Below are 69329 nucleotides of genomic sequence, written 5' to 3' on the forward strand. Positions count from 1 at the left end.
GCAGCTGTTCTCATATTCTGCAGATTGTTTCTTCTAGGTGAATTCGAATTCAATCCTGTCACGATTATTACGAAAACTAAAATTCTCACAAAATTGGATACATGGTTCACAAAATTCAGGATGTTTTACTCCTAGTAGCTAGCAACCCAACGATCCAAATCGAAACACCTTGACAAATAGTGGTAGCATTACCTCGTAACGATCCATTGTGACGTACATCCTACCTCCGCCAGACGCGACCCTCGCGTCAACGCCCTTGTCCCGCAGCCTCCCGAGGTCCTCCTCCAGCATCTCCACGAACCTGACGCTGCTGCCGTCCAGCACGTCGCGGCCATCCGTGAGGACGTGGACGCGTATCCTCTTCGCCCCGTGCTCGCTGGCCCCTTTCAGGAGCAGCTGCCAAAAAAGGAAAAGAAAAAACACGGCGGCAGACGGTGACCGTCAGCTGTCTGTCGCGACCAGCCAGTTTGGCGACGTCGATCTCTGGAACCTGTCAGCAGGAGCGAGCGGTAGCAGCAAGCAACGTAACCTGCAGCTGGTCGAACCTCGAGTGCACGCCGCCGTCGCTGAGCAGGCCGATGAGGTGCAGGGTGCCGTCGTCGAAGGACTGCCGGATGTACTTGAAGCCCTCCCCGTCGTATATCTTCCCGGAGGCGAGCGCCAGATCCACCAGCTTCGCCCTGCGCCGTCGTGGGCCGACGTCAGCTGATCGCCGGCCGGTTGCTTCTCGAATGGCCGGCCATATGGCGGCCGCCGGCCGGTGATCGCAAGTAGAACGAAACGAAACCGGAGAGCAGAGAGCGTTTACCCCTGGGCGTATATCTGGCCCGCCCCGAGCGCGTTGTGGCCGACCTCGCTATTGCCCATGTCGTCATCCGTCGGCAGGCCCACCGCCGTGCCGTGCGCCTTGATGAGCCTCCACCTCGCCGGAGCTGCCTGGCACATGGCATCGCGCACGACGCAGGCAGAGTTCATCAGCGAACACGCAATCCGGCGGCAACGCCGACAGCCCCAGCCTGAGTGAGCGTACCTTCTTGAGGGCGTCGAGCGTGGGCGTGTCGGCGGCGTGGATGCAGTTGAAGGGGTCGGGCGGCGCCTCGCCCCAGCCGTCCAGCACCACCACGCCCACCACCGTCCCCTTGGCCAGCCGCGGGTGCGCCGCCAGCGCCCACGGCTTCCCCTCTGCCGGCGGGCTCGTCGCCATGCCCGACGCGGTCGGCCTTCCAGAAGCGATCAGGTGACACGGCTGATGGGTGAGCTGAAAGTTCTGTCCGGGCTCTGGCGTCTGCTCGGTGCTGGGCTGCTGGCTCGATCGCTCGCGGGGTTTTTGAGCTGGTGGCCGGGGCCCGGGCCGGCTTTCTTTGCTCTGGAAGGGTCTCGGCGCGAACCGAAGTGGCAGTTTCCAGAGGTGCACATGTGTAAAGCTCCATTGATTTTCTTGTCAAGAGCCTGCGATCCGCGCCGCGCCCGCCCTGTGGAACAGCTCCTACGTGACGGTGCGACAACGACACATGGTCGCGTCTCGTGTACGCGCTTGACGTCGCCTCGTGGGGTTTGGGTCTACTAGGAGTTATCCACGTATACGTGACCCGAGCCGTTTTGAAATTTTGATGCGGCCGGGGACGGTGATGTACTGATGTGACGTGGGTTAGTTCCGTGCAGCCGCATCGGTACAAGTTGTTTTCTTTTTTTCTCAGGGTCCATTCAGGTTTACCTCTCTCCATGCCACTAGCTGGGCCGCGGCGACATTTGAACGGGGCCCATAAGGAGGAGAAGGTAGAATAGAAGGCAGGCCGTAAATTGGACCGAGGAGCGAGCGCGACGAACCCACACGAACTTTTTTCATTTTTATATTTTTTAAAAAATAAAATTTCAAAAATATATGTCCGTTTTGAAATATTTCAAAAATACCCCCGGTCGCCCCCATAGGGCGACAGGCCTTAAGTGAATTTTTTTTTTCAAATTCGCAATAAGGTCCCTGAAAAAAAAAACCTGTCGCCCGTTGGGGGGCGACAGGGGCCTGTCGCCTAGCCCACGGGCGACCGCCGCTGGGCCCAGCCCACGGGCGCGGCAGGGAGCCTGTCGCCCCCCCCCCCCCCCTCCCCCCCCCCCCCGCGGGCGACCGGGGGTACCCCCTATATAAGCTCAAGCCCTCCCCTTCCCTCCTCATTTGAGCCCGAAAATTCCACCAAAAATCCAGAAAAAAAGAGAGGAGTGAGGAGAAGGAAAGCGGCGAAGCCCTGCCGGATTCGGCACTTGTGATCTGCAGGTTAGTACATTTAGTTTAAATATTGTTATATTTAAGTACTACGTATTTTAATATGAGTAATTTGATTTAATTAGTGCTATAGTAGAACCATTTAAGTAGGAGTTCAATGATACTTTAGTTTTTAGTTACGTAGTAGTAAATTAGTTTAGAAAATTAGTAGAACCATTTATGCAGTATAGAATTTGAGTATCATCACGTAGTTATGAATACTTATACGTTGTAATTGAATTTCATACTTAGTTTTTACGGATTATTGAATAAGGTAGTGAAGTAAAGAGTATAACTCGATAAATATTATGTGATATACAGATATGTCGAGCAAGATGCAGTTTCAAGTATTTTATGGTGAATACAATGTTATGTATGGGCCAAATGGAGTAGATCTTTCTGCCTTTAAGCGCACATCTAGCGGCATAGATAAACCTCTGGAAAGGAGTTTTGGTTCCATATGTAAGTGGCTGCAGTGTGGGTTCCATGTTGATCCGTTGACACATGTGATCACTGTCCAGTCTCTTGTTAATTGGGAGGTAGAAAGTGAATTATGGGAATTAATGATGATACACAGCACTGATGACTGGCAGAAGTACATGCAAGCAGCTCTAGAGCGTGGGTGGCCTCTGGCCATTCTTGTTCAAATCCGGGAGAAGACACAAAATGAAATCCAACATTGTGTAGATCAAGGAACTCCGAGTATTCGAAGAGAGACCAATTATGTTGAGCAAGATGAGTCAGAAGAGACAGAGAACCAAAACATGGGACCACAGGGCCTTGCTGATGAGGGAGAGATGATACATAGCATTCTGGACGAGATGGAGGCAGAAGACCAAACCGCAATAGAGATGGAAGAATATGAGGACTCATCTGATGACGAGCAGTACTCATTGCCAAAAGAGTGGAAAGAGTATGGTTTTGGCAGTCATGTCGCAGAAGATGTACGAAATCAGGAGTGGGAGTACAGAGGGAATGAGGTAGTGCAAGGTGCAACATATCCAAACATTGAAGCCGTAAAAGATGCTGTGAGACTATGGGCAATCTCATTGAAACGAGAATTCAGAGTCGTAAACTCATGGCAACTCGGTCGATAGGATTCTCCTTCCGTATGCACGGGAGATTGCGGATGGGGACGAGGACGTACCGCCCTACAGCTGGGGTGATGCGGTACTTGCAGCCACTTACCGTGGACTCTGCGATGGGTGCATGAAGACACATGGGAACGCTATCCTGTCAGGGTGCCCACTACTGCTACAGCTTTGGTCGTACGAGAGGCTAGCCGTTGGTCGCCCCTTGGTCAGCCACGAGCCTTACCACGGGGGCATGTACGGCGACGAGGAGGACGAGAGGCCCACTATGGGAACTATCTGGATCTGGCGTCAGGTATGTTCGCAACAAACCTAATTTTGTTATTCATTGTTACATGATGCATTAGCGCACTTTTAATTTTACTTATTCGGAATGCAGAGGTCCTGGGCACATGCGCGGGTTAAACGCGCATATCCTGAGTTTGTTTCGGAGCTCGACATGCTGACGCCCGAGGACGTTGTCTGGGAGCCTTACAGCCCAGAGGCTGTGGCTACCCGTGCACCAGCAGGCCTGTCTTCGCACTGCTCCGCGAATGCGAGCCTGTGGCTTACTTCCGCCGTCCTGGTTTATGACATCGCGGTTGAGGCATATTGCCCCTGGAGAGTCAGGAGACAGTTTGGGCAGCGCCAGGAGTTTCCGGTGCCCACCGCGTTGGAGCGTGTCAGTCGCCAGGACCACAGATAATTATGAATGAACTTGGCTCATACATTCGTGTCGAATCTAACGATTCTTCGTGGTCCACTTTGTAGGTTGTCAAGGAATGGCTTGCCGTGCTCTGATGATTGGCTCACCAAGATCCAGCCGTGGGTGGACCAATGGGAACAGGCAGACGAGCACTTGGTCCATCCAACAGGACCACACACAGATAGCTTCTTTAGGGCTTACCTCATCTGGTACTTACCCCGGACTCAGGCTCGTCTGGTTTTTGTTGACACTCACCCGCAGCCACACCAGGCGAGGCCTCAGGATGGCTATGCCCGGCACCATGTGGAGGCACTAGCTGGCGCGGTGAGTCTCTTGATCATATTTGCATATATATATATAATCATATTCATAAGATAATTCATGTGTTTGTAACTTTACTGAATTGATGTAGCTTCGCCTTTGCAACATGATGGAGACGGACTGCTCGACTTACCTGACGAGGGTACGTGCCGGATCCCCAATGACCCAGTTTGAGCAGACAGAGGCATGGTCGAGGCAGCGTGATCAGTTGCGTCAGATAGCGCACAACTTCGGAAGCCGTGTGCAGTACGAAGACAGCCACGGGTCGTCTCAGGCCTCGTCGTCGTTCCCGTGTCCGTCGACCATGCACGGGCCGACGTCGCAGTTCTTCCCAAGTGCAGGTAACGTACATATCTCTTTAAAATTACATCAAGTGTTCATACATATTTACTAATATCACATACAGGATACGATCCAGCTACTGCGTTCGGCCATACTAGAATGTTTAGAGGGGCAGCACCAGTTGGCGGACCGTATCCAGGGATGGTACCGGGGCCACAGATACCGGCCTACACAGGTTAATTTATGTTTCGTATTTCGGTTTCTACATATCATTACGAAATATACGAGCGTACGCTAACATCCACATTTTTTGCGTAGGATTCTACCCCGATGCGGGCGCCGGACCTTCTTCTTCCTCCTTTCGACCAGATAACGAGACATTCACCTTAGACGACTTCGACAGCTTGAGTGCAGAAGAGCCTGCCGCCGTACGCCACGGGCCAGGGCCCTTCTTATCTCCGGCCGTCGAGGAGCAGCCTTCCTCCTGGTAAGCTGCAGAATTTCTCTGCTCTATTCCACGCAGTTGCATCAGTTTACTACTGTGTGTGTTTAGTTCTGCGAAAAATTCCCAAAATTTTTCACTGATGCACATCACATCGAATCTTACGATACATGCATGGAGTATTAAATGTAGTTAAAAATATAACTAATTGCACAGTTTGGTTGTAAATGACGAGACGAATTTTTTAAAACTAATTACTCCATGGTTGAATAATAGTTGCCAAATAAAACCATAACGTGCTGCAACAACTTTTTTGCAAATTTTTCGCGAACTAAACACACCCTAACCTACTGCACGCCAGCGTTTTTCCCAGTGGAAGGGCGAGTGCGGTGCACACTAAACGAAGCAGGCAGTAATGTTATTATCCAAAAAAAAGCAGATAGTGTTTGGATATTGATGTGGCCGTTAGTTGGCCCGTGTAAAGTAATATTTCAGGCCATCAATCTCCAGTAAGGCAGCAGCAGGAACCATCCGTAAGACTGTAACCAACTCCACTGCAACTCTCGAACGAACTCGATCGCACTCATTCACTGCATCCGTGGCCATGTTTGGTTTGGCCCCTGAAATTTATTTAAAAAACGAATGTATGTATAAAGTACTAAATAAAATTTATTTGTGAAATATTTTCACAGGTATATACAACTTTGCGAGCTGAATCTAATAAGCTTAATTAATCTATGATTTGCAACAGTAATGCTACAGTAACATTCCTCTAATCATCCTCTAATTATACGGTCAAATGCTTCATTAGCTACAGTACTATAGCTGTGGAGGTAGCTTTGTAATTAGACTTCATTTAATATCTTTAATTAATGGTCAAAGGGATGAAAAGTTTTCATGAAAACCTTTTCACTCCCTAACCAAACATGGCCCGTCTATCCCAGCAGGCTGCATCCCCTTTCCCCGCGTGGTTGCCGCGGCACAATTAGAGGTGGTAATGGGCCATGACTCTAGTGGCATCTTTACAGTCCAACAAGACTCTTAAATTATTTATTTTAAAATTATATAAAATTAAAGTCCGATCATTTTAGAGTCCGGCCTTTAAATTTTCTAATCCAAAATTTTAAATCGTTTACCACGCCTAGTAATACATCGGGTGGCGCCGTAGCGGCGCACATGCCCGTCCGCGCATGGGATGTCAGACAAGCGAGCGCGCACAAAGCGACCATTAGGATATATCCATCGGCATTCCTCGGGCCGAGCTGCCTTTGCTCGTTCCTGCCCTCTCCGGCTCTCCCCGCTGCGGATGAAAGGAAGGTTCGGATCTTCTGCAGAGCAGAGACGAGACGTTCCTTGTGATGATCGTAAGGTGCCGTACTTTGCGTGTCTCGTCTCCCAAGCAGGCGCCCCGGTTTGCATTCTTAAAACGAGTGGAAGAACCCTCGACCTTCAAAGTTGTTGTTCCATGTCCAAACCATCATAGCGAAAATGATGCTCGCATGCATTGTATATTATTATCCCAAGAAATAGACTGAATGGGAGCAGCAACTGGATTACAGTAAGTATTTTCTTTTGGTCTTGTGAATTTTTTTCGAAAAAGGAAATTTTGTACGTATGGAGTACTAAATATAATCTATTTTCAAAAAAATAGAGATGGATGTAACTTTGCGAGTCGAATCTAATAAGCCTAATTAATATATGATTAGATACAATAATGCTATAGTGATCATGCTCTAATCATCCAGTCAAAGTCTTCATTGGCTACAGTATTGCTATAGTACCCATGGTTATGAAGGTGATTTTATAATTAGATTTAATTTAATATCTTTAATTAATGGTCAAAATAAACAAGACATTTGCTGTCTTTGAATTACTATCAAGTCGCGGAGCCCGCAGCAGCCAACCCGGGTTTGGTTCTCACTAGAGTTTTTTTAGTGCACGCAAGTCGAAAAAAAAATCTCGTATTTATGGAGTGCTAAATGAAATCGATTTGTAAAAATTTTCAGGGATGAGTATAACTTTTCGCGATGAATCTAATGACGGTAATTAATTGATGACTGGCTACAGTGATGCTACAGTAACCATCCTCTAATCACACGATCAAAGACATTATTAGATTCTTCAGGGTACCTAGCACAGGAGTTCTGGAGTTGATTTTATAAACTAGCTTTATTTAACACTTTAATTAGCGGTAAAAAAATTTTAGTACTCCTAGTACACAAAACCAAACACGGCCGAAATGACCGCCTACAACAAGCGCTTACCTTTTCCCTTTTGACCCCTCCCCGTCGCCTGCCTTTGGACGACGGTACGCATGTATGCCAGTCCCGGGTGCAGTCGTGCGCCTCGGGAGCTGGGAAAGCGTGCCGGCTCCCGTGCTCTGCCCTGTCCCATTTCGCATCCAGAGGCTGCCGCTGCCAACAGCCTGCTGCGCGTCATGGGCAGTTAGCAGTGGGCACCGGGTCAATCCGTGGCCTCGTTTTGTTCAGGCCTCCAGTTTTCAAACCGAGCCGGTCTGGCTATCCTAGGATATAAGCAGCGCGTATATTGGGTTAATTTCCTTGCTCGCGGGGCCAGCGTCCTCGGCCCCGGCATCTCGGGCAGCTCGACCTCACGTGCGGAGCACACGTACGCGCCCTAGCCTAGGCGTACTGTCGCTGCCGCTCCCGATGTTCTCGCTGCCGCGCGCCACCAGCCGCGCCAACGATTGCCCCGACACGTGTCGGGCTGCTACTGGCTGCGCCTACGCGTCGCGGGATCCCAGCTGTCTGTCTCCAATCCCGTACGACGAGCGCCTCCGCCTCCGGGGCCTGGGTGGCAGAGGCAGCCATCGCCGGCAGGGGCAACGGCGTGGATTCGTGTCCTTTTCGACGGGAAACCGTGTCCGTCCTCGTCGTCATCGCGCAGGCGCGGACCACGGGCCACGGCGGTTCGAGCGCCAACGGCTGCTGGCGGAGAGGAGGGAGGCCCCCGTGGTACCGGAGGGGACACGGAACTGTGCCCGCAAAAGTCACAGGTTTGGGGATCTATACGTGCCTGGGGTACACCCCTCGCTGGTATAGTACAAATGACGACTCTGCTGCTCGGTTTCGACATTTCAGTGTCAGCAGAGAGCAGTCAGCACTCTAGGGGGCTTCGTACATGCCAAAACCATATTAATATTCCCAGGAATGCCGATTTCGCTTGGGATGCAGATAGCCGATGCGGATCATGGGAAATCGGAATGCTGTGGTTGGTGAAGGTATTTGCATTGAAAGTGTAGTATAGTTTTAGACTTCTTCATTAAGAGGAAAGCAAAATGACTGATATAAATCTTAATAGGTAGAGGCTATTAAGACCGTTACAAATATCACCCAGCAAGTGGCACGCGACTCCAACACAACACAAGAATAGCAAGAACAACGGAAGGAGAAACTCACGAACCCACGAACCTAGACCCGACCAAACAACTGAACCTGCTAAAAGATACACCATCGCCAAGAAAGCATAAGGTATTCGAGCTCGAAGGTGGCAAAGTATCTACCTAACTAACAGACCAAGACGGCAAAGCATCCGTCTAAAACAATGATATGACTTACTACTTTATTATCCTGGTAATGGGAAGTTCTCAACAGTAACGGGACACTTCAAACATGTGTCAAGGGAAGAGAGAGAGAATAAAACCCACTCAACCATCCAGAAACCAAATCTTCCCTATACAATCAGGTGTAAGAACGTGCACTGCGCAACATATAAAGCTTTGTTCGGTTAATCCCCTCCACACAAGAAGGATTTCAACTCAGGGTTTGTTCGGTTTGGAGGAGATTGAAGGGGTTGGGAGGGATTAATCCCCAACAAGTGAAAATCCTCCTCAATACCCTCCAATCCCTACCAATCACCTTGTGGAGGGGATTAACCAAACAAGCTCTTACTGGGGATTTATTCCCTTCCAATCTTATCTACTCCTCTTCAACTCCCTTGCAACCGAGCAAGGCCTAAAGTGACACCAAGTGAAACATAGGAAGCTTGCTCTAATCGTCGTCCTCTGCTTGTCATTCAGTTTAAGATATTTCTAGTTCTCTCTTCCTTTCTTCTTTTTGAGAACATGATATCTTCAGCTTAGGTTCGTGACAAAAGGAGCTCGAGCGCTTTGCAATTATTATTCGAGCGAAGCAAAAATACCCAAATCTCCATCCAAATGGGTGGCACTGATAGAATCTCGCATTTAAGAATCGTCATATACTATCTGTGCCGTCCTTCTAAGAGCATCTCCAGCCGGACTCAAAATGAGGCCCTATTTTTTCAATTTAGGATCTGGCCTGCAAGATGTAGGGGCCCAAATTCGGACCCAACTCCAGCCGAACTCTCAAATCCCGGCCTGCAAATCAGCGGGACCCACTGTCAGCGACAAGCCGTCCGTGGAGTCCGTCCGTGAGCCACCGCCGTCCCCGCGCCCGCCGCCACGCGTGCCCGCCGCCGTCCCCGCGTCGGGTTGTACGCCGCGGACTCCAGGCAGCCCCTGGCACTCGCTGTACGGCGCGTGCGACTCCCGCGCGGCCACCTCCGCAGCCTCCCTCAGGCGCGCCTCTAGGTCGCCGCTGGCTTGTACCTCTCGCCACCCGGTCAAGAGCTCGACGGTGCCGCTCCCTCACCGTCCCTATCTAGCTCTTGGTCGCCGCTCCCTCACCCGCTGACGCGCTCCTCCAAGTCGCCTGCCGTGCGTGCTCCTCCAAGATCCGCCGCTCTCTCTCTCCCACCTCACTCCTCTGCCGCAGCCCAAGATCCCACCCTGCTTGACCGCCTTCGACCACGCCGCTGCCGCCCAAGCCGCGGGCTGGTTGCTCCGATTGGGAGTGCCAATCGGAGCCAACAGCAGGGGAAGCACATGCTGCCGTTCGTCCTAGAGTTCCTCTGCTCTGCTAGTAGTGTGTAGTAAGGAAAAAGAAGAAGAAATCAAGGAGCAAGGAGTAGGGAGCTGCTCTGCTCTGTTATGTTCTTGCAAGAAACGACGGTGATTCTGCACAGAGGAAGAAATCAAGGAGCAAGGAGAAGCGATGGCTTCCTCGAGCGGGAGCGGGAGCGGCAGCTCGGGCTCGCTCTCCGCGACCCTCGCGGCCGCCGCGGGCACGGAGGAGGAGCTGCGCGCTCATGGAGCAGCGTTGCGCCAAGCGGATCTCTCCAACCGCGAGTCTGCGCGCCGCTCGCGGATGCGCAATCAGCGCCACCTCGACGACCTCACCGCGCAGGCCGCGCACCTGCGCCGCGAGAACGCGCACGTCGCCACCGCGCTCGGCCTCACCACGCACGGCCTCCTCGCCGTCGACGCCAAGAACGCCATCTTCCGCACCCAGGCCGCGGAGCTCGCCGCGCGGCTCGCCTCCCTCAACGACATCCTCGCCTGCATGAACACCAACGCCGCCGCCGTCGCTGCGGCCCGTGCTGCGCCGGTCCTCTGCGCGGGTCCTTGTCGTCTTCCTCTGTGCGGTCCTTGTGTCTGCGGAGCTCCTCGCGAGATCCGCCCTCACGCAGCCCCGAGCTCGCCACCATGGCCCGAGCCCGCCCCTGGTCCTTGCGCCATGGCGTGCAGGGAGGGGCGGCGCGCGCAAGGAGGGCGGCCGCGCAGGGAGGGGCGGCGCGGAGGCCAGCGTCGCGAGCAGGAAGGAGAAGCCGATTCGTTTATTGGAAATGGGTGGCCTCTATTTCCAGGGACTTGGGCCTTCAATTTGGAGGCCCATGCAAAATGGGAGTCCAAATAAGGCCTCCATTGGAGTTGAGTTTTAATCCAAAACTCATAAAAAATGGGATGGGGGCCTGTTTGGAGACTTGGGCTGGAGATGCTCTAAGCTTGCACATCTTATAAATCTTAGACACACGGTAACTTGTGATAATGTGAGTGGTAGCATTTCAGGTGCTTTCCAGAAAGCAGCAATGAACTTGCCTTCTCTCTCTCCGCGCCTGCATCAAAAGCAAGAAAAATGAAGTAAATAATGCAAATGCTTCACTCATATATTTTACTAGTTTCACCTCACCTCATGTCATGTTGCTTGGCAAGGAGAAAAGGTGACAAAATTGTCGGCCAAGCCCGTGTTCAGTTCCAAAATCCAAAATTCCAAAAAAAAATTCGGCACCTGCATGGAGACTTAAATCTAGACGAAATAAAAAACGCATTGCGACTGCTGTCTGTAAATGGCGAGACGAATCTAATGAACATAATTAGACTGTAATCAGACGCTAAATTGCTACAGTAAACAATCTCTAATGACGGATTAATTAAGCTCATTAGATTCGTCTCGCGATTTACAGACAAGTTCTGTAATTATTTTTGTGATTAGTCTATGTTTAGTACTTCAAATGTAGAAAGATGTCTTTTCAAAAATTTTACAACGCGCAACCAAACGGCCCCAAGATAGTCTAGCTGAGGCATTTATGGTGGTGCTGAGCGTAGTGAATCTATTCTAGGCCGGGCATGTACTAGGCATGTAGCTAGCCGTGCTTCATATGGAAATTCTATGTGCAGGCGATGAAGATCATCATCACCTCCTCTGGCTTTACTCGGCTGTTCTCCTGTGTTCCGGGCACGCCAGTTTAGCCCGGAAAAGCGGCAGCACAATCAGGCCCCGCGACGCGCAAGAGCGGCAGGAAATTATTGTCCGGTCAAGCCTCGTGAACGTTGCGGTTATGAGTAGCATAGTGGCATCCGATTGGAAGAAAATAAATCAGCCGTCGCTGTCAAGAGATTTAAACAGGTCGGTGGTGGTGAGGCCATCAGAAGGGCCTGCAGCGGCGGTGAGGGCGACCTGATCCTCTGCGCCTGCGTCGTGTATGGCTTCCGTTTTTTTGGACGTCCAATTCTTCAGACTGTGGGGCGGATTATATTAGCTCCATCTTTGAAGATGCTTCCGTTTTTACGTTCGAAAAAGATTTGTCTGGTCTATATATACAACATGTTCCAAAACACACACAAAAAGGACAATTGTCAAAAACATTCACTCTTTAGTCCGATAATTCACCAGCAACACATGTTTGGTGACAGTACATGATTCTGATTTATGACCAACTAATACTAATTATTAATATAAGTCCACTTTGTGTAATTGTGCCTATGCATCCATGCACTTAAATAGTCTTATTTTGTCGTCTCAGTAACCCTGTTTTAAAAAAACGTTTTAAAACTACGTTTAATCTTGATTAAACGCTAAACTTTGGCCTAGCGTTGCGTTTAATCACAGTGTCGTTTAATCACAAAAGATGCTTAATCTACGTTTAATCACAAAAAACTCTAAACTATAGGCTAGCGTTCACCTAGCGTCTAGCGTTTTTTAAAACCTAGTCAGTATGTACTCCCTCCATATAGGATTTAGATGTCGTTTTGGACAAGGTTTGAGTCAAACATTGGGAATATAAATCATAAATAACATTTAAGTTATTGTATTTGAAAAAATAAAAATTATATGAATAGATTTGTTATAAAAAATACTTTCATAAAAATATACATATATCACTTGTCAAAGTTATGCTTTAAAGACCGTGTCGCTGTCCTAAACGTTATCTATTTTCTATATGGAGAGAGTACGTAAATATGTACTTTACATCATGAAATTTGTTTCTTCATTTATTTAGTCAGAAGAAGGTGACCAACCCTGCAGAATTACAGGGATGGTGAATAGGGATGCAAGCGGGGCAGGCTTTGCCGCAAGCCCGCATATCGCCGCGATTTAACCCGCGTGAGTGAGCGTCTTTTTTATTTTTGTATTTTTCAAAAAAAATTACAAAAATATATTTTTGGTTTTAGATTTTACAGATCTATACCCCTACCGCCCGGCAGGGGGCGGTAGGGACCTATATGTAAATAAAAATATTTTTTTGCGCAGAGGTCCTTGGCGGGATCCTGCCGCCCCCCTGCCGGACGGCAGGCCCCCTGCCGCCCCACCAGTTGGCGGCAGGGGGCCTGCCGCCCGGCAGGGGGACGGCAGGCTCCCGCCCCAAATATAAAACTCCGCCCCTTCCCTCTGCGCCCTCATATTCTGCTCACGAGATCCAGAGAGGGGAGAGGGAGAGAGAGGAGGGGTGAGAGAGGTAATTCCATCGGCGAAGCCCTGCCGGATTTTGGATCCAAACCGCAGGTAACCAATATTTCTCAACTTTGTCATTCCAGATTTTTTGTATGTTTAATTTTATGATTAGTATTTTTTATTATTGTAAGCACTTAGGGTTCGGATTAGTGGTTATAATTGAAGCCATAGTATATTTGTAGATATTAGATTAATTAAAATGAAGTCTTTGCATGGCCAGATATGTCGAGCAAAGTGACATTTCAAGTTCATTACAGTGACTTCTATAGAATTACTCATGATTCCTATGGAGTAAATCTATCAGCATTGGAAAGAAGACAGTGCAGTCTAGATAAACTCCTAGAGAGGAGTTTTGAGTCCATACAGAAATGTCTTCACATGATGTTCAATGTGAATCCAAAGACTCATTTGCTTACGGTTCATACCTTGACTTCCTGGGAAACTAATGGGGATTTCTGGGAGTTGACGCATATAAGTAGTACGGAAGAATGACAACATTACATGCACGCAGCTCTTGAAAGTGGGTGGCCTCTCGCAATGGTAATTCAGATTCACCAGAAGACCGGTGATTTAGGTGAAGGGTCAACACACACAACATCTGACTGCAATGAAGAGATAGAAGAGGATAAAGAAGAAGAGAACATGCAAGCTCCAGAACCAGAACCAGAATCACAAGGTTTAGCAGATGAAGGCGAGCGGATACCTGGAATTGTGGAGGACATGGAGAAAGAAGACCAGAATGCACAAATAATAGAGCAATGTGGGGACTCATCGGACGATGAGCGCTTCCCAGTGCTAGGTGAATGGCGTAAAGAGGGTTTAGGTAATCCAGTGGTACAAGATATTAGATGTCCGGAGTTTGAATATAGAGTGAATGAGGTCATACAAGGGGCAAAGTATCGTACCATTGAGGATGTGAAGGATGATGTGAAGCTCTGGGCTGTATCTCTGAGGAAGGAATTCAGAGTACTGAAATCTAGCAGCAAAGAATACGAGGTGAGGTGTGCAGATAGAGACTGTACATGGCGAGTGCATGCATACAAGGGAAAGTTCAAGACACACTGGGAATGTTCAATTGTTACACCACATACTTGTAGATTGACAGGTGTTGTGGGACATCATCGTAATATCACATCAACTTTCGTGGCTAAGAAGATGTATGGGGTGATTCTTGACAAAATGAATTATGAGCCTGTATTGGTAATTAGGGACATTGAACAGAATTTCCAGTATGTGATCAGCTATACAAAGGCTTGGCGGGCTAAACAAAAAGTATTTGAGATGAGATTTGGCACTTATGAAGCATCATATGACAACCTACCTCGTATGCTTGAAGCAATTGTGCACAGAAATCCTGGAAGTGCTTTTGATACATACAGTGTACCGAGCTTATCAGGGGGGCCAAGCATTCTGCTGCGAGTTTTCTTCTGCATTGGAGCATGTGTGAGTGCATTCATTTATTGCCTTCCTGTTATGTGTATTGACGGCACTTTCCTGACAGGGAAATACAAGGGAACAATATTGACGGCAATCGGAATTGATTGCAACAAGCAGATAGTTCACATCGCTTTTGCCTTTGTTGAGAATGAGAACACAGAAAGCTGGTACTGGTTTCTTGAACGTCTGAAGATTGACGTTGTTGCTGGAAGGCATAATGTTTGCCTTATCAGTGATAGGCATGCAGGTCTACTTGCAGCTATAAGGCAGCTCCAAAAAGGTAGTCAATTTTCACCTCCTATATGGCCAGATGTAGTCAATAGGTGGTGTGTGAGGCATATGGCTGCTAACTTTTATGAGCGGTTCAAGAATAAGGATCTGATGAATTTGTTCAAGCGATTGTGCACTCAGAATCAGCAGAGAAAGTTTGATGCTTTGTGGGGTATAATTGATGACATGAGCGCTGAATTGCTTAAGAGCCAGGCCTCATCATCCAGCAGGAGACGTTCCACAGATTCATTAGTTGGACATGCTAAGCCATTTTCACAGTGGGTTGATGGTGCGCCTAAAGAGAAGTGGTCACTTCTGTATGACACAGATGGAAGACGTTACGGGATCGAGACGACTAACCATGCTGAATGTTACAATATGGTAATGCGTCGTGTTCGTGGATTTCCTCTTGTTGGCATTGTTGAATTCATCATGTATGAATGTATAAAGTATTTTCGGGAGCGATACGCATCAGCCGCTCCCTTACTTAATGATCCAGGAGTGCATTTTTGCAGAAGGGTCAATGAGTACATGGAGAAAAAATTGAAAAGGCTCGATTTCACTCAGTCATATCGATGGGCACAAATGAGCAAAGATTTGAGGTATCATGCAGGGACAGGACCGGACAGGGTGTCCGCAGACAAAGGGTAATTCAAGAAGTTTTGATAACCATTGACGGGAGGGTGTTCAGCCGATGTCAGAAGGCAAAGGTGCATCACTTACCATGCTCCCATGTCATCGCGGCTTGTTCTGTATCTGGGTTAGATGTTGCGTCCTATGTTTCTCAATATTTCACAAAAGAAGCCGCAGCACAGACTTGGTGTCATGAGATATACGGCATCGGCATTCTAGGCCCATTCACTCAAAAAAATCCCCATCCAATTCTCATCCCTGATGCAGCTACGAAGCGGGGCATAGGCCGACGGCAGACACGTCGGATCCAGAACGGAATGGACGAGTCCGAGGCTGGAAAGAAGAAAAAACGTTGCAACTTGTGTGGAGCGGACGGTCACACTTACAAGAAAGTGCCCACAGCTTTCAGTACTCACTGCTGCTGCCGAGGCTGGACCTTCCGGGAATTCGACGGATGGATCGGCACCACCTACAAGAATTCGCCGCATCTAGTTGTGCACGTAACAGCTTGCAATGTATTTGTGTGTACGAAACTAAATATATTATGTATTTGTCTCGAATTTAGTTGTAACGAATGAAACCTTCAATGTAATATGTTATGTGGTATTTTGTTTAATGTTCTATTTATATTTCGTTCATTATATCTTATGTGGTATTGTATCATAAATATAATCATTACAATCAAACATAGCAAACATATAAGTATTGCAATTAAAGGTACAGGCGTCCCGTCACAATTTACATCACAATCTAAAACTGATGTCCATCATATATTACAGATCATGTTATGAAATCATCTAAATCGTCATCCCAGTTGACAGATGGTGGTGCTGTAGGTGGTGCAGCATTACTTGACGAACCTCTCGACTTTCCTTTTCTCTCTTTTCTGGTTCTAGGTTTATGTATAGGGGGAGGAACATCAGGTGTTCGAGGCCATGATTTGGGGGGCATGAAGTCATCCATATCGTCATCCCAGTTGACAGATGGTGGTGCTGTAGGTGGTGCAGCATTACTTGACGAACCTCTCGACTTTCCTTTTCTCTCTTTTCTGGTTCTAGGTTCATGTACAGGGGGAGCAACATCAGGTGTTCGAGGCCATGATTTGGGGGCATGAAATCATCCATATTGTCATCCCAATTAACACAACTAGGTGCTCGAGGTGATGCAGCATGACTTGACGAACCTCCGGTCATCTGTTCTTGCGGAGGCCGAGAACTATCACCCGAAGATCTTTTCCACCTCTTTTGTCTAGTTTGCGGCATAATTCCACCAAAGATACATACCAATTTACGGAAATTTGGTATCAATTTGTTAATCAACTCCGTGTCCTCGGAGTAATCCTAGCATAAAATTACACAAAAAATTTACTATTTCGTAAATATAGATTACAAATAACGGACGTGATTAGAACTAAATAAGAGTTACCTTAATGTGCATCTCATACACCTCTGGCCGCATCCATATCTTACAAGTAGTTTGTAAGAATCCAATAACATAAGGATGATTCGCTAGTTCACATACCCTCATGTATATCTTCCGACGTTCTAGCAGGTGTTTCTTTAAATCTTGCATTGTAATACCTCGAAATAATGTCAAATCTTTAAACTCAACTAATTTGGACAACACCATCTCTATCGTACCATCCGCTAATGGATCCAACTTCTTACTGATTACAAGATGTGTCATGATCTCAAGATATATACTAGATTTTTCTTCGGTCCATGAAAATCCAACAGAATTGGAGGCAGCCATTGCCTTATGCTGCAATAACAATAAGATACTGTCATTCTAATTTTACTATTCTACATTTCACTATCCAAAAACTAAATCTATTCTAATTCATAATTTTTTTAGAAACAAGTCTATAATAGTTGAGAAATATTGTTTACCTGCGGTTTGGATCCAAAATCCGACAGTGCTTCGCCGATGGAATTACCTCCCTCACCCCTCCTCTCTCTCCCTCTCCCATCTCTGGATCTCGTGGGCAGAATATGAGGGCGCAGAGGGAAGGGCGGAGTTTTATATTTGGGGTGGGAGCCTGTCGCCCCCCTGCCGCGCGGCAGGCCCTCTGCCGCCAACTGGTGGGGCGGCAGGGGCGTGCCGCCCGGCAGGGGGGCGGCAGGATCCCGCCAAGGACCTCTGCGCAAAAAATATATTTTTATTTACATATAGGTCCCTACCGCCCCCTTGCCGGGCGGTAGGACCCCTGCCGCCCCCTGCTGGGCGGTAGGGGTATAGATCTGTAAAATCTAAAACCAAAAATATATTTCTGTAATTTTTTTATGAAAAATACAAAAATAAAAAAGACGCCGTGAGTGAAGCGGCGTTATGTGGCCTGCCGGCGGGGCCCAGCGGCGCGCACACAGCCCGCAAAAAGCTCTGGCTCCCTGCGCTGCTCGCATGCGACGCCGCCGTAGTCGCCGATCAACCTCGCGTGCGCCGCCCCGCCGCGGCAGTCGCCATTCGAGCTCGCATGCGCCGGCGCCGCAGCAGTCGCCATCGGCCATTCAAGCTGAGATCCAGAAGAGAGGGGCGCCCGTGCGCGAGCGGCCTCGCGTGCGTCGCAGGTCGCGCCCATGGCGTCGCCATCTTGCTCCAGCGATATAGAGCACAATTTGTCCTGGCCTCTCAGAGGAGGCTCCGGCGGACTGCTGCGCACAGAGGCGCGAGCTACCTGTGGATCACTGCCTCGCGGATCTGACCGGCGCCGTAGGCCGTAGCTTACTTCAAGAATCTGTTCTTTTGATCTGAAATTTCTTCACGCGCCGCGCGTACGGGCCGGCGAGATGGTCCTTTGCCATGGCGATGCTGCCGAGAGGATCTATTCAGTTACTAATGAGCTGGTTTTTCTGGTCAATCGTTTAGATTCCACTAGCTCGCGGAGTTCGATGGGTATAAGAGGAGCTGTAGGCGTAGTCTCGCTTGACATCAACAACGGCGAAGAAGAATTCCGCCAGCGGATGTTGCTCCGCAGTTGATGCTGCCTGGAAACCAACAGAACGCAGCATATAGGACACAGGAGGCCGAGGAGCACTGCGTGGGCGACGGCAAGCTGGCCGGGCTCCAGCGGGGGCAGGAAGACGAAGTAGCGACGCGAGCCTCGGTGGGGTGGAGGCGGCTGCTGCTGTTGTCCTTGCCTGGACGGGACGGAGGAGAGCACGGGGAAGATGGCAATGCGGGCTGCCACAAACGCCGCAAAAAGCATGCGGTGGTATGCGGGCCGCCGCATACGCCCGCGATGGAGCTTGCGGCTCGTGCGGACGCGGGGCGGGCAGCCGCAAACCGCCCCGCTTGCATCCCTTGGTGAAACCTGCATCATCATCGGGACATGAAAAAGAGTCATTAGTGCTGAAACGAACCCTTCTCACAGGCACCATAAAGATGGGCGGCCGCAGCATATCCCGCGTCGTCCCCACCACCGCGGATCTCATAATTCCCGAGTCGGCAGCTGGAGTTAAATTAACCATCAAAGCAAATCCAAATGCGTGATCCGTGAAGTTAAAATTTGTACCCAAGGCACGGGAAAAAAGAGGCAGGAGAATTGAAACCCAAAAGCGAAGAAAAAACAGAAAAGAAAAGGAGAGACGCAGCATTCCGTAAGAACGTTTTATTCCTTGACACCCCCCGCACACATACACACGCTCATCCCTTCCCTTCCTTCCCTTCGCCCCCTCGCCTGCCTCCAATCTTCCCTCCTCCTCCCTTCGACGCTCCCCCCTTGCTTCTCGCGCACACTAACCAATCCGAGCACCCGACGCCGCGGCCCCGATCGAATCCACCGGAGCCGCGCGCCCGGGGCCGGCCCGCGCCATTGCCCGAATCGTTAGTGCGTTCGTTCGTCCGCCCGCGCTGCTGCCCCCGCACCCCCGCGCCGTGGCGGTGGCGTTGGCGGCATGTATGATCGCTAGAGGGGGAGGAGGAGGAGGCGCCGGCGGCGGGGATTAGGGCGGCAGCGGTGCTGGTGCCGGGAGGAGGAGGCGGAGCCGATGAAGGCGACGGCGCCGCCGGCGAAGCGGCGGAGGGGCCCGCGGCTGGCGGTGCTGGCGCTCGTCTTCTGCTCGCTGCTCGTGCCGATCGCCTTCCTCTTCAACCGCTTCCCCGCCGGTGAGTCGTCCGCCTTGTCACCCCCGCCGCGACCCCGCGCCCGAGGAGGCCCCGGATTCGGGGAATGCGGGCGGCGGCGCGGATCGGATCGGCGCCTTGCCCCGCGGATCTATTGCGGGGAGCGCTGTTCCCGTCTGCTGTCGTCTAGCGTGGCCTATTGGCGATTTTGTTGTTGTGCTGTTCTGTTTGTTGGGGTTATGTGGAGGTTCGGGTTCTGATTGGTTCGATCGTCTTCTGTTGTGCAGTGTATGTGACGGATGAGCGCCCCCAGCAGGTAACTGCATTTTTGCTCGTAAAACAATATATGTAAATTTCATCTGTTCTCATGGATGTGCTCCACTCCGATTGTGTGTAATGTAGGAGATTGACTTGCCTTCATCCGGTCGCTTTGGGTTCGAAATTGGTGGCTCTGTAAATGAAGTAAGTGCTTTTGTAATCTTCTGTCTTGTCATGATATCGATTATATTTTGTTTAACTATATGCATCTTTTGCTAGCTTGGTAGATGTTGACATGATCATGCAACTACCTACTAGCACCAGTGGAACTAAAACCAAGATATTTCCTAAGACGACAATGCCAAATATGATAATGTATCTCAAATGCCAAATTTCAGCTTTGAACTGCATTTTGGCATATATTGGTTGGACCAAATGTATGTACCTTAGGTCTACAAAGTTAACCGACGAGAGCACAAGTTGGGCACACATTCTGATTCTGTTCTCTCATATTACTTAAAGCAACTCTGCAGCTCAGCGAATCTGATGATGAAACTTAGGTAGCAGTACACACTTACAAAAAGAAAGTATGTGCCGTTTACTGGTGGCTATTACTCCATTTTCTCGCACCTCCTAACATGTGTGGTTTGCTGGTTGCCAGCAGTGTTGAACCATCGTATGTGCATTAAAAAAGGTGGTTCAGGGTTATATTGTGTTTCCATCCAATTGATTTTCAATTATTCTTTCTAAATTCTGAAGGTAATCATAGCTAAACAAACTTGCATACCTCTCAGATAATTTTTTTTTTGGGGGGGGGGGGGGGCAGCAAGTTTTCTGTAGCGTATGGTTGTTACTGGAGGCAAGAACATTCAAGTTGGAGAGTGTAAAATTTTGGTCAGTTTCAAGATATTTTTGGGCATTAAAAATCAGTTTTTGTGCTTGTTGGGTCTTCAAACTGGGTTGTGCGATTGAAATTGCATACAAAACAATTTGGGTGCGTGTGCTTGGGTGTCCGTTCAGATACTACAACTTGTGTTCCAGACCTGAGGAATAAAAAAAAGAAAAGCAGTTAGAAACAATCTTGCAGAAACATATATTTAATATGTCCTCTGCCCTAGTCTCATTTTCATGATCGTGGACTATATCTCTTGGAAAAAAAGTATAAATCTAAATTAGTAAATATATTATTTTCCCTTTTAGTCAATAATGGTTATACTTCGTAACATCTCCCATATTTATATTGAAATCCCTAACCCTACTCTTCCTGCTTTTCAGGATTCATCCAACAAGATTTCTAGGAGCAGTAAGGACTTGCACAATGTTATTGGTGATCACTCTTCCAGCGTTAGCACTAAACCAAAAGGTATATGTTGGTACAACAGAACATCACCAAATGGAGTTATTTGAAACTATATGAATCCAACACTCAATGCATGCAGAAAATGTAACCTTAGTATATACCAATAAAAAATGAGGTAGAAACAATGCTTTGGGCTGTGCGTACTTTGTAGGATTAGTTGGTATTTAATGTACTTTGTCTCAATATTTCAGTATGTATTTTGTACTTGTTACAATATTTACACTCATGTATGCAACAGTACTATACACTTCACCACAAATAAGTTAAGGTAAATCAGTAATTTGAAATGAATTTCTGTGTCTTTACCTAGGATATAATGATCATTAGGCATAAATGGCGTTTCACCTTTTGGCATGTGTGCTGACGCAATGGTTGGCTCTGTATGCAGTTCTCCCCCCTCCAAAAATTGAACAATCAGTTCTCCCCCCTCCAAAAGTTGAACAACCAAAACCAGAAGTGAAGCCGGTACCACTTCCAGTTCAACAAGCAGAAGTATGGATGCCTCTCAGCTTGTTATTTTTTTTATCAAATTATTTTGAAGCTGAAGTTCACTTCATCGTCAATATGTAACTCTGTACACTTGCTTCTGCTAACCTGAGCCCAGACTGCATTGTGGCTGTTTTTCAATGAGAAGCATATTGATATATTGTTTAAACATGTATTGCTTCCAGGGTGACCGAGTGAACATTAGATCTCGCAGAGTTCAAAATGCTGATGAAGTGGAAAAGGCTAAGGCTTGTCAACTTGAATTTGGGAGTTACTGTCTCTGGTCCATAGAACACAAAGAAGTTATGAGAGATGCTGTTGTGAAAAGGCTGAAAGATCAGCTATTTGTAGCCCGATCTTACTACCCAAGCATTGCAAAACTTAAAGGAAAAGAGGCACTGACTCGTGAGTTGAAGCAAAATATTCAAGAACATGAGAGGGTTCTCAGTGAATCTATTGTTGATGCTGACCTACCATCCTTGTGAGTATTTAGCATTTGGGACTATTTTTCACGTCCTCACTACATTTCAAAGTTGATCTTGCCAACTGCATCTGTTACCATTTTCTTATCCATGCATTACATATGGTTCTCTTGTAGACAAAATTAGTCTGAGTATCCTATTTTCCACATGTACTCCAGTACTCTACTTTCGAGATTTTATTTTAGCTGTACATGTTTTGTAAGTGTAATTTAAATTCACACCCTTAGGGCTTGTTCTGTTATCCAAACGATGTAAAATTTTCCCATCATTGTGCTGTGCTGATTTTAGCATCTGAGTTATTCTTGACATGTTCTTTCAGTATAAAAAAGAAGATAGAGAGGATGGACCAATCAATTGCACGAGCCAAATCATGCACTGTGGATTGTAACAATGTCGACAGAAAGCTTCGTCAAATTCTTCATATGACAGAGGATGAAGCTCATTTTCATATGAAACAAAGTGCATACCTATACAATCTCGGTGTTCACACCATGCCCAAAAGTCATCATTGCCTTAATATGAGGTTGACAGTAGAATATTTTAAATCCGCGCCATTGGATCCAGATGACTCCCCTGCCCATAAGTTCAACATTCCAGAGCATAGGCACTATGTCATATTGTCTAAAAATGTTCTTGCATCCTCTGTTGTCATCAACTCAACTGTTAGTAGCTGTGAGGTATGCAGAAAGTTTTTCTTTATCCTTTAAAACTATTTAGTGCATCTTCTGGGTTCGGTGTTGCTGACATCTCCTTTGCCTTTTGCAGGATACTGAAAATGTAGTCTTTCATATACTAACCGATGCTCAAAATTTCTATGCCATGAAGCACTGGTTTGCAAGAAACTCTTACAGGGAATCAGCTGTAGATGTCATAAACTATGAACAGATTATTTTTGAGAATTTCCCTGAGTTTGGAACTCAGCTGTTGTATTTGCCTGAGGAATTTCGTGTCTTCATCAGTAGTCTTGAGCGGCCTACTGAGAAGAGTAGAATGGAGTATTTATCAGTGTTCAGTCATTCACATTTCTTTGTTCCGGAAATATTCAAAGATTTAAGGAAGGTAATTATCTTGGACGATGATGTGGTTGTTCAACGTGATCTCTCTTTCTTGTGGAATCTTGATATGGGAGATAAGGTCAATGGTGCTGTCAGATTTTGTGGTTTGAAACTTGGCCAATTGAGGAACCTTTTGGGTAGGACAATGTATGATCCACAGTCATGTGCATGGATGTCTGGGGTGAATGTGATTGATTTGGACAAATGGAGAGAGCATAATGTTACAGAGAATTACCTGCAACTTCTGAGAAAGGTTGGTTTATTTCCAATCAAACCCTTATTTGAATTTAGTTGCTTTATTCCATAATTTGTAGCTAGGATGTTTGCTGAGTACCGTTAAATCGTGACCTATCTATGATAATTGAGAGTTCTTGAGTTCATTTTAATTAATTTTGGTCTCAGGTTCTCGAAAATATGACTTGTTCCCCCATGAAATTGTATAAATTTATCAACTAATATGTTTTTTCACTCTGTTTTTGTAGTTTGGAAACAGTGATGATGAGGCCTCACTGCGAGCTGCAGCTTTGCCTTTAAGTTTGTTGTCCTTCCAGCATCTTCTATATCCACTTGATGAGAGATTGACTTTATCTGGACTGGGATATGACTATGGTATTAAAGAAGAAGTTGCCCAGAGTTCCACATCATTGCATTACAATGGAAACATGAAACCTTGGCTTGAGTTGGGTATACCAGATTATAGGAAGTACTGGAAAAGGTTTCTTGCACGAGATGAGAGATTCATGGATGAGTGCAATGTAAGTCCATAGTGCACTTGAACTTGGAGCCGGGAACGTTTTTGACAGTAGATTTTCGGTCTACTGCTGTACTATATACTAAGAGGACGAACACTTCCATTGAGAAAAGACCTGGGAAGCAGTCACCAGCCACCAATTTTGACAGAGTAGATCCAGGACCATCTGTTCATTGAATTAGTGAGCTCGATGGATGGTTTTTTCTGCAGTTAGAGGAGTTAGTCTTAAGTTCGAAGGATAATGCAGTAGATGGCGACGGCGATGTGGTGATGAGGCTCCAGGTAAGAGGGAGCATCACACAGCATCTAGATTACGGGACAGGAATGATCGTTGGTGGATTGCGGCACCTCAATTGAAATTGGTGCCTTCCACCTCATCGGCGCAGGTTAATTCTTTTCTTCGTTGATTTTTTGACCCCTCCATGCTTTGTCCTTCTGTCAATAAGGACATACACAGGTTAAGATTAAAATTCTTTGTTCTTAGTTGTTGCACATTGATTGTTCTACCATTATTATGTTGATGCAAAGTATATTATGATGTCAGAGACTCATCAGTTACAAAAAACGAGATTGACCCCTGTTCTGATTGGATGTCTTATGAGCAGTCGCACTCATTCTCATGCCCCAGCAAATTTGTATTCCGTTTCATATGTTGTGATGTCTGGGGACTCGGTGTAACTGTCCAAATCTGTGATTTTCTTTATGTCATCCAATGGGTCGAGCGTTAACAAAAGCTAAACGTCGGTGAGTGCACTGGGTCAATACATCTATGCAACAGTTTAACAATGCTCTAACCCACGTGGACGAAATTCTCACTAATTCCGCTCCTCAACCATGGTGTGACCTCCATTCTGAAATATGCTTCCCCTATTTAACTATACCTGTTGTGACTAAAGACCACGCTGTTTATTTAGTTCGTTAGATCCTCAATTCATGCAAATGCATTGGAACTAGAAAAGTAAAATTTGCCTAAGCATTTAATTGGCTTCATGTTCTTCTCTATGCAATTATTACTTGGTACTTGATATTGCTTTAATTAGATAGAATATAAACCAATAGTCTTTGTGGGACAAAATTTGAAGGCTAAACGAACAATCTTTATGGGACGGAGGGAATAAGGCATTTTGCTTTGTCTTAGGTCAAAATAGTCTAAGTTTGATTTATAGAGGAAAATATTAACACCTAATACATCAAATAAGTAAATTATGAAAATGTATTGACATTCAAAATATTATTATATTTTTCTATAAAGTTGTTCTTAGGATAAATCAAATGCCTGTATTTTAAGATCGATGGAGTAATTGTGTAAAATTGTACAGAGAGCAAACTCGCCAAAAAGCAGCAATGAGCAAGCTGTAAACATGTGATATACACGCCAGTCCACGTGACAGCTATATCTTGTTTTTCATTTGGTATTGTTTCTGTTCTTGAGCAATTTGTTTTTTTTTGAGATCACACAGTACAACTCCGACACTTACAACGCACGCACACTCACACCCCTATGAATACATGTACGCAAACCCTACCCCTATGAGCATCTTCGAAGACTGAGCCAGCAAATTTTCGAGATTGACGAAGTCATCACGGGCGCCTCGCTGTCGACGGGAACGTCGCCTACCACTGATTTATTTTTCGAGATTGAGCAATTTGTTTTTGTTTTGCTATACTATTAAAGTCATTATGTAAACATAGATATTAAGAAATAATGATACTCCTAAAGCATTTTTTATTTTTATTTGATCTTGTGTTTTATGCATGTGTTTCGGAACAAATCGAATTTTCAATATCAATACTTTTATGTTTGCGATAAAAAATAGTTAATAGTTTTTTAGAATAAGAGTTGTATGCAGGTAACACGTTGTTTAGTTTTGGTGTGCGTGTGTTTTTCTTTTGGGGGGGGGGGGGGGCATATGCTCTAGCCTTAAATTTTGCATATAAGACTACTCTTATAGTGTTTGAGGCATAGAGATGCGCATATATAATAAAACAAGGAAAATTCTAATTTTGTCTCACATCTAGATTGCAATCAAACTGGTGCATACTAGATTGACGACACATTGCACTATGTAGTAAATTCATGATATGGTAATATGAAATATAAAACAACTTTATTTTAAAGAATATTAAATTTAAAATCACGCTAAACTAGTATTATAATGCATCATGCGATAGGTATTTTAGTCGTCCTTACCATGTGATTATTAATTGTCAAATTTATATTAATCCATGTCATGTATAATTAAATCAACTAACTTGTGAATCTCGTAATGTATACTAAATATTTACATAGAAACTCTCTAGACAATCAATTTTAGATGCTCACTAAAACTTTAGATGTGCCTCTGTAGGAACTTCTGTGAAATAAAATACAAAGATAAAAGTTACCAATCCAATATACTAAAATTTAATTTGTCTAAGGTCTAATGGTTCTAGAGTCAAATTCATTCAGCCAAATTGATACATCGTCGATGAAATTAACTATTTACACATAAATGTATATGGCTAATATCTTATTACACGGTGGAATTAACATTTATATCACATCTATGAGTACATGGGCATATGCCCCCTCCGCCCTATTGTATCCATGCGTGGTAAGGTTTGGTGCGGTATCAAGCTAAGCCACAAAAATTTGTGCTCGGCATGATCAAGTAAATTGATCTGTAATTTATTCTATAGCTAGAAGCCTAGAAATAGTGTATGGAGATAATGTATTCGATTAAATGTTCAACAATGTTGAAACTTTCTTAACCATAAAGGTTTGTGTCATTTTCCCTTTAAGTTTGATGGAGTATAGAAAATAATGTTAAATCTGGTGATTACAATACTGCATTCATGCATTGGTGATTGTTTTGCTGCTGTTTCAAAATCATATTAGCTACAGCTCTAATCTTGTTCAGATCAACATTGTTGCGCTTCTCCTATGCAAGTGAGTTGATGTCAGTTTGACTTTTGAAATAATGCGTCGATGCATGGTGGAATTATTAAAGGTGACATATGCTGATGCCATTCTCGCTACATGTATATTCTAATAAAAAATAGAATCGGCCCATTTTATTTAACCATCGCGGTATAATTTGAGTGTTGATAAGAGATCTTTCATGTTGTGTAATGTATGAACTGTGTGTAAGGAAATAATACATCTTGTCCATGCGAAGTCACCCCGCCCGTGGGATCTAGGGATTCCTAGTGCCACATCAGATTAGGCCAATCCTCAATGCCAAACTATACAAGTCCTTCAGAGAATGGGTATAACAAATGAGCTCATACGAATAGACTCAACCCATAACCATATTGCTTGGGGATAAGCAATTTCTAGGTCGTGCATTGTGCCGAGCCCATATATAGCCCTACAACAGCTCCACAGAGGATAAGCCAGCATAAAACTGATCCATCTCACATTCGTCATTCCCGTCGGCGTCCACAGGAATCTGCGGACCAGAGCTCCTTTCTGTCTTCATTGCTGGTGGCACATGTCTGTCTTCATTGCCGGTGGCAACGGGTATGAGCAATCGCGCAAAATCTATCAATATATTTCAACATTTGGTTCCTATGCCCGTTAGGGCAAAACAAGATTAGTTCATGGTCATCTACCTAGGTGACCACCTCACGACACACCAAGCAAAACCTCACGAGCCACCCAAACAAAAAACAAACGAAACAGGAAACATGCAAGCAAAAATATAACAACGCTAGATCATATTTTTTCCCCATAATTTCAGGGATAGCTCTTATTGCTAATGCTATACACACGGTTAACAGAAAGTTCACTTTTTTTCCTCCTTCCTTAGGTTCATTTAAATAGCTAAGATGGTTCAACTCAATACACTTAAGAATTCAACACATGGTAACAATTCTGACCAAGCAAGGGTGTTGACCAGCTATAATCTGAATGATGCAACCGATGTGTTAATTATCTTGCAGTTTGCGACGCTTCTCTTTAGTGATCCCATGTCCGCCATCTGCAGCTGCATTGGAATCAGAGTTAATTTCTGTAATTTTTTGTTTGCCACATAATTGGGTCGATTGTTCTCCCAGTTCGGCAGTTTCAGGGCTGTCCCCTATTCTGTTTTGGTCCATGGCTGCACTATTATCCTTGTTTGCAGAGTTGCTCGGATCAGATGATGGGTTTGCTGATGTATCTCCTGAGGATGGATCCTGGACGTTCTCCGTGCTGGATTTACACTGCTTTTCAAACATCATCTGCAAATACTTCCCTTGTTCTTCAATCCGCAACTGCAATTTTCTCTGAATCTGCAATGGGAATATAAATGTGGTGTTAGGATTTAGTGAATTTCATTCGCATTAATGTTGAGCACGTACTGCATCATGTTAAGAGCAAAGCAATTATGGGGCTTGTACAACCCCTTACCCCTGCAGTTACAGTTACAGCTGCAATTCCCAGTATGCAACAAAGAGCACATGTATTCCACATTTTTTAGTCCAATAGCATAAAAAGTGTGGCATGCCGCTCTTTCTAGGACAGCATTTGGCCTAAACCAATCATTAACTATATTTATAAATAGTACCTCAAGTTGTTCATGAAGACGCTTCTGGACTTCCATCTGAAGGCGCAACGCTTCAGTAAGATCCATGCTCCTATATAAGAAACCCAGGATCATGCAAGAGTATTAATCATGAAGTGACCGACAAAGAAAGATGATGCACTCTCATATAGTAAAACCTCAAAACTAGAATTTATGCTTCAAAAGAAGTGAAAACACAAGGGTCAGGATATGCATCATGACAATTCCAGCACCAGAAGAAGTAGGAGTTGGCCAATGCAACCATATTTTGAGCATGATCTCTAATCTTGAGCATCAATAACCCTTTTCTCATTGAATGCTAGGTATCAGACCAAGATTGTAAAAGCATTTCTCTTGGGTACACATAAGCAAGGTTTCCAGAATAGATTTGAAACAGTTTGTAGGCAATTCATAGCCTCAGGGTCCTTTACTGCATGGGAATGCAAATCAATGGGCGTAAATGTGTCAGCTTAGAACAGTTTGTGCAGTAAAACTTTCATGCCCACACATAATGACATTATGGACATAGGGCAAAAGCACATTCCTCAAATAACTATTGTCCAATTACACCTACATAACTTGGCTAGAGTTTATCTAAACAACGCTATTGCCAAAAGAGGATACTTTTTAATACTCTGCTATCTGTTCGGTAAATGTCATAGAACAATCTTCTATATTCCATATTTAAGTGCTTCTTTACTTCGTGACAGTCCTTCAGAATCCACAGTAAAAAATGCCAATAAACGAATCTCAAATATATAGATAATATTTCAATTATGACTGTTAGTCAACACGACAAACTATGGTCCCAATTGTTAATAAACTCCTGGTCTTAGCTTGATGCATGTTGAGTCACACAGCAACATAATACCAGTTATCATGAAAGGAGACAAATGCACCATACAGTGAAAACAAGGGAATATAGCGAGAGCATAGTTATTCACTGACGTTTTGAGGTCCAGGGACAACTCTTCAGTGGTGGTCCTTTTTTCAGATGTACCTGCAAAGAGTCATAGAGATGTTACATGTATGCATGCTATTAGCAAAATAGTTCCTCACGACATGGCTATCATGCCACAAAAAAGATTAATATTTCACAGCCCCTAGATGCAATTAGGAAGAGTCCAAGTGTGATAAACCTTCAGACAGATCTGGTTTATAGCGAGCCGTGCGGTACTTCTGCAACACAAAGCAGTTGAGATGAGAAAAATGAAAATTTCTCCTTTGGGCAAGGATACTACTTAGAAAGAGCAAACCTGCAGATGGCTTTTGACATGATATATTGTCAAACCATCAACTTTCATAAGCTTGAGCACACCCTTAGGAGTAGCTTCTGAATAGGCATAAGACAAGATAAATAAACACATGTATTAAATGATGTAATCTAGGGTTCATAACTTAAATCATTTGAGGGAAATTTGGAACAGAACAGACATACTTTCACTACCGCCAAGCTGATTCACAGCATCTACAAAGCATTCATGAAGTTCTGGGGTCCATCTCATTCGTTGTTTAGCTGCAGAAGCATTGCCGCTATTGGGAGGACTAGCAACAGGACAGATCTCCCCACTATGAGACGAAGCTGACTGGTTCACTGCAGGCAGTGATGCAGTTGAGTTGGAAGGTTGCATCATGGCCTATAAAATAAGGGAGCAATAACGATGAAAGAAATATAAGTGATGAGAACAAGTGCCACATCCATATGGGTCTACAACCATCTTAAAAGCACTTGGACCATGAAAGTTTATTTTGTACCAAAGAGGAGACGCAATCATGTAACAACATCAATTCAAATGTCCAGCAGTAAACATTTAGCATTGATAACACAAACAGTCCTACAAGATTCTTTAAATGGTAGTGCAAGTGGTTAATCTGCAGATATTCTAACATGGTAGCTGAAGTAGTTAATCTGACATGTATTTACAAAACAAGATACAGGGAATCATTCTGTTCTCTCCACCTCTTCAATAAGATATCATAACAATTATAAACTGAAGAGCTAGACCTAGTTACTTGCACAACTTTGTGGGTTCTCAACTTATAAGGAAATGGCACAGGAACCATGTCACAGCAGTATGTGCAAAGTGAAAACTTCACCAGCTTCAAACACTAAAATACATAATATATTCGCACGAACATTTGCTGCCTAAAGGATTTAATATGTTACAGTAAAGATATAGTGTTTCTAAACTACCAGAACAGAAGATGGAGCTGCAAATTTACTCGTGGTATTGCAATTCGGGTACCTTTGACTGGGAATCAGTAGCTGTTGCATCTAGAATATCTTTCCAATCATCATTCATTATTTCTGCCCACCAATCATTTTGTTTAGCAACCTCATCAGATGTCATAGCAGAACTGCTACTATGGATCTGATTATCAGGAGCAGCAATATTATCTGTGTAAACTGGTAAAACATCCATAGAAGACAGGAACCAGGTTGCCTCAGTATGAGCTACTGGGGTATTATCAGATAGAGACTGGAAAACGTCAATGTTGGATGACTGAGAAATAAAAGGAGCAACCATAGACTGGTTAGAAAGAGAATCAAGTGGATTAGCAGAGTAGCCTGAATATGATGCTCCCATAACACGAGTTCTGGGGTGTAAAGTAGCAGACTGAGGTGTGCCATTACGCAAGGGCATAGAATCATTAGGTAGCTGCCTTGACATCTGAATGTGCTGGGGGTTATGAGGCCTCGGGAAGCACTCTTTCAAAGAATTTGGCAAAATAGGTAAAGAGGATGACATTGCCCCAAAAACTCTGCTGTTTTCAGGCTGCCTTAGATTAAAATTCCTCATTTGGAACAGTGCACAAGCTTTGCTTATTTCCCATAAGCTGAGTTTTGTAACTTTCACCTTACAAAAAGTGTTAGTCCATTACTCTGTAGACAGAAAAGGAGAAGTTAAATTAAATAAGCGTAAAATAGTGATAGGTAATGTGAAAATAAGGTAATAGCAACAAACATCAATTATAAGCCACAATCAAATAATGACATGCGGATCAAATATCCAGAAAACAAGAAATGGTGCAGTCATGTATTTAATTAGCTAGCCACTACTCACTAAGTTGCAAAATCTTTTACATGGGTGGACAGAAATATACCAATAGATCACTCCTTCAGCTCCCTTTTAAGTTTTTCTTAAAACGAAAGCAAAATTTGAAAATTGCACATTCTGATGTTTTAAGTTTTTCTTAAAACGAAAGCAAAATTTGAAAATTGCACATTCTGATGTTAAATTGTATATTACCACAAAATCGAATAGAATGGAATTAAGAAAATCATGGCATAATGATTGGTCTAGGCAAGTCATAATTTGATCAATGCAGATTCGAAAGGCATTTCAATTTTGGCAATAAGCAGCAAATATTTTTCCCAGCACCAAGGTATCATTCAGCCAATACTTTCTTCAAAGCTAGAAAATGGCATCTTTTACCATGCTGCATGCCCACATGCACAGTCCGACTGCAATCATGATGCCATAATGGTGCCCTGAGTATCAAGGAGGGATGGCAATAACATAACTTTTTATCCAATTCGAATCCTCGCTATCAGGGGCGACGCCACGTTGGTTCTACCAACTAAACTTAAAATTACCATATAATCATGAGAAGTTGTACAAGTCTCTGAAGGTGTGCACCATGGTCAATTTGGAACTGGCTTGTTCATTAAAAAAAATTGGAACTGGCTTCGCCCCTGCTTGCGATTCAAAATTAAGGAGAAGGCTGTTATTTAGTACAGACAATCTGAAAGATCCCTAGAACTACAGAACAAGGAAGCACATTCCAATATGCCTGCACAATCACCTCACAGGACTAGCTATCTTAAGACCTACAAGGCCCTCCCTGATTGCTGGATTAAGACTGAACCCTTGGGGGCAAGCAGGTTGTCCCAAGGGGAAGGACACGATATGGCAGATGATTGCAGCAGCTATCACAGTGCAGGACCTAATAATTGCGCTGAAATGACCCCCCGTTTGAATCCTACCCCACCAAGTCCCTTACATCGTTTTCTGCACCGCAATCACACATTCACACCGTCACAATCCACAAGCACGTGCACTAAAAACTGCTCCCCACCAAACTCGAGCGCGCGGAGCTTAAGCCCCGTGTCCCTTGTCGCGATCAAAAGCCCTAACTAACCCCTCCGGCTTCCACTCCTGATCCATCTGCCCGGGCCGATCAGTCCCACGACCCCGGTCGGGAACTCGGGATCGCCCCGGCGAGCCCGATCGCGCCGGACACGGACTCCGCTGCGTCCGGCGACCGAGACGGCGCGGATTGGGCCGGATTGGACGGAGGAGAGACGAAGGAACCGGGGGGTCGGCAGGGGCGCCTGCGGTGCGTACCTGGGGCGGGGCAGGCCGGCGGCGCGATGCTAGGTCGGGCTGGCTTCTCGCGGGGGAGGAGAGGGGCGCGTGGGAAGGGGAGGAAAAATCTGGGTGGGGGCGATCGCCTTTTGCCGCCGATCGCGGTGGGGGGGAGGAGAGAGAAGCTGCGGGGAGGGGGGAGGCGAGAACCTGGTGCGCAAAGAAGACGACGACGCCCACCAGTTGCTCGGCTCATGGGGAGGCGCACCCAGCCCAGGACCCATACCGGTAATGTAACAAGTTTCACGGCGAGGTTGCATGGGCCTATCCGCACAAATCCTCCAGTAGCCCACCATGGTCCTGGGCCAATCGGGATTCCCTTAATCCCGATTGGACGGTTGAGATGGCACGTAGGGGGGAAAAGGGTCATTATGCAGTCGGCCACATGCGAAAAAGAATGTTTGTTTTTGTACCAAGACCCTGTATACTTTAGCGAATCACGAACGAGTACTCAAGTTTGTGAGCTAAAAAACAAATAAATCCCGGCGCCAAGTAAATCGGGCCTTTTTTTTTTCAAAATTGGTTTCTCTATATGCAATTGCAAAGCAAATTTAGTTGCTCTCAAACTCAAGGGTTTTAGAAAACATTCATTTATATCATGTGTATGTGACTTATAAACATACAAATGTTTATGATAACTAGTAGAGACGTACGTGCTACAGGCACGTATTGATTCTTCTTGCATCAAGCAATGATGTCATTTATTTTTTTTCAAAAATAATACACATCTTTTTTTCTTTCCATAAATAATGATGTCAATTATTATCCTTCCAAAACAATTAATGACGTGAATTCTAGGTGAATGCATGTGCAAATGAAAGTAAAAGTGTGTGCCAAAGGAAAGTTATGTGGTACAAGAGGTGGGTATATAAAATTGCTAGTGTAAAAAGTATTAGGATTTTGGTAGAAAATATTAATGAAATCAATCTCCCTCTCCTTTTCGTCAAACATTTTGGCTTGACAAGTGGGGCCTCCGTGAGAGGTACGGTGAGCCTAATTTTGGTGAAAAAGAATTTTAATTATTTCAAACTCTAAATGAATAATAATCAAACAACATATGGCTTGGCTGGCGCGTCCGTAGCCCATAGATGCATCATCTGCTGCCTTTCACTAGTCGCATCAACTCAAGGTCGTTGCTCACTCCACTCCTTCATCCTCATCCAGTCGCTTCAGCCCAAGGTTGATGTCGTCGCCCAAAAGGCGGGACCGGCGGGCCTGGTGCTGCAGGTAGCAGGGGCAAAGGTGCATAGTATATACCAAGGTAGTGTGGGTGCATATGCCCCCCTAGATAGTGTGGGTGGCGATGGATGGACAGTAGCTTTCGGCAAGAAGGGGGGGCGATGGTTGAAAAGGTGCACAAGGCGGAGCCCCAGAGCCCTCTGTGTGGCAGCCCCGCCTAAATTAATCCGGCTTAAGTGCGCTAACCATCATCAAAACGACAATCAGAGTTAACACGCACTTAAAACGGAGTAATTCGGCAGTGCTGTCGGATAAAATCCCGATTAAACCACTTGAAACAGGATCGACAAAAGCATTTCAGAGCGTGCAACATTCCACAAATTTTACAGCACAAAGTATGAACTGGAATTATTAATACAACCAAGTTTGAATTTATAAAAAGACAACAGAGTTCAAGTGCAGCAGAAAAATACACGATAGTCTAGCGACGATAGAAGACGTCATGATGAAGCCCGTACATGACATCAATCACATCCTCAGATGTACCACCTGGAAAACAAGACCACAAGCAAGGGTGAGTATACTAATACTCAGCAAGACTTACCCGACTAAGGGTATACTTAGCCCTTTATCTAGACATGCAAGGCTTTTGACTTGAGGGGTTTGTTTTGGCGAAAAGCAGTAAAGAGTAGATCCTTAAATTCAGGTTTTAACTTCCAGATTCTAGTTCAATTACCATTCTAAGTGAGCATCTATCCAATAGCATACATGGTGAAAACAATTATCTTTCATCATTCAACCATATTCATCATCCTCATTGTTCCACTTCTTACTCTATGTGGCAAAAGGGTTAAGCAGTCCTAAACCGTGAGAAGCGGACGATTCGAATCGAATTTGTTAACCTGGCCAGACAGACCTAACACACACGCATGGGGATCGACATCTCGCTTCGCCCACGCGACTTTTCCCTTTTCTTTCCGGGTTGTGGATCAGGGTCACCCACCTCGACTACAAGAATACACGCCACGGTCGACGCCGGGTCGTGAGCCTTCTTGCACCCGCATGTGGCCGCATGAGAACAACGTTCAAAGAGGGTGAGGGAGAAGTCCACTCGCCGAGCCGATCAGGTACTTAAACTTACCGATTACCATATTTCTCGGCATGTGGTTAGTATGTTCAAAAGCTAAACCACCACTACCACACACTGCGGCCTTATCCATTTTCACTAAACAGACGGGGTATCACAAGTACCACAACCCCGCCCGTGAGCCTTATAGTTGTAGCATGTAGTAGACATTCAACTCCTATAATTCTCGCGAGTGACAGGAAATCACTCGACTTCTACCGCACCATTAGCATAGCCAACTAGCGACCTATACATACTAGTGTTCAAGCATAGGTACATAGGATCATGAAACTAAGGTTCCAATCAACTCCTGTAACTTAGATGCACAAGTATATAGGAACAATAATAAGTTGCATAAATTTAAAATAGTAGGACATGCTCCGGGGCTTGCCTGGGATTAACACTAGGTCAGTGTTAGTTAGAGGATAAGTGCTCGGCGAGCATCTTCCTTCGGTCGTGCACATCGGGATCCATCCGGCCATCTTCTAGACGTGTCCACCTTTCACCGTCTTCTGGCTCATTTCCAACATCACATCCTTCACGTGGTACATCTATCGTACCTAAATGAAATGCAACAATGCATATATATGAATGCAAAGTTTCGAGTTGCTCAACAATGTAGATGTTATTATTTTTCCTTCATAATAAAGCTGTAGTCCAAAAAAAAACTCAAATCAAGGAAATGACCATTTCATTTCTTACTTACTGGGCAGTCATTTATAGAGTAGGAATTTTATCTATACTAACTCATAAAAGAGCTGGGTGTGTTGTTTTTCTTTTATATTAGCACAGAAAAAGTATTTCTATCCAAAAATAATTCTCCGGGCTAGGAAATATAAATGCTGGTAATGAAATTTGACCAGTAGGTTAGATTCCTTAAGATGAGCTTGTGGTAAAGTTTTCATAATTTATTGAGCTATACAGCAAATATAGTAAATTAGATTCCTTTCCTAGGCATTTGTCTAACTACAAATCTACAGAGTAAACTACTTAGCTTCAGTGGCTAAAAGTTTACAGGCATGATCATGTTCTGAAAACCAAGCTCTAGTAAAAATATGAGATTTTTCTAATGAAGAAAGCTAGGGTTTTTGATTTACAACGTTTATTCATGATTAAATCGAAAGGACTAGTTATACATTACTGAAAATTCCCAAAATTTTTCTATAGCATCTAGAAACAAATATAAGGCTGTTGTAAAAATTTCAGCTCAAGAAAACTAGTATAGAACCCTGTGGATTTAATTCTATTTAACCTAGGCATAAACCAAGATATAATGAAACCTATAGCTAGAGTTGTCAAAATGTCCTCAAATTTTTACAGTAAGCTATTCATCTAGGGTGTAGCACTCTGTCCAAAAACTAGCCTTAGTTCATGACTACAACAGGAGATACATTTGTGTGCTATTTAATATAATCTTTATCCTAGATTAAAGTAGAAGCATAATATGAATATGTGACTGTAACAAAAGTTGTAGGTTTTGATCTAAGGATTCCAAAACATCTTAGTTTGCATTTTTCTGATTTTTCTACGATTTTATATGGAATTTACAAGTTTGCTGTTTTTAAAACAAAAGAAAAAGAAAACGAACTCTTGCATTTAGGCCCCTGGAAGTTTGTTTCTTCTCAGGGAAGGTCCCTGGCAGACGGGACAGAACAGAGGAGAGTTTGCGCGGCGTTTTCCGGCGAGGGGAGGCACCAGAGGTGGGGGCTAGGTTGGGGGAAATGAAGAGGAGTTCGAGCCGCACCTGCAGATGGTCTCGGTGGGGGTTGGGGTGGCCCGTAGCGGGCTGTCCGCGGGCGCCGGCGGCCGGCGGCGGCCCTGTGCCGCGGCTGCGGCACTCCGGCGAGGGGGAGGCGGCTTGGCTGGGCTTGGGAGCTCTGTTGGGGCGAGGTGAAGCCGTTCCCGGGGTTTATTGGAGCTGTGGGAGGGCGGAGGTGGGAGCTCGACGTGGAGCGGGCGGCCGGCGGCGGTCTGAACCGCGGCGGCGCCGCTCCGGCGGCCCTGGGCGGAGGCGAGCGGGTCGAGGAGCTGCGCCATGGCGAGAGAAAGCTTGCTGCGGGGTCTACTCGGGCGGAAAGGTGCCAGAGGTGGGGTCTCCGCGGTGAGCCCGTGCTCCGCGGCAACAATGGCGGCGGCCATGGCCATGGTTCTGGGCGAGCTCGGCTCGGTTTGCTTGGGCCAGAGAGGAAAGGGGGAGAGGGAGGGTGGGAACGCATGCTGCGCGAGCTCAAGGGAGAGGAGAGGGCTGAGGGAGCAGGGGAGATGGAGAAGTGGCGCACGGCACGACTCGGCGCGTCGTCGCCGTGGCGCTTCGGGCAGCCGTCCTCGGCGTGCGCGCCGGGAGATGGTGCCGCGTGGCGAGATCGAGAAGCTTCGGGGAGGAACTGGGGGTACGGCGCGTGGCCGGCGGCGAGACGGTGATGAACGGCGAGGCGACGGCGTTGCGACAGGGAAGAAGGAGATGGTGGCGAGGGCAATTCTGTAAATAACGCGAAGTTCCAAAGTCCAGTTCGTAAACTCAGCTTTTCTCCTTCTACATGGCCCCAAATGAAAAACTTTTGAATACCAAACTTGCTCAAAATTTCGAGATCTACAACTTTCGTTTTAGGAAAAAGTTCATTTGAGGCTTCGTTTGAAAAATAAAATTTAAAACTTGAGTGCATGTGAAAAGGTCCTATACGCTTCGAAATTCAAATTTTTCTCCCATTTTTGTGTGCCGACTCAAAAAACTTTGAACACAAAAGTTGTTCGTCTTTTGAAAACCTATAATTTTGGTTTTGGGCAAAAGTTTGTTTGAGCTATATTTTAGAAATTATTTTCAAAGCATATTTGTTTAAAATTTGAAAGAGTGTTTAAAACCTCGAATTCTATGATTCATTTGACCTGTCATTTTATGTGTAAAATTTCATATTCACATAAATACACATACATACACATGCATATTCATACATACACATATATTATTTTCCAAAAAGAAATGCATAATTTGAATTTTTCTTGTTTATTAAGCATGAAATCTTATTTAATATTTCTTGCTTAGCATTTTAAAACTCTGGGATGTCACACTCTGGCGTATGTGGCAAGGGTGAGCACGGGATGATGATGGACGAATCTGTGCCTAGGCGCTGTCCCTAATGGTAAGGGCGGTTGCGGCTGTAGGCTTAGGCATTGCATTCTGCCCATGCATGCCCTACCATGATTTCCCTGTCGTTGTTTATGTTAAGTGTGGATCGTAATGTCAGTTGAATGGGTGTGAGCGAATGGTGAGAGTTGCATCGCATGTGGAGACTTAGACTGTAGGTACTGACTTAGTTTGTGAGTCCGACCAAATCCTAAACTTTGTACTGGTACTTAGGGCCGCCATTTGTCTCATGAGTGTAATCATTGTAATGTGTTTGTGTGGTCCTCTCAGACGCAGGTGTCGCTCTGACGCACTGTTAGTCACATAGTAGTAATAATAAAATGGCAGGATGTCTGTGAGTAGTTTTTTTAACTTCGTAGGTCTTGACTTTCTCAAATATCAACGCCAACGTCGTACATGCATCTTCCATTACCTACCTTACTTTGCAATCCTGCACACTAGGTTTTGACTGCTCAAATACAAAACCCACCCATCAAAAAATCATAACCTGTTAAGGGTTCAATATCTTAACAAACCCGTGCCCATCGGGTTTACGAGCACCCACAGGTCGCTCATAACCATTAACAGTAGGCAGGGGCAGAGGGTGGCTGGTGTGAATGGATTAGGTTTGGATTTGGGGCTGGCCGTTGGCCAAATTGGTGATAGATGATGATACAATACGTGTGTGACTGCAATCATTAAGGAGCTATAAGATTTTTAAATACTATGTGCCGCGGAGGTCCTATAAGATTTCTAAACAATGCTTGCTTTCTGTTGGAAATAATTTCGATTTTAGATATTTGAGAAATCAGTTCAAGAAAATCACTTGTCTCATGCTTTTTTGTTGGGTGGGGTTGGGGGAGGAAGCTTGCTGGAAACTCGGTTATCCGTATTTGTTGTACTCTATTTCTATCATCTAAATAGAATATTTTATTTTGGTCATAAAGATTCTCTTATCTATACTCAATTATCCTGCATCCATCCATACTCTATAGTAACTAACACATATTTTATTCAACCATCTTCAACTACCATCTCCTTTTCTTCTCGCCTCCTCTTCTTTTTCTTTTCATCTCCTTTTATAATAGTTATTAATACAACTTTTTAATTAAATAATAATAGTTTTTTTTCTCTTTTCTATTTTTTCACGTGCATATTTATAGTAAAATCTAGAGCTTGAATCAAGTTTAAATCAAAAACTATATCTAGATACCTTGGATTGTCTTGAAAATTTTACACAAGTTCTAAGATCTACAAAATAGCCTACTGCCCAAAAATCAAGCCTAGCACTATTCTAGAACATGCGTTACATTTAAAAGCTAATAAAAGTAACATTTATTCTAGACAGAAAAATTATTTTGAATCTGGTTATGGTCCCGCACAAAAGTTGATATTATCATAAGGATTGCTACAAATTTTAGTTTACATTTTTTGAATTTGTCTACAATTTTATACGAATTTTACAAGTTCGCAGAATTTAAAACAAAACTTGAAACATGGTTTTGCAGATGGGCCCATGGAGTTTCGCACGCAGGAGCCTAGAAAGATCAAAATCGAAGCAATGTGGCCCTCGGTCATGGCCGGCGGTGCTGCAGCTCAAAATTCCGGCGAGCGGCTGCCGGAGGCGGTGGGGAAAGGGTGGGGGAACACTAGAGCGACGTGAGGAACCTGGTGGTGGCCTCGGTTGGGACCAGGGATGGCGGGAGTGGGCCGGCGACGAGAGCAGTGCAGCGGCGGCGAGCGGCGGTGCTCTGTCGAGGCAGGAGGAGCGGGGTTAGGCCGGAGAGGTTCAGGAGAAGTTGGGAGAGCTGTTCGAGGGCCTGGCTAAGGTCGAGGAGGGGCAGAGGAGGGGGCGGCCAATGCCATGGCGGGCGCTGGTGGCGGCTCGGCCTGCCTCTCCGTCGGCGCTCCGGCCGCTCCCTCCGCTCGGCCGGGCGGAGCAGCTGCGGGGCCTCTGCTGCTGCTCAAGCTCGCGGCGGCCGCGGCGCCCTGCTGCTGCTCGAGCTCGCCTCGCCGCGGCCCTGCTGCTGCTCGAGCTAGCAAGCCGCGGGCCCGCGGCCGGGTGGAGGGAGGTGGGGCCGGCGCAGGGTGTAGCGGACGCCCAGGAAACCGCTGGGTTTGGCGTCCGCGCGAGGCTCCGCTTGGATACCGTAGTTGTTAGCGGGGACCTGGTAGGCGTGTAGCGCATCCCACTAGATCGGGGAAGAAAACGACCGGGCCCCACCCAATTCCGAGATCCACAGGGGTTGCCAATGGCGAAGCCGAAGAAACACCGCACCTCCGCCCCAGATCCGCCCGCAGCCGCCGCCCGCCTCCCATGGCAGCCCCCAGCGCCGCCGGTCCCCATGGCCCTCCTCATCTCCCTCGCCGCTCTCCTTGTCCGCGTGCTCGTCTCCGTGGGCCCCTACTCCGGCCAGGGCGCGGCGCCCAAGTTCGGCGACTACGAGGCGCAGCGGCACTGGATGGAGCTCACCCTCCACCTCCCGCCCTCCGACTGGTACCGCGACACCTCCGACAACGACCTCGCTTACTGGGGCCTCGACTACCCGCCCCTCTCCGCCTACCAGAGCCTCCTCCACGGCCGCATCATCAACGCCTCACTCCCCGACGCCGTCGCGCTCCGCTCCTCCCGCGGCTACGAGTCCACGGAATCGTACGTGATCCGCTCCAATGGATTGTTCTACTGCTTGTTGCATGCAGAATCCTGTGTGGTGTTAAGACTTGCTGTTGTTTTGGTTCCACTAGGAAGTTGCTGATGCGGTGGACGGTGCTGTCCTCGGATCTTCTGGTGTTCTTTCCAGCAGCATTGTGGTTCGTGTGGGCATACGTGAAAGGTGGAATCGGAATTAGCGCGGAGGAGAGACGGGAAGGGTGGATGTGGCTGCTGGCCATGGTCCTGCTCAGCCCCTGTTTATTGTTGATCGATCATGGCCATTTTCAGGTGAGCTGTACCAATGATTTGTGTTTGAGGCACGCACTTGTGCAGACTGCTTCAGCTTCGCACTGTTAGTTGATTGATACCAAGTTGTTTTATTTCAGTACAATTGCATCAGCCTTGGACTTACGCTTGGAGCTATTGCTGGTGTTTTGTCGAGGAATGAGCTTGTTGCTGCAGCTCTCTTCACTCTTGCAATCAATCACAAACAGGTAGCCTCTATCTAGAAAATTTTTGTTCATTTCGCCATTTGTAAGCTTTGTGACCATGAATGTGAGGTCAAACTTCCTTGAGTTGTTTTTTGTAAACCCATGCCTTTCTGACAAGGCGGCATTACACAAGTAGTTTGCTTACCCATGAGGTTGTCACTGTAAATACGAAGCACCTCATGATCCAACTAAAAATTGTATCGACAACCAACAAAATTGTTAATTTTATTGTTTGCCATGTGATGGTTGGGTCCTGGTGAACAGTTATTGAAGAACTTAAGACAAACCAGTGTTCTAAAAAACGTTTTTAAACGTCGTTTAATCTTGATTAAACGCTGAACGGTGGCCAAGCGTTGCGTTTAATCACAGTGTCGTTTAATCACAACACACGTTTAATCATGTTCAATCTACGTTTAATCACAAAAAACTCTAAACCATAGGCAAGCGTTCGCCTAGCGTCTAGCGTTTTTTAGAACCTTGAGACAAACTCTGGACTTGGATGGCTTTTTTTTTTACATCTCATCCTAACATATTAGTTAATACAATATGCCCTCATAAGTTGCATGTGCTGGTGCAATATTAGTCCTCCGCTTTTGATTCGTACTAACTGGATTGTAGGCTGGGTCAAAAGGGGATTAGCCAGCTTGTGGGAATTGAGCAATTATTTTCATGGGATCATAGGAAATAGAGTAAGCCATGACGAGCTAAATGCACACATACCAATCTAATGCGTGAATTTTAGTCTACTGTAATTTTCGTGAATTTTAGTCTACTGTAATTTTTCTATGTCCCTTCCAGGTAACTAATCTGGGGCATTTTATCCCCACTAATACACTTGCTGGATATACTTTCAAGTCATGACATCCCATGGTTTTCCAATATATCTTATAACCATATGATGTGCTGGTGTATCTGCAGATGAGCCTGTACTTTGCACCAGCTTTTTTCAGCCATCTTCTTGGGAAGTGCCTCAAACGCAAACATCCTATTGTCGAAGTCATGAAACTTGCTTTCGTGGTCTTGGGAACTTTTGCTCTTGTCTGGTGGCCATTTTTGCATTCTTATGAAGCTGCCCTACAGGTGATGGTCCATCATATCCTCCCTCCTATTTACTTTATGTTCAAGGAAATCATGTTCTATCGCTGAATTGCATCAATACCATTTACCATCAGTACAAAATTTTGTTTTTATCAGTCTGGTGCTAGTCCTTAGAGAGATACTTGTTTTATATTTTAATGCATTAGACCTAGTACACTGTTGTCAGTTGGTACTGAACTTGTGAAGTCTGTATTATCAGGTGATCTCTCGATTGGCTCCATTTGAGAGAGGTATATACGAGGATTATGTTGCAAATTTCTGGTGCAGCACTTCGGTTATTATCAAGTGGAAGAGATTGTTTGCAATAAAACCTCTGAAACTTATGAGTCTCTCTGCTACCATACTGGCTTTCTTGCCTTCATTTGTTCAGCAAGTCAAGTCTCCAAGTAATCTTGGCTTCCTTTATTCTTTGATGAACAGCTCATTCTCTTTCTACCTATTCTCCTACCAAGGTATGTTTTACTGCTAATTGATAGGTTCTCTCCCTCTCTATTGGTTATGAGTATACAGTGTTTATTAATTTCACATTTCTCCTTGTTTTCATTGTTTTCTACCTGCAGTTCATGAGAAATCGATTTTGCTTCCACTTTTACCTGCAAGTCTTTTAGCACTGAAGGAACCTCAGTTGTACGGATGGTTCGTGTACTTCGCCCTTTTCTCAATGTACCCACTTATCTGCCGTGATCAGCTTCTCCTACAATATATAGCTGTTCTTGGCCTATTCTTTCTTATATACTACACACCTGGTGGAGGCCATGGAAAGAGGCTGAACATCACATGCGGAGCAAAGGTAGTTCTTAGCTTGCCATTTTTGTCCTCACTTTTACTTCACATTACCTACCTGCAAATAGAGCCGCCCAAGAGGTATCCATTCCTGTTTGATGCACTGATAATGTTCATATGCTTTTCACAATTTGTCATATTAACAATGTACACCAATTATAAGCAATGGATGTTGGACACCCATTCTAGATCAATAGGTGTGAAGAAGGATTTATGATCGGAAATTTTTGACAGCTAATTTTACGGAGAAAGTTACTGCACCTTTGTAACCTTTGTATTCCCTTGTGACATTGATTAATTTTATTGAATGAAATGGATGAGGTTTTGCTCATTGAGCATTTCTATAGATTTCGAAGTAGAAGTTGTCATGTACTACCGTGATAGCTGGAAACCAGAACTTAGGCAGTATTGTGTGTGTTCTGCAGAGCTCCAGCTTATAATTTGGACTTTATATTATGAGCTAAATTGATTCAAACCTCCACGATCCAAAACAAGAACAAAGTGACTTATGTAAATACATTCAATCTGTCCAGATCTCCAAGAATTTCTGGGGTTGGAGCTGTAGTTCTGCCAAAAAGGGCCGTTGGGTCACCACTAGCTTTTATGCCACCAGAATTTAGGATATTAGTATCGTTTTGAGGTGTTCGAGGCTTCGGGCCTTGATTGCCAATACTGACGCATGTGTGGCAAGATTCCCTAGTTCTATTTGCCACCCCGTCCTCTGTTTTCTCTCTTCTCTAATGGCAGAAGCCATTTTCTCAGTAATCAAGGTGAGGAGCCTTATTTGGTTGGTTGGGAGCTCAGTTCGTGCAGCAAGGTGCTCCATCTAGCAGTCGTCATCTTGTTCGTGTCAGGATTGATGTTCGGGACTCGGGAGCAGGCAAAAGTAGGAAGAGCGTGCTGCCGTGCTGAAGAACCAAATCCCTTTTCTCGGACTGATGAAATTGCGGAGCCAAGCGAATTTTTTGGTCCCTACGTACTAAACGACTAGCCTTGTGTTGCTTATGGGAGGCGATGTTCTGGCTTCTGGATAACAAATACACCTAAGGTTGTGTTGCTTAGTCCATAAATACGTTTTAGAGGCAGATAGCTCTTGATGTTTCTTCTAACCATACATTAATTAGAACAACACCATACAAAGTCACTAGTCTCCCAAAAGTATATTAAGCAAATACAGGGGGGGAAAATCTCCTTATCTCTACATATTGGTCTAGCCACTTGCTGTGAGGAAGAAAAAGGTCGAGCCAACCAAGAGGATCCCAATCCAGAAAAAAAAAAAATCAGCTACTTTGGTTCGACCTTGGACTGGAAAGAATAGCCCCCGCTGTAGTCGAACGAGTCCGTGCTCACATCCTTGTCCTTCTTCGGAGGATCATTGTAAGGATGGTGAGGAGCCCCCTTGGTGACGTCGAACTCGGTGGCGGACGTCGAGGCGGAGGTGGAGGAGCTGCTGAGCCCCTCGCTCTGCAGCATCACCTCGATCTCCTTGACGACCTCGCTCATGGACGGCCGGGCCGTGGCCACCTCGTCGACGCACCTGAGCGCCAGCTGCACAAACTTGCCGAACGCGGCGAGGCGGTTGGTGTTCATGATCCTGGCGTCGACCATGCCCCTGAGCCCGCAGAAGTCGGCGTCGGAGGTGTCGAACAGCCTATTGACCTCGCGGACGACGTACTTGCCCTTGTCGATCGGCTGCTTGGCCACGATCAGCTCGAGCATGACGACGCCGAAGCTGTAGACGTCGCTCTTCTCGGTCAGCTGCTGGGACATGTAGTACTCAGGGTCCAGGTACCCCTGCAGGTGAAACGATCAAACGACCAAATGAGTTAAAGCGATCGAGGTCGTCAGGATCACCGGAAGAAGAGAGGATGCTGGCATGGCAGTAGCAGATGCAATGACGACAGAATGAACTGCAGGGCTGAGCATACCAGTGTCCCTTTGACTTGGGTGCTGACGTGGCCCCTCTCGCTGTCGGAGACGAGCTTGGAGAGGCCGAAGTCGGCGACCTTGGCCGTGAGGTGGTCGTCCATGAGGATGTTGCTGGACTTGACGTCGCGGTGGATGATGGGCGGGTCGGCGAGCTCGTGGAGGTAGGCCAGCCCGCGCGCCGCGCCCAGCGCCACCCGGAGCCGCTTCTTCCAGTCGAGGTGCAGCCCGCTCTTGCCGGCGAGGCTGTCGCGCAGCGTGCCGCCGGGCATGAACTCGTAGACGAGCATCTGCTCCCCCTGCTCGAAGCAGAACCCGACGAGGCCGACGAGGTTCTTGTGGTGCACGCGCGAGAGCAGCTCGATCTCCGTCTTGAACTCGTGCCCGCCCTGCATGGACCCCTGCTGCGCCCTCTTGATGGCGATGGGCTGCCCCGTCGGCAGCATGCCCCGGTACACCTTGCCGTAGCCCCCGTACCCGAGCTCGTTCGCCTCGGCGAAGTTGTTGGTGCTCCGCTTCAGCTCCTCGTAGGAGAACCACCTCGCCCCCTTGAGCCGCGGCGCGCCGCCCCACTCCTCGCTCCGAGCCCACGACGCTGCCGCCGGACACACAGCTCGATCTCAGTGCGCGCCGCGTTATATTGTCAGACGTACGGACAGGACGCGGCAACGTGTTCGCGTGGGTACGTACCGAAAGGGCCGCCGAGCTCCGCCTTGGCCTTCTGCGCCCGCCGCCTCTGCACGAACGCGTAGACCGCCGCCGCGGCGAGCGCCACGAGCAGGACGCCGCAGCCGACCGCGATCCCGATGATCACGCCCTTGCTCTTGGACGGCGACCGGCTCTCTGCAGCCAAGCCATTCGAATTGAATCCGCCTCAGTCAGTGTGTCTCGTCACAAAAGTGGTCGAACCCCGCCAGCCATGCGAACGGAACAGAACAGAGCAGCACACGACCTGGGAACGGGTACGGCGAGGCGATGAAGTAGTAGGGGCCGAACTCCTTGGGCGGCTTGAACGTCTGGTTGCTGAGGTCGAAGCCGATGCGAATGACCTCGGAGCGGTTGAAGTAGGCGCTGCCGCCGGAGGGGAAGAGCTTCACCTGCACCTCCATGTAGGAGTCGCTGTTGAAGAAGGGGTCCTGCAGGAAGACGGAGCCCGGGGTGAGCGCCAGCTTCGTCCACAGCATGCTCTCCAGCGCCTGGAACGCCGTGCCGTTGCCCACGTCGCGGAAGAAGGGCGCCCGGAAGTACATGACCCCCTGGTACGGGTACGCGCACGCGCAGCTCTGCGGGCTCAGGCTCTGCCCCGCCGGGCACGGCCCCGAGAAGCACTTCACCAGGCTCGTCGAGTAGGGCGCCGACGCCGCCCGCTGCGTCAGGTTGCAGTACGCCGCATTGGGCAGCTGCTCCAGCTCGCACACGGGGTTCCCGGCCAGCCTGAATGGAGGAAACCCAAAGGGATCAAGAAGTTGGTTGGTAGATTGTCGTAGCCGCAGGCAGCAGGCAGAATCCAGAAGCTCTTGCGTTGCGCGGCGCGGGGGCGGGCCACTCACGCGAGGGTGCCGCTGTAGCTGGAGGTCACGATGAAGGAGGAGAACTCGTTGTCCTTGAAGCTCACGAGGCTGAGCTCGCTGCTGATGCTCCTGCCCATGTCCAGGGTGCCGTTGAGCGCGTTGTCGTCGAGGATCCTGCAAAACAAATCAAGTCCCAACCCGGCCGCTCCAAGCTCGTCACTTCGTTTCACAGATAAGTCTCATCGGAATTTGATTTGAATTCGAAGTTTGGTGACGAGTGAGCTCTTACACTTGATTCAACTGCGCGTCGCTGAACAGCCTTGGCGGCACGGTGCCGTAGAGCCTCCCGGACTGTATGATCCTTGATGAACACCCCAAGATCGTGTCAGATTTTGTTGAATAGGCGTATGGTGTGCGGATCTGCAAGGTTTGAAGGAGAGACTTACAGAGCTGAGAGCTGTGGTAGCCTCCAAAACCACGCTGGGCACGGGGAAGGATCAAACGTGTTGTTGCTCAGATCACTGAGGTATAGTTAGACCAGAAGAATTTTCAGATTAACCTTGTCCAGTGATGGGTTTAAACAGCATGATAGATAAATCTTCATGATGCAGATTGCTTACACGTAATTGAGAGCATCCATCCCAGTTAGATCTGGCAAGGTTCCGGTGAGCTGGTTGTTGGCCAAGTTGCTGAAACGTACCGATACTATGTTTAGTATGAGTTTATCTTCTCTACACACAACTGCAGTTGAACTAGATATATATGGTACTGTGTAAATCTTGAACAACTTACAGCTCATTTACTTTGGTGAGGTTCTTCAGATTTGAAGGAACTGGACCAGAGAGGGAATTTCTGTCCAGCCGTCTGTTCAATCAACATGCAGACCAGACCAGAGGAATGGCTGTCAGTTTCATATTTGATACTCGTTTCAAAAAAAAATCGTTCCAAAAAAATATTTGATACAGAATTATGGATAGATTCATCTGAACCGTTTCTTTTAGCAAAATTAAGGAAACTTACACAACTTCAAGTGTACTGACAAGCCCAAGAGAGTCTGGGATACTCCCGGTGAATTTATTTCCGTCAAAGATCCTGCGGCAAGTATCTTAAGGTGTCAGTAAAATGCCATCGAATTGCAAAAACGTTTTGAAACAGGAAATTCAGGAGCTCACAGATGGATCAGGGTCATCTCTGGGCTGAAGAGAGCGTCAGGGATCGGACCAGACAATTGGTTCTTGTTGAAGTGACTGCAGATAAGCATTCAGAAGTACAAACCAGAGCGCTTCAGTTAGCGATACATTCCATTTTTTTTCATGTTGATGACTGACAGATGAAACAGCAGTCAACAAAATTATCTGGACCTACAAGTGTTTGGTTTTTAAAAGCTTGTCTAGGCCCATTCCACCGCTTGTCGAAATCGGCAGGGGACCGCTCAGTTGATTGTCAGCGATATCAAACCAGTAGAGGCTGGAGAGATTGCCCAGCGACGCTGGTATTTTTCCAGAGAACTGATTTGAATTCAGTGCCCTGAAATACAGAGATGTCAAGTTTACCTGAAAAAAGTAAACTTCTGAAGAAAAAGAAGAAAGGGCAGTATCATCCTCCTTACATGTAGGACAGCTTTGGCAGACTTCCTAGTTCATCCGGGATGGTGCCATGGAAACTGCAACCGGCAAGAATCCTGCCAAACATGCACTCCATATTAGCATCTCACAAGGGAAAAGGCAAAGGCTAAAACGAAAGAGAAGAACACCGAACAAGTCTGGAACTAACAAGGTGGTGAGCTGCCTCAAGCTTCCGATGTTCGGAGTGAGCACGCCGCTGAGGTCCTTGTTGAATGATAGGTCCCTGCAAACACATAATTTTCTCATGGTTCACTGTTGCGAGCTGGTGCTAGAAGCCTAGAGCAGAAACGTTAAGCTGCGAGAGTGGTGCTACTTACAGGGATTGCAGGTCACTGAGTTGCCCTATGTCAGCAGCTAGCAGTCCTTTGATGCCCATGGTGGACAGCTTTCTGAAAGAGTTGAGAGGACAGTCTCGGTAGATTGAGTCTGTGAGCGTGCAACGAAATTTTTACTCTTGAGTTCCGAGTACACCTACATGGAGATCACTTTGTTGTTGGCGCACGTCACTCCCTCCCATGGCGAATCGCCGCAGGGGTCGTCGGACTGTCCCCAGGTCGGCGGCGCGTTCTGCCACTGATCCACCAACGCCCGGAGCACGGAGGCTGCAGGCAAACTCCATGGTTAATCTCATCTCTTAACTCGAGACAACAGAATTCCTATCGCTAGCTGTTGCCTGATCATCGACAAAGAAATAGTAGTTCAGACTAGAAAAGAAGAGCAAACTCGCTACGCATAACAAAAACAGTATCCGAAAGCCGCAAGTGGACCATGGTCGAGAGCCATGCAAGGCTACTCACTGTCCTGGCTGTCCGTCATGCCATGGCACGCCCGGGCGCACGCCGCGAGCACGACGGCCGCGGCGAGAGCGGCGGCGAGCCCCATCGTCCTCCTCCCACCGCGCCCGTCTGCTGCCTCCATCTCCATGCGCGAACAACCCCCACACACGCGTGCCGGTTCGTGTGATGGTGCCTGGAAAGTTTGTTTTTCCATGGGGGGATTAAAGGTGGTAATGGGAAGATTAGTGTAACACCTAGGCCTTTATCCTCGGTATTTAGGTTAAATAAGGTCATTAGTTTCGAACTCACTCGGCAAAGCACAAGCTGGAACTTCTCCTGTCAGATTGGGCGGGACCGGTCTGACCGGTCGGGACAACCGGTTTGACCGGTCTAACCGGAGCTTCACCGTTTGGGGGCCCACATCATTTAAACCACTACCTCTCTCTCACCGTGCTGAACTCGAGCTCGGGCTCTCCCGTGCTCCCCCTCTCACCCCAAACCCTAGAGCCCAATCCTCCCTCTCCATTGGATTCCAAGGGCGGGGAGAGCTTCAAATCGGTCAAGGATCGTCTCCTCCACGATCTTCTCCATGGGGTGACGCGGGACCGCGAGATCTTCGTGGAGAAAGGAGCATTTCAAGGTAAATCTAGGAGTTGGATCGATCTCTCGCTCTAAAAGGTTTTAGGTAGTTTCCTTCGGTCAAAAACGTCCTAATGGATCCCAGAAACTAGTGCCTAGAAGGGTTGTTGGATTGATGGACGATTTTGCCGCGCCAAGGAATCCTAGGTTTTGCTCTGAGTAGGACCGGTCTGACCGGTCTGATGGACCGGTCTGACCGGTATCAAGTCAGGTCAAGGGGGACCGGTCTGACCGGTATTGGGGACCGGTCTGACCGGTGCTAGCTGAGCTGGGAGGGTGCAGTTAGGGTTAGTTGGCACAGATTGTTAGGAATTGGTTTGGTTTATTCTTATAATTTTTATAAACTCATGCATGCATTCTCATGTCATATACATATGCATACGTGTAGTAGCCGCGACGGAGGAGGTCGTATTCGAGGTGGTTGCGGAGCCGCAGGAGCCCCAGGGGCGAGCCCCGCAGCAGGAGGTTCGCATGGAGCCGGCCCAAGGCCCGGCTAACCCCAGTACTGAGCAGCAGGCACAAGGCAAGCCCCGGTGCACATCCTTCTATTTTAAATTATGACGCCTATGTATATGTTCTATTACTTGTGCATTAGGTGTAGGAATTATTTGGAACCTTAGTTGCATGATTCCCTAGGATTCCCTGAGTTATACTAGTATGTATAGGACGATAGAAGTGCTATGCCTAATAGTCGCGATAGAAGTCGAGTGACTCTTGTCACTCGCGAGATATAGGAAATCTTTAGAAGCCGAGTAATTGCCGGTTACTCGCGAGATACATTATTATCTTCGTACTTCAATATTTGACTTGGATTGGAATGGATATGGAAATGTGAGACCAGGCGGGGATGATGATGTTAGGTGGTAGCAGGATAGGGTTCCTGGGTGTCTTAGCCCCGTCCGTGTCGATTGAGGACCGCTCGTTGTGGCAGTGCTGATCGGGGATTGAATTGCACTAACCGCATGCCGGGAGTAGCAGGTAGTCGAAACCGGTAAGTCTAGTACTGCCTCGCTTCGAAAGTACAGAACTGCATCACCACCCCGTAGGGCGAGTCGAGTAGTCGCGGAGATACGGGATGCATATTTTTACTTTTGGTGGTCTCACGTTGAGCTCGGCTGACTATATGAAGGTGGGGTGGTTCTGTAGTTCGAGGCGGGGAGGGGAATGGTTGGCGTGTATAGTCCAACGGGGCAAATACGTGCCGTGTTGGTTAGGTCCACCTTGCAAGGTTAAATCAGATCGATTCGCCGTGTCTCACGGTTATGAGGGCCTTGGTCTCTTTGTCACACCGTAGCGAATGAGCTAGGGTATTAGAGATATAAAAATGAATATAAATTCTGAACCTTATTTGGATGCTCCACATGTGTGTGTAGACAGGCAAACTTTAGTGAGAGTCTAGCTATATAAAATATGCGGCTAAAATGTTGAAAGTAAGGATACACTTCTAGTGCTTTTTCTACAAAAACAAACCACCAGCCAAAAGCCTTGCGGGTCTAGATATGTGGGCTAAGTTATACCCACTGGTCGGGCAAACCTTACTGAGTATTAGAATACTCAGGGTTTGTTACCACCATTATTATTTCAGGACCCCAGGACGTCGACTTCTGCCCCTGTTGTGTCAAGTTCATCCGCCGGGATGCAGGGGGTGGCAGGTCGTGGAGCGAGACCCTTAGGTTAGGAGTTTGTCGGGTTGTGCACTCGAGAGCGGAGTGTTCAGCCTATCTGTTTTGTCGGGACCGGTCTGACCGGTCTGACCGGTAGCCCTTGGGCAGGTGCATGCACGCCGGTCTGACTGGTTCTCCTAACCGGTCTGATCGGCGTTGTTAGGCTGAGAGTGGGCAGCAGTGTAGGGTAGTTTGTTTTAGTGTAATTTCTTTCAAGTTTTAACTTTAGTCCTCCAGTTGTAAATTTGTGAGGGTTCCAACTTATGTAAATTAACTTTGTATTTGAAACTCGGTTTGTAAACTTAAAGTTCTATCACGCATCATTGTATAATTTCAAGGTTTTGTGTTGTGCTTGTACCATCTGTGCCCACCTTCGCGTGGGACTACCGGTGTCGTTTCGATCGGGCCGTGGGTTGAGAAAGGATCGCCAAATTAAGCCGTTAAGCTAATGCGCCCGATGTGTTCAAATGACGGCCATTACGTTTAATTAGAGTTTTAATTTGGCGGTTCTGTCATAGCTGGTATCAGAGCCGAAACACACTGGGGGTGGTATGAGCATGACTAAATTTCAGGGATTACAGATTAAAAATGAATTTCAAAAAAATTAAAAGGGAAGTAGTTCATTACTATGGGAGGGTTTATTCGTAACATCCCTGTATGGTTATGTTAGAGGAGAAGTTAGATGTTTAGTTATTGGTTGAGAGGCTACGCAGGACGCTCATGCATCATGACAATTAGATTTTTGGTTGCATTTGGAAGTTCGGCATAGGGGTTCATGCATTGCATCATGGCATTTGGTCTTCAAATTGGCAGTTGATAATCTGGTTTTAGTGATTGGTACTCAGTTAGGGCTTAGAAATTCTTTCTGTTTGGGACCGGTCTGACCGGTCTTATACACCGGTCTGACCAGTTACTCTACGTTGGGCCGGGTACAATGCCATGCAGGCCATGCAGACCGGTCTGACCGGTCGGTTCCACCGGTCTGACCGGTTGAGTGCGGACAGAGACCCCTAAGTTGTGTTCAGATAATCGAATTTCGGCGATTCCTTCCATGATTCGGATATTAGTCGCAGTCAAGATTTTTCCTAGGTAACCAGAAAAATATAACTAACCCAATCCTGGTTGAATGCAGAATGGGAGAACCGCCGAACCCTCCCGAGTTGGCCCAGGCCATTGCGGCCATGCTCACTGGGCGCGACGAGCAGACGGCACTCCTCCGTGAGCTTGTGGCGCAGGGCAGAGCGTCGCGGCCTGAACATCACCACCATCCACCGGCTCCTGGATATCCGGAGTTTTTGGCTACACAGCCACCGCTCTTTCATAAGGCGGATGAGCCACTGGAAGCAGATAGCTGGCTCCGGACTATAGAATCCAAATTCACTCTGCACCCGTACAATGATGGGGACAAGACAGGATTTGCAGCTCAGCAGCTCAGGGGTCCCGCACGCATGTGGTGGGACAATTACTTAGCTATGTTCCCTGAGGGCACCGGATTCACTTGGGCACAGTTCAAGGAGGCTTTCAAAGCACACCATATTCCGGCGGGAGTGATTAGAAGGAAGCTCACCAAGTTCTTGGCCCTGAAACAGGGCAACAACAGTGTGTTGCAATATTCTCAGGCTTTCAACACCCTGTCCCAGTATGTGGGATACCACGTGGATACTGATGAGAAGAAGCAGGCGTGCTTCAGGCAGGGGCTTAGCAGCAAGCTCCAGGATCGCCTGGCTATGATCAAGTTTGATAGTTTTAGTGAGCTGGTCAATGGGGCTATCATTCAGGAGGACGCCCATCTGGCTCACAAGGCGGAGAAGAAGAGGAAGGCCCCGGCAGTGGGATCTTCTAGTAGTGCCCCTCAGAGGTTCCGTCTGGTGCAGTCGGGCCCACAACGAGCCCCTTTCAGCACTAGCCACAGCAGCAGTAGGGATACAGGCCCCCTCAGTACACTCAGCCACAGGGGACAGTTTGGCCTCCTGCTCCTCCGCAGAATGAGCAGAAGGTCTGGGTATAGCAGCCGGGGGTGCGCCCCAATTTGCTCCCGTGCTACAACTGCGGACAGCCGGGTCACTTTGCCCGGAACTGCCCAATGCCACTGAAGCAGGGCCAGCCGTCTGGTCAGCGGGGTCAGAAGCAGCAAGTGGCTCATTTCAAGCCAGGGCAGGTGCACTACACCACTCTTGAGGGTATTCCTGAGGGAGCTCCAGTGATGACGGGTATGTTCTCCATAAATGATCAACCCGTTACGGTATTGTTTGACTCGGGTGCGTCTCACACTTTTATTAGTGAAGAGTGTGCTACTAGACTTGGGATGGGTGTAGAAATCATATTGAAGCCATATCATATTCATTCACCCGGGGGTCAATTGATCACCAATCAGACTACCAAACAAGTGCCTCTAGGACTTCAAGGAAAAATTTTCATGACTCATCTGATTATCTTACCAACCCAGAAAGTGGATATCATCCTCGGAATGAATTGGATGAAATTTCATGGGATTATCCTGGACACCTCATCACGTGTTGTGCACATAAAATCTCCTGTTCATGGTCCTATGACCTTGTGTCTCCCGAGTCCCGCACCGTCGACCCATACAGTGAATCATGTTGAGAATTAGAAGCTTGAGGACATACCAGTGGTATGTGAATACCCGGATGTTTTTCCCGATGATTTGCCGGGCATGCCACCTGACCGTGCGGTAGAGTTTGCTATTGAACTGCAACCGGGTACGGCACCGATTTCTAGGAGGCCTTACCGGATGCCACCCAATGAGCTAGCGGAGTTAAAGAAACAATTGCAAGAATTGCTAGAGAAAGGCTATATCCGTCCTAGCACGTCGCCTTGGGGCTGTCCGGCACTCTTTGTGAAAAAGAAAGATGAAAGTCTCAGGTTGTGCGTGGATTATAGACTTTTGAATGCTGTCACCATCAAGAATAAGTATCCACTCCCCCGGATTGATATTCTGTTTGATCAGCTATTCGGGGCTAAAGTATTTTCAAAAATTGATCTCCGCTCGGGTTATTACCAGATAAAGATCAGAGCTGAGGATATTCCCAAGACCGCCTTCTCCACCAGATATGGACTTTTTGAATATCTGGTGATGTCTTTCGGGCTAACCAATGCCCCCATGCATTTCATGTATCTCATGAACTCGATGTTCATGCCTGAGCTGGATAAATTCGTTGTGATTTTCATTGACGACATCCTGATATTTCCCAAGAATGAAGAAGAGCATGCCGAGCACCTCCACATTGTGCTTCAGCGCCTGCGGAAGCACAAGCTGTACGCTAAATTCAGTAAATGTGATTTCTGGCTCAAGGAAGTCCAGTTCTTGGGCCACATCATCTCTGACAGGGGAATTTCTGTTGATCCTAGCAAGATTCAGGATGTCCTAAATTGGAAGACTCCAGAGACTGTTTCAGAGATCCGGAGTTTCCTTGGGCTAGCAGGATATTATCGCCGGTTTGTACCGGAGTTTTCAAAAATTGCTAGACCCATGACTGAGTTACTTAAGAAAGGGGTGAGATTTAGTTGGGACGACCAATGTGAGCAGGCCTTTCAGGCTTTGAGGAAACTTCTGATGTCTGCCCCTGTCCTTGCTCAGCCAGATATTACCCGGCCTTTTGATGTGTATTGTGATGCATCAGGTACGGATCTTGGCTACATTCTCATCCCTGTTTGTGTTCGCCGGATATTATTCGGCCATTAATACTTGTTGTAATGCATCAGGTACGGGCCTAGGCTGCGTCCTTATGCAGAATCAGTGTGTGATTGCTTATGCCTCCAGGGCCCTCAAGCGGCATGAAGAGAATTATGCCACACATGATCTGGAATTAGCAGCAGTGGTGCATGCATTGAAGATATGGTGTCATTATCTTCTGGGCAATCCAGTGCATATATACTCAGACCACAAGAGTCTCAAGTATATTTTTACCCAGAGTGAATTGAACTTGCGCCAGAGATGGTGGTTGGAGCTGATTAAAGATTATGATCTGGAGATCCATTACCATCCAGGCAAGGCAAATGTGGCGGCCGATGCATTGAGTCGCAAGACAAGTTGCAGTTGCACCTCAGCCACAGCGGTGCATGACACTTTGTGCCAAGAAATGGAGAAGATGAATTTGACTATGGTGTCTGAGGGTACTATTGCCAATCTCACCCTTGCACCTACGCTTCGAGATCGGATTGTGGCTGCAAAGAAAAATAATGGGGGCATGGAGAAGATCAGGCAGAGGCTTAGGGAAAATGACCCTAAGGCTGCTTGTTTTCGCCAAGATAGTGATGGTGTATTGTGGTTTAATAATCGCCTGGTGGTACCTAAAGATTTGGAGCTACGGAAGCAGATTCTTGATGAGGCTCACCTCTCTAGGTACTCCATCCACCCAGGCAGTAATAAAATGTATCAAGACCTGACGCAGCGTTTTTGGTGGACCAGAATGAAGCGGGAAATTGCCAGATATGTGTCAGAATGTGACACCTGTCAGAGGGTTAAAGCGAGCCATTTGAGATCAGCTGGCCCTTTACAACCCTTGAGTATTCCCTCTTGGAAGTGGGAAGATATCAGTATGGATTTCGTTGTCGGCTTACCCAAGACTTCCAAGGGATATGATTCCATATGGGTTATTGTGGATCGCCTCACTAAGACAGCCCATTTTCTACCGATAAAAACCACACATATGGCGAAGCAGTACGCTCAACTGTATATGGACCGTATTGTGAGTCTCCATGGAATTCCAAAGACCATCATTTCTGACCGGGGTACTCAATTCATAGCCCGGTTTTGGGAACACTTTCATGCCGCTCTTGGTACACAATTGATCCGCAGTTCAGCCTATCATCCTCAGACAGATGGCCAGACAGAGAGGATTAATCAGATTCTGGAGGATATGCTCAGGGCGTGTGCACTCACCTACAGTCAGAAGTGGGATGAATGCCTACCTTTGGCCGAATTTGCATGCAATAATAGTTATCAAGAGAGCATCAGGATGGCTCCATTTGAGGCCTTATATGGACGGAAATGCAGAACGCCATTAAATTGGTCAGAAGCTGGAGAAAAGACTTTCTTTGGACCGGATATGGTGAATGAAGCAGAAGAACAGGTTCGGGTCATTCAGGAAAATTTAAAGATTGCTAAATCCCGACAAAAGAGTTACGCGGATAAGAAGCGTCGATCCGTCCTGTTTCAAGTGGGAGATCATGTCTACCTGCGGGTCTCTCCAATGAAAGGGATTCAGCGGTTCGGCGTAAAAGGAAAACTTGCACCTCGCTACGTTGGGCCGTTTCTGATTATTGAGCAATGTGGGCCGGTAGCGTATCGCCTGAAACTTCCTACTCCATTATCCGCGGTTCATAATATTTTCCACGTCTCCCAGCTCCGGAAATGTCTCCGGGTTCCAGAAAAGATAATTGACGTCGAGAAATTGCAACTGGAGCCCGATCTTGTCTATCCGGAGCAACCTATAAAGATTGTTGACTTCAAGACTCGGGAAACTCGGTATTTAGGTTAAATAAGGTCATTAGTTTCGAACTCACTCGACAAAGCACAAGCTGGAACTTCTCCTATCAGATTGGGCGGGACCGGTCTGACCGGTCTGGACAACCGGTCTGACCGGTCTAACCGGAGCTTCACCGTTTGGGGGCCCACATCATTTAAACCACTCACTCTCTCTCCCCCAACCACTCCCTCTCTCTCACCGTGCTGAACTCGAGCTCGGGCTCTCCCGTGCTCCCCCTCTCACCCCAAACCCTAGAGCCCAATCCTCCCTCTCCATTGAATTCCAAGGGCGGGGAGAGCTTCAAATCGGTCAAGGATCGTCTCCTCCACGATCTTCTCCATGGGGTGACGCGGGACCACGAGATCTTCGTGGAGGAAGGAGCATTTCAAGGTAAATCTAGGAGTTGGATCGATCTCTCGCTCTAAAAGGTTTTAGGTAGTTTCCTTCGGTCAAAAACGTCCTAATGGATCCTAGAAACTAGTGCCTAGAAGGGTTGTTGGATTGATGGATGATTTTGCTGCGCCAAGGAATCCTAGGTTTTGCTCTGAGTAGGACCGGTCTGACCGGTCTGATGGACCGGTCTGACCGGTATCAAGTCATGTCAAGGGGGACCGGTCTGACCGGTGCTAGCTGAGCTGGGAGGGTGCAGTTAGGGTTAGTTGGCACAGATTGTTAGGAATTGGTTTGGTTTATTCTTATAATTTTTATAAACTCATGCATGCATTCTCATGTCATATGCATATGCATACGTGTAGTAGCCGCGGCGGAGGAGGTCGTATTTGAGGTGGTTGCGGAGCCGCAGGAGCCCCAGGGGCGAGCCTCGCAGCAGGAGGTTCGCGTGGAGCCGGCCCAAGGCCCGGCTAACCCCAGTACTGAGCAGCAGGCACAAGGCAAGCCCCGGTGCACATCCTTCTATTTTAAATTATGACGCCTATGTATATGTTCTATTACTTGTGCATTAGGTGTAGGAATTATTTGGAACCTTAGTTGCATGATTCCCTAGGATTCCCTGAGTTATACTAGTATGTATAGGATGATAGAATTGCTATGCCTAATAGTCGCGATAGAAGTCGAGTGACTCTTGTCACTCGCGAAATATAGGAAAGCTTTAGAAGCCGAGTAATTGATGGTTACTCGCGAGATACATTATTATCTTCGTACTTCAGTATTTGACTTGGATTGGAATGGATATGGAAATGTGAGACCGGGCGGGGATGATGATGTTAGGTGGCAGCAGGATAGGGTTCCTGGGTGTCTTAGCCCCGTCCGTGTCGATTGAGGACCGGTCGTTGTGGCAGTGCTGATCGGGGATTGAATTGCACTAACCGCATGCCGGGAGTAGGAGGTAGTCGAAACCGGTAAGCCTAGTACTGCCTCACTTCGAAAGTACAGAACTGCATCACCACCCCGTAGGGTGAGTCGAGTAGTCGTGGAGAAACGGGATGCATATGTTTAATTTTGGTGGTCTCACGTTGAGCTCGGCTGACTATATGAAGGTGGGGTGGTTCTGTAGTTCGAGGCGGGGAGGGGAATGGTTGGCGTGTATAGTCCGACGGGGCAAATACATGCCGTGTTGGTTAGGTCCACCTTGCAAGGTTAAATCGGATCGATTCGCCGTGTCTCGCGGTTATGAGGGCCTTGGTCTATTTGTCACACCGTAGCGAATGAGCTAGGGTATTAGAGGTATAAAAATGAATATAAATTCTGACCCTTATTTGGATGCTCCACATGTGTGTGTAGACAGGCAAACTTTAGTGAGAGTCTAGCTATATAAAATATGCGGCTAAAATGTTGAAAGTAAGGATACACTTATAGTGCTTTTTCTGCAAAAACAAACCACCAGCCAAAAGCCTTGGGGGTCTAGATATGTGGGCTAAGTTATACCCACTGGTCGGTCAAGCCTTGCTGAGTATTAGAATACTCAGGGTTTGTTGCCACCATTATTATTTCAGGACCCCAGGACGTCGACTTCTGCCCCTGTTGCGTCAAGTTCATCCGCCGGGATGCAGGGGGGTGACAGGTCGTGGAGCGAGACCCTTAGGTTAGGGGTTTGTCGGGTTGCGCACTCGAGAGCGGAGTGTTGAGCCTATCTGTTTTGTCGGGACCGGTCTGACTGGTCTGGAGGACCGGTCTGACCGGTAGCCCTTGGGCAGGTGCATGCACGCCGGTCTGACCGGTTCTCCTAACCGGCCTGACCGGCGTTGTTAGGCTGAGAGTGGGCAGCAGTGTAGGGTAGTTTGTTTTAGTGTAATTTCTTTCAAGTTTTAACTTTAGTCCTCCAGTTGTAAATTTGTGAGGGTTCCAACTTATGTAAATTAACTTTGTATTTGAAACTCGGTTTGTAAACTTAAAGTTCTATCACGCGTCATTGTATAATTTCAAGGTTTTGTGTTGTGCTTGTACCATCTGTGCCCACCCTCGCGTGGGACTACCAGTGTCGTTTCGATCGGGCCGTGGGTTGAGAAAGGATCGCCAAATTAAGCCTTTAAGCTAATGCGCCCAATGTATTCAAATGATGGCTATTACGCTTAATTAGAGTTTTAATTTGGCGGTTCTGTCACAATTAGTGATGATGAGTTGAGGAGGGGTGTGGTTCAAGGGACGTAAAGAGGAGAGGCGATTAGGTGGGGACTTGGAAAAAAATGTTTGTGCCCATCATTGGCATGCTCCGATCTGCAGGATCTTTGGCTCTGAAATAAGAATATAGATAGATAGACAGTCAGGAGGAATTTAACAACGAAAAGATTGTTCTGGTGAACGAACAGCACGCGCGATGTTTTTGGGCATGTATGAAATCTATCCCCCCCCCCCCGAAAGATGGGCATTGCAGGAAATCCATACTTGTCTTTTTTATGGCAAATCCATGCTGGTTTTAGAAGCAAAGCTTGGTGAAAAAGACTGGACGGGTACTGTAGAGCAACTTGGCAAGCATGGCACCGCGCGAGGGGAGACTTTTCTGAACCCGAACGCGCCGGGGGTGATGGTCCGGCGGCAGGGAGCCAGCCATTTGCAGGGTAGTCACGGCCGTTGGAATGTGACTCGCTGATGTTGGACTTGTTGGAGTATATTAAGTCCATGTGTATAGAGGCCCATCTAGAGGCCCATGTACAAGTATTATATATACCCACTCTTCTAGGGTTGGAGGAATACAAGGATTATTCTCTCCTACATGGTATCAGACTAAATTTTTCCCTCTTCCCTCTCCTCCCTACCCTAGCCGCCGCCGCCGCCGGCGCCGCCCCTCCCGGCGCCGCCCCTTCTCTCCCCTTCCTCCTTCCATCCCCTTCCTTCCTTCACCTCCCTTGTTTTGACTGCTGCTGCTGCCTGGGCCAGGCAGCCGCCGGATCTCGTCGCCCCTGCCTGGACCAGGCCGGCGCCAGATCCCGCCGCCGCGGCCTTGGTCGTGCTGTCCCCCGGCGCCCCGCAGGCGCAGCAGCAGGGGGCCGCCGCCCTGCAGCCCGCTCTGCAGGCGCAGCAGCAGGGGCCCGCGTCCTCTGCTGGCGCCGCGGCGGCCTTGTGCACTCCGGCCGCCATTCCTGCCGCCGCGGGAGCCGTCGCGGGCGCCCAGCTGCAGCCCGTCCTGGACGGCCCGCTGCTGCAGCCGCCTGTGCACGACCCCGCTACTGCTCGAGCGGGCGCAGTGTCCTCTTTTCCAGGGGCACCACGCTTCTCCGACGCCTCAGTTCCACGGGCGCAGTGCGCGACGCTTCAGGCCGCCGCCGTGCAGTCACTCCCCACCACCGCCGCCGCGCTGGTCGCCACTGCGGGCGGCCCTCCCCTGTTCGCGGGCGCGGGCGTGCCCCTGTTCGCGGGTGCGGGCAACCCCCGCGCACATGCGTGGCCACCCCTGTAGGCCGCCGCTCCCCTGTTCGCGGGAGCGAGCGCGGGCACGCCTAGCGCCACTACCGCTACTGCCCCTGCCACTGCTGCCCCGGCTGGCGCGGCCCTCCCTCCTCTGGCCCCGGCCTCTGCGCACGCGTGGCCCTTCCAGGCCGCTACCGCCGCTGCGAGAGCCACTGCCTACGCTGCCGCCCACGAGGGCGCATCTGGCGCGGCCATCCCTCCTCAGGCCGTCGCGCCCGCCGCGCACGCCGCCGTCGCGCACGCCGCGCCCGCCGCGCAGGTCGCGCGGGCCGCCGCCTCCCTCGCCGCCGCGCATGCTGCGCAGGCCGTCGCGCCCAGGGACCCCGTGCGGGCCGCTGCCTCCCTCGCCGCCGCTACTCCCCTGTTCGCGTCGTTCTGGACCCCGCCCGCTCAGCCCAGCCAGCAGCCGACTTGGCCTGGGGGGTGGGACCAGGCCGCACTGGCGCAGTCCTTCAGCGCCATGGGGTGGACGCCGCCGGTCAGCACCAAGTGGATCCCCGACTCGGGTGCCTCCTTCCACACCACTCCACATGCCGGTATCCTCTCTTCTGTCCGACCCCCACACCCCTCTTGTCCTTCTTCCATCATGGTTGGTGATGGGTCTTGCCTTCCTGTCACTGCTGTGGGTTTTGCTCCTGGCTCTTTTCGTCTTCCCAATGTCCTTGTTGCTCCTCAGATGGTTCATAACCTTCTTTCCATTCATCAGTTTACAGCTGACAATTCTTGTTCCATCGAGTTTGATTCTTCTGGCCTCACTGTAAAGGATTCGGCCTCCCGACGTCCGCTACTCCGGTGTGACAGCACGGGACCCCTTTACACCCTTCGCCTTCCTTCTTCCGCTGCACTACTCTCGCCTTCTTCATCGCCCAGGCCGTCTTGGCCTGCTGCTTTTGCCTTGACGCCATCTTCCACCACTTGGCACCGCCGTCTTGATCACCCTGGCCGCGACGTTCTGGCTCAGCTCTGTTGTAGTACTGATGTTTCTGGTACTAGGGCTCCTGCTGAGCCCCTCTGCCATGCGTGCCAGCTCGGTCGTCATGTTCGGCTCTCTTTTTCTTCTTCTTCTTCGCATGCGATGCATGCATTTGATCTTGTTCACTGTGACCTGTGGACTTCTCCTGTTCTTAGCCTTTCTAGCTATAAGTACTATCTGGTGGTGGTCGATGATTTTTCTCATTACTCTTGGACGTTTCCTTTGCGCGCCAAGTCTGAGACCTTCCCCACCCTCCTCCACTTCTTTGCCTGGGTGTCCACTGTAACATCCCGAAAACTCACCAAATTAAATCGTGCGCTAAAATTGTTTTTCGTCGTTGAGCTCGACTTCTCCTTAAACCCTGAACCCTAGTCCCAAAATTTCTCCTGAACAACCCGACACCCGAATTCAATTTTCGTCACATCCATTTCCCATCCAACGCGACGCGTCGTGACCGGCCGCCGCGAATCCCGCTCCCTCTTTTCCCCTCTCTCCTTCCCTCCTGGCCGCGTGCCCCATCTCCCGTGGCCCGCACCTGCGTGGCCGACCGCGGCCGCAGTCGCCGCTGGCGCGCACCGCCCCCCTCCCTCCTTTTTCCTTTCCCTCTCTCCCATTTTCTTTTCCTCTATTTCTTTTTCCTTTTTCCCATTTCTTTTTCCGCTTTTCTCTTTTTCCTTTTCCTTTTCTCTCCCTCCCTCCTTCCTTTCTCCCTCCTCTGCCTCGCTCCCGCTCGCCCCGAGCCCCGCCAGGCTGGCTCCCTCCCCCGCTCGCCCCCGAGCCGCACGCCGCCTCCCGCTCGCCCTGCACGACCGCCCTGGCCGCGCACCGCACTATGCCCGACCACTCCAGGCCGTGCTCACGCACGCGCAGGCGCGGGCTCGCCACGCCGAGCCGCGATGCCGCCGCCCGAACGCGCACGACCGTCGAGCCGTGGCGTCGCCACGCGCGCGCCCCCGCAAGTACACGGACTTGCCACTGCACGCCCTGCCGAGCCAGTCCACGCACGTGGACCGCGTGCTCGGAGCATCGCCGTGCCGCCCGCCGCTGCCAGGCTGCCCGCACATGCGCGCCGCCGCCTCGCCGCCCGCGCCACCCCGCTACGCCTCGCCCCGCTTGCGCACACGCACGCACGGAGCACCGGGCCGCAGCGACGTGAGCTCCGCCGAGCCCTCGTGCGCGCTAGGCCGCGCCGTGCGACGCCCGTCGCTGCCCTGTCCGGCTGCACAGTGCGGCACTGCTCGCCGCCTCGTCGCCCGCGCTACCGCCGCACGCCACTCCACGACGAACGGACGCGGCCGGAGCGCCATTACTCCAGCCCGTGCCACTCGCCGGCCGCCACCGCCGCGTCTCACCTACCCACGCCGCTCCACCGCTTTAGCTCGGCTATAAAAGAGCCCCGAGCTCCCTTGCCACCCCCACAACATCACTCACCGGCCCTAGCCCCTCCTCCTAACCCGCAGCACCGCCGCCGCAGCCATTCCCCAACCGCCGCCGCCCTCTCTCGCCGAGCCGCCTCTGCGCGCCACCCTAGCTCAAGGTGAGGCCGGGGATCGGTCCCCCGTACCCCCCTCTCCCTTTTCCCCCAGTCCACGGCCACCCCCGGAGCCCGGAGCGGCCGGATTGGCCGCCGCCGACACCCCTGGGCCGCCTCCTCTGTTTCCCGTGGAGGAGGGAGGAAGGGGATGGCAATTTTGCCAAGAACCCCTTCCCCTTTCCTCTATTCCTGAAAGGGACCTTCCACCTTTTTGTCTTTTTACGAAAGAAACCCTGTCTAAGTTTCTATTCTCAAATAAACCCTTTTCCCATATAAACAAAATTCTAATTACATCCTAGACCTTTCCAGAATAACCCGGATATCTCCAAAAATCTCAACCAGGCTCCTACCTCCTCCAGATTAATTACAACTAGGCCCCTGACCCTTTATCCGATCCCGAACGTTTGCTAAATCTATCATTTCATGTACCAAACGACCCCGAAACAACCCGGAACTTTACCACGCCTTACTTACCCAAGTTTTGGCCTTACCATTAAGAAACCACTCAAAAATGCCACTTCTATCTCCATATTTTATGTGATTCCGATTCGAGCTCAACGATAGATCTTGTTTTGATTGGATGCTTGTTGTGTGTGCTGTAGACCGCGGAGTGAACGAAGGAGAGCCCGTCAACGAGCAGTACTGTGAGCAGGAGAACGAGAACCAGTTCCGTGACCTCGAGCCCGAAGGACAGGACTTTCCCGAAGGCTACGAAGACGGCAAGTTCAATCCCATCCTTTGATGCATGTTTCTGTCCTAGTTTCTTATAAACACAACCCAATGGCCTGCTTTATAAAATTGCATATGTTTTGCTTGCATGAAAACACGGTTGGATAGCCACCCCTTGATTTGTGATGACCATTCCTTGACCACCTAGATTAATGTCTGCTTTTGCTTGGACGTTAATCGATATTAGAATGCTTAGGACTTTACTCATAATACGATTTATTTTATAAAGAAAATGTGTGCGTGTGGGATGGGATAAATGTGGTGTTTTTGTAAAGAAAATTCAGACGGGATGGATGGCACTTCTGCGGATTTGCCATTTGGTGTGCTCGTGCCAATGTGGCAGAGCAAAGAAGGGAGATATCCATCTTGTCGTGTCTAAGGATCGAGTTGGTGTGTCATCTCACCTAACTCCACTATCGTGCAAACCACTCGACCGTTGAATGGGCAACGGCGTAGCATAAATCCCACTAGTTGGTGTGATAGCCATCAGGAGAGCTGAGAGCAGCGGGTGACTAAGGAAAAGGGATAAGCCCCGAGTGACTTATGCCCGGTTATACCTAAGTGAACGGTCGATGACCCCTTGGTGCATCCCGTGATGGCTAGTCAGGCTTAGCTATGGTGGGTAATGGCTATGTTAGGATCTACACCGACACGACGGTGTTCGAGTTGTGGTATCCTACTTGTGGGTAAAGTTGCACACCTCTGCAGAGTTAAGAATCTATTCGAATAGCCGTGCCCACGGTATTGGGCGAGTTACGGTGTGGTCACATAACTAGTGTTTCATTGGGATGGGCTGGTGTGAGTTGTTTTGGAATTGTGTCCGGCAGTTGTGCCGTGTGCTACGACGGACGGAGAGTCCGGTAGCAGTTTAAAACTTGAACTCCGTGTTACTACAAAAACTGATTTTTTCTAAAAAGGTTTTGCCGTTAAATGAACCCCTGCATAAAGAATCGTTTTTCTATAAATTAAACCGAAACCATATCCTTGATTTACCTATGCATATTATTCTGATATAACCCCCCCTCCGTGGGTGTGGTTGGACTTGCTGAGTACGTTTGTACTCACCCCATTCTTACTTTTTACAGAAGAAGACCTAGACTTCGTGCCAGACGACGCTGAGTAGGGTTATCGTTCTACACCCAACCTTGCCTGTGGAACCGGCCTTGTCGAGATGCCTCCGCTGTCGCAGTACTCTGAGCCCGTGCTAGACCCCATGTGGTTTGCAGTCTGGTGCTATGTCGTAGCTTGGTTAATTATTATCATTATCTGTATCGAGTGTCCTCCAAGATTTGTACGGTTTTGAACCATCTGATGTAATAAATGTGGCATCAGCCTCCTGGGACTGGTGTTTTGTATCACATTTAAGTCTTCTCTTATGAGGGGACGCTTCATCCACTCAGTTCGACCTCACTGTTAAGGCCGTACAGTGTGACAACGGGCGGGAGTTCGATAACTCCATCTCCCGGTCCTTCTTCCTGTCTAGGGGTGTTCAGCTGCGTATGTCTTATCCGTATACCTCTCCTCAGAACGGCAAGGTTGAGCGGATGATTCGCACGACGAACGACGTCATGCGCACCCTTCTGATCCAGGCTTCTCTGCCCCCGCGCTTCTGGGCTGAGAGCCTCCACACCGCCACCTACCTGCTCAACCGCCTTCCGTCCACTGCTTCTCCTGCTCCCACTCCACACCACGCTCTCTTCGGTACCCCTCCTCGCTACGACCACCTTCGGGTCTTCGGGTGTGCGTGTTACCCTAACACCTCCGCCACTGCTTCTCACAAGCTGGCGCCCCGCTCGACTCGTTGTGTGTTCCTCGGGTACTCCCTGACCACAAGGGGTATCGATGCTTTGACCTCACCTCTCGCCGCGTTCTGATCTCCCGACACGTCGTCTTTGACGAGTCGGATTTCCCCTATTCCACCTCCTCCACACCTTCTCCTGACCCCGAGCTGGAGTCTCTGTTTCCGACTGACCCGGTGGTTCAGCCACCGTTACCTGTCTGTCCTTTTCCTGCATGTTTTCCCGGCACTCCGGCACCGTTTCCGGTGATCCCTGCTGCGCCGAGCGCAGCCCCGGTGCCCGCGGTCGCGACACGCGCGGTCCTCGGACCTCCGGTAGTGCCGTGTGCGGACCCGGTGTCTCTCGCTGCGCCACGCGCGGCCCCGGTGCCTTCTCCTGCACCTGCGCCGTACGCTCAGCCGGTGCAGGTGTACCGGCGTCGCTCGGCGCTGACCCCGGCGCCACAGCAGTACGCTGAGCCGGTGCAGGTGTACTGGCGTCGTTCAGCACCGACACCGGCGCCGTCTCCTGCTCCGGAGGCTCCTGCGACGCCGACACCGGAGCCGTCGCCGCCGCCGCCTCCTCTGGCTCCCTCTCGAGCCGAGGCGGAGGTGTACCACCCGCCAGTCATCCATCGGGATCCTCGGCATATCCATCCTATGGTGACTCGGCGGATGTCGTCTCAGGCCGCGACTCTCTCCACCACCGAGGGCGAGCCATGGGTCTCTCCGGTACCCTCCTCTGTCCGCGACGCCTTGGCGGATCCTCACTGGCGTCGCACGATGGAAGAGGAGTACGCGACTCTTCTTGCCAACCAGACGTGGGACCTCGTGCCGCGTCCGTCTGGTTGCAATGTGGTGACTGGCAAGTGGATCTGGACGCATAAGCGTCGGGCTGATGGCACTCTCGAGCGCTACAAGGCTCACTGGGTTCTCCGGGGGTTCACTCAGCGGCCTGGTGTAGACTATGACGAGACCTTCAGCCCAGTCGTGAAGCCCGCTACGTTTCGCACGGTCCTCTCGCTTGCGCTCTCGCGCTCTTGGCCTGTGCACCAGCTGGACGTGAAGAATGCGTTTCTTCACGGCACTCTTTCAGAGACTGTCTACTGCTCTCAGCAGGCGGGATTTATGGATTCGAGTCGTCCGGATATGGTCTGCCGGCTCAACAAGTCTCTCTATGGACTGAAGCAGGATCCTCGGACTTGGTACTCTTGGTTCGCCACGTTCTTGCTGACGTTGGGGGTTCACCGAGGCCAAGTCTGACACGTCTCTCTTCGTCTACCGCCGTGGGGATGAGGCTGCCTATCTGCTGCTCTACGTTGATGACATTGTGCTCACAGCCTCTAGTCAGCGGTTGCTTCAGAGTGTCATCTCCTCTCTGTAGCAGGAGTTTGCTATGAAGGATCTCGGTCAGCTCCACCACTTCTTGGGCGTCACTGTTGAGCCTCGTCCGTCTGGTCTTCTTCTGCACCAGCGGCAGTATGCACTCGATATCCTGGAGCGGGCCGGGATGACTGATTGCAAGTCCTGCTCTACTCCTGTCGACACTCAGACGATGCTGTCCGCTGATCTGGGTGATCCGGTGGCTGATCCTACTGCCTACCGGAGTCTGGCTGGTGCCTTGCAGTACCTCATCTTCACCAGGCCGGACCTCACCTACGCTATCCAGTAGGTCTGTCTCCATATGCATGATCCCTGGGAGTCACACCCTGCTGCACTGAAGCATCTCCTCCGCTACGTCCGTGGCACTGTGGACCTCGGCCTGGTAGTTCACCGCTCGTCCTCTGCTGAGCTGGTGGTCTACACCGACGCTGACTGGGCTGGCTGCCCGGACACTCGTCGCTCCACTTCCGGCTACGCCGTCTTCCTGGGCGGCAACCTGGTCTCCTGGTCGTCCAAGCGGCAGCCGGTTGTCTCTCGCTCCAGTGCCGAGGCGGAGTACCGGGCTGTCGCTAATGGCGTAGCGGAGGCGTCTTGGCTACGACAGCTCTTGGCGGAGCTCCACAGCCCGCTCGCCAAGAGCACGCTCGTCTACCGCGATAACGTCAGCGCCGTGTATCTCTCCACCAACCCCGTCCAGCATCAGCGGACGAACCACGTGGAGATCGACCTACACTTCGTGCGCGACAGAGTCGCAATCGCCGACAGAGTCGCAATCGGCGATGTTCGGGTACTCCATGTCCCGACTACCTCTCAGTTTGCTGACATCTTCACCAAGGGGCTGCTCTCCTCGACCTTCTCGGAGTTTCGGTCCAGCCTCAACGTAGCCGGTGGCTAGTTGTGGCTGCGGGGGTATTTGACCTTTGTACTCTATTTGTACTCTCTTCTTGTCCAGTCTTGAACACCGCTGCGTCGGTAGTTCAGACTGCGGGAGGTGTTAGCTTTCTTGTTGTCCAGTCTTGAACACAGCTGCGCCGGTAGTTCAGACTGCGGGGGGGGAGGGGTGTTGGAGTATATTGAGCCCATGTGTATATAGGCCCATCTAGAGGCCCATGTACATGTATTATATATACTCACCTTTCTAGGGTTGGAGGAATACCAGGATTATTCTCTCCTACCGGACTGACTGATAGTCCTTGTGATTTAAAAAAAAAAAGTTCTGATAGTGAAGCTAAAATGATGCTGCTTCAAGGTGTAGCAAACGGCCAGATGCAACGACGACTTAGGCCTTCCGCAGTGTGCAAGTGAAGCTCAAAAAATATTGGGCCCCACCATGAAAACCAGGCATCACGCTTCACAGGCTGCAGCGTGCAAGCATCGCTATAGAGCTCGGGTGGGTAATAAACAAAAGATATACTCCCTTGCATGCAGGCTAGGGACGCCTGCCATCCGACAAGTACGGACACAAAAGCTCACACAACAATTGTTGTTTAATAATCAAGCACCGGTGCAAGAACGTGCCTCGCTCCCAATTTTTCAAGCATCACTTCGAATTGGCATCACATGCCACAGTGGTAGGAGTAATGCTCAAATTTTCTCTCTCCCTTTTGAGCACCACTCAAGGCATACGCTGTGGAGGGCCTACCTGGCAAGGTTTTCTCTGATTTTTCTCGCATGGAGAAGGATGTCTTCAACTCTTCTGTTTCGGACCAATCTCTGGTCTTTTATCAAAAAACACACTCAAGTTTGTTATAATGTTACCTGCTTAGTCCGAGTGTGTACAGAAAAAAACAATCCACCATCAAGAGGTTGCACAGAAAGTCTCGTGCCCTTGATGTTATGATGCCGATGTTGAAAACAACCTAATTGTTATAGGCTTTTCTTGGAACCTTTTATGCCAGAAGGGAGAAAGAAACACAGTAAGCAAGTTGTGCGGTAGGTTCCACGAAAGAAACCTCGACATCAGGAGTAGAAACACACTATTATTCTGGGTTCCACATCTACGGCACCTCATCATATTGCTCCTGAAAATTCGGGGACTTAAGCTAATTACTGCAAGATTAGCCCAACAGTTTCTTTGCAACTAGCAAACAATTTCAAGTATTTCTTAGTCAACTAATACATCATAACTGCCTGTAAAGTTTATTGGTATTTTATTTTCGAGTGAAGTTG

At 48.3% G+C, this 69329-nt stretch overlaps 6 protein-coding genes across 7 annotated transcripts in view; 3 read left to right on the forward strand and 3 right to left on the reverse strand.

Moving 5' to 3' along the window:
* The window catches only part of LOC120652486 (2,3-bisphosphoglycerate-independent phosphoglycerate mutase-like), a 3121-nt gene extending 1806 nt beyond the window's left edge, over positions 1–1315 (reverse strand). The window contains exons 1-4 of the mRNA XM_039930329.1: positions 1031–1315; positions 809–936; positions 530–680; positions 193–396 (exon numbers count right to left, since the gene is read on the reverse strand). Coding sequence (XP_039786263.1) covers positions 193–396; positions 530–680; positions 809–936; positions 1031–1204 — 657 coding nt within the window. The 5' untranslated portion in view covers positions 1205–1315. The remainder of the gene's footprint in view (positions 1–192; positions 397–529; positions 681–808; positions 937–1030) is intronic.
* Positions 1316–9586: 8271 nt separating this feature from the next.
* Positions 9587–11059, forward strand: LOC120652489 (ocs element-binding factor 1-like). The gene has a single exon (XM_039930334.1). The coding sequence runs from the start codon at positions 10112–10114 to the stop codon at positions 10811–10813; it is 702 nt and encodes a 233-aa protein (XP_039786268.1). The 5' UTR covers positions 9587–10111; the 3' UTR covers positions 10814–11059.
* Positions 11060–19101: 8042 nt separating this feature from the next.
* On the forward strand, positions 19102–24537 carry LOC120652483 (probable galacturonosyltransferase 7). Its single transcript, XM_039930327.1, has 9 exons — positions 19102–19573; positions 19819–19847; positions 19934–19993; positions 21065–21152; positions 21538–21641; positions 21821–22116; positions 22437–22794; positions 22883–23425; positions 23655–24537. Exons 1-9 carry the CDS (start codon positions 19456–19458, stop codon positions 23937–23939), a joined length of 1881 nt encoding a protein of 626 aa, XP_039786261.1. The 5' UTR covers positions 19102–19455; the 3' UTR covers positions 23940–24537.
* A 3056-nt stretch (positions 24538–27593) lies between these two features.
* Positions 27594–33034, reverse strand: LOC120652488 (protein PHOSPHATE STARVATION RESPONSE 1-like). 2 transcript variants are annotated; one of them, XM_039930332.1, is made up of 8 exons: positions 32970–33034; positions 30696–31333; positions 29888–30086; positions 29706–29782; positions 29589–29628; positions 29398–29449; positions 28453–28522; positions 27594–28177 (listed from the first exon to the last, which is right to left on the reverse strand). In XM_039930332.1, exons 2-8 carry the CDS (start codon positions 31248–31250, stop codon positions 27833–27835), a joined length of 1338 nt encoding a protein of 445 aa, XP_039786266.1. In that variant the 5' UTR covers positions 31251–31333; positions 32970–33034; the 3' UTR covers positions 27594–27832. The 2 variants fall into 2 exon arrangements, with proteins under 2 accessions (XP_039786266.1, XP_039786267.1); XM_039930333.1 differs by lacking the exon at positions 32970–33034 and adding an exon at positions 32799–32892 and having other exon boundaries at positions 27679–28177.
* A 7398-nt stretch (positions 33035–40432) lies between these two features.
* Positions 40433–43601, forward strand: LOC120652487 (probable dolichyl pyrophosphate Man9GlcNAc2 alpha-1,3-glucosyltransferase). The gene is made up of 6 exons (XM_039930330.1): positions 40433–40898; positions 40991–41186; positions 41285–41392; positions 42308–42469; positions 42687–42939; positions 43048–43601. The coding sequence occupies exons 1-6, from the start codon at positions 40498–40500 to the stop codon at positions 43485–43487; spliced, it is 1560 nt and encodes a 519-aa protein (XP_039786264.1). The 5' UTR covers positions 40433–40497; the 3' UTR covers positions 43488–43601.
* Positions 43602–44357: 756 nt separating this feature from the next.
* Positions 44358–49364, reverse strand: LOC120652481 (leucine-rich repeat receptor protein kinase HPCA1-like). Its single transcript, XM_039930325.1, has 17 exons — positions 49130–49364; positions 48808–48934; positions 48650–48721; positions 48481–48555; positions 48317–48388; positions 48073–48234; positions 47880–47954; positions 47728–47799; positions 47500–47571; positions 47328–47396; positions 47154–47228; positions 46997–47068; positions 46747–46881; positions 46149–46630; positions 45887–46039; positions 45199–45791; positions 44358–45064 (listed from the first exon to the last, which is right to left on the reverse strand). The coding sequence occupies exons 1-17, from the start codon at positions 49320–49322 to the stop codon at positions 44555–44557; spliced, it is 3009 nt and encodes a 1002-aa protein (XP_039786259.1). The 5' UTR covers positions 49323–49364; the 3' UTR covers positions 44358–44554.
* Positions 49365–69329: the final 19965 nt, after the last annotated feature.

This window comes from Panicum virgatum, chromosome 9K, assembly GCF_016808335.1.
Source record: "Panicum virgatum strain AP13 chromosome 9K, P.virgatum_v5, whole genome shotgun sequence".
Classification (NCBI taxonomy): Eukaryota; Viridiplantae; Streptophyta; class Magnoliopsida; order Poales; family Poaceae; genus Panicum; species Panicum virgatum.

Excerpts from the sequence above, each read along its gene's own strand:
- LOC120652489 (XM_039930334.1), top strand. The coding sequence starts at position 10,112 with ATGGCTTCCTCGAGCGGGAGCGGGAGCGGCAGCTCGGGCTCGCTCTCC.
- LOC120652488 (XM_039930332.1), bottom strand. The coding sequence starts at position 31,250 with ATGAGGAATTTTAATCTAAGGCAGCCTGAAAACAGCAGAGTTTTTGGG. Across the intron at positions 30,087-30,695 it reads CTACTGATTCCCAGTCAAAG|GCCATGATGCAACCTTCCAA; the intron begins GTACCCGAATTG and ends CTTATTTTATAG. Across the intron at positions 28,178-28,452 it reads GTCTTCATGAACAACTTGAG|ATTCAGAGAAAATTGCAGTT; the intron begins GTACTATTTATA and ends TTCCCATTGCAG.
- LOC120652481 (XM_039930325.1), bottom strand. The coding sequence starts at position 49,322 with ATGGAAAAACAAACTTTCCAGGCACCATCACACGAACCGGCACGCGTG. Across the intron at positions 47,397-47,499 it reads CTCACCAAAGTAAATGAGCT|CAACTTGGCCAACAACCAGC; the intron begins GTAAGTTGTTCA and ends GGTACGTTTCAG. Across the intron at positions 46,882-46,996 it reads GACGCGCAGTTGAATCAAGT|GATCCTCGACGACAACGCGC; the intron begins GTAAGAGCTCAC and ends TTTGTTTTGCAG.
- LOC120652487 (XM_039930330.1), top strand. The coding sequence starts at position 40,498 with ATGGCGAAGCCGAAGAAACACCGCACCTCCGCCCCAGATCCGCCCGCA. Across the intron at positions 41,187-41,284 it reads TCGATCATGGCCATTTTCAG|TACAATTGCATCAGCCTTGG; the intron begins GTGAGCTGTACC and ends GTTTTATTTCAG. Across the intron at positions 42,470-42,686 it reads CTTATGAAGCTGCCCTACAG|GTGATCTCTCGATTGGCTCC; the intron begins GTGATGGTCCAT and ends CTGTATTATCAG.
- LOC120652483 (XM_039930327.1), top strand. The coding sequence starts at position 19,456 with ATGAAGGCGACGGCGCCGCCGGCGAAGCGGCGGAGGGGCCCGCGGCTG. Across the intron at positions 21,153-21,537 it reads CGTTAGCACTAAACCAAAAG|TTCTCCCCCCTCCAAAAATT; the intron begins GTATATGTTGGT and ends CTCTGTATGCAG. Across the intron at positions 22,117-22,436 it reads GATGCTGACCTACCATCCTT|TATAAAAAAGAAGATAGAGA; the intron begins GTGAGTATTTAG and ends ATGTTCTTTCAG.